Raw genomic sequence first — 69,965 nt, forward strand, 5'->3', positions numbered from 1 at the left:
GAGCTGCGTGTGTGAGAGCTGCGTGTGTGTGAGCTGCGTGTGGTGAGCTGCGTGTGTGAGCTGTGTGTGAGCTGTGTGTGTGAGCTGTGTGTGTGTAAGCTGTGTGTGTGTGTGTAAGCTGTGTGTGTAAGCTGTGTGTGTGAGTGTGTGTGAGAGCTGTGTGTGTGTGAGAGCTGTGTGTGTGTGTGTGAGCTGTGTGTGTGAGCTGTGTGTGTGAGCTGTGTGTGTGAGTGAGCTGTGTGTGTGTGTGTGTGAGCTGTGTGTGAGAGCTGTGTGTGTGAGAGCTGTGTGTGTGAGAGCTGTGTGTGTGTGAGCTGTGTGTGTGAGCTGTGTGTGTGAGCTGTGTGTGTGTGTGAGCTGTGTGTGTGTGTGAGCTGTGTGTGTGTGTGTGAGCTGTGTGTGTGTGTGAGCTGTGTGTGTGTGTGTGAGCTGTGTGTGAGAGCTGTGTGTGTGTGTGAGCTGTAGTGTGAGCTGTGTGTGTGTGAGCTGTGTGTGAGCTGTGTGTGTGTGAGCTGTAGTGTGTGAGCTGTGTGTGGTGAGCTGTGTGTGTGTGAGCTGTGTGTGTGAGCTGTGTGTGTGAGCTGTGTGTGTGTGTGAGCTGTGTGTGTGAGCCGTGTGTGTGAGCTGTGTGTGTGTGAGAGCTGTGTGTGTGTGTGTGAGCTGTGTGTGAGAGCTGTGTGTGTGTGTGTGAGCTGTGTGTGTGAGCTGTGTGTGTGTGAGCTGTAGTGTGTGAGCTGTGTGTGTGTGAGCTGTGTGTGTGTGAGCTGTGTGTGAGCTGTGTGTGTGTGTGTGAGCCGTGTGTGTGAGCTGTGTGTGTGTGTGAGCTGTGTGTGTGTGTGAGCTGTGTGTGTGAGCTGTGTGTGTGAGCTGTGTTTGGGTGCTGTGTGTGTGAGCTATGTGTGTGTGCTGTGTGTGTGAGCTGTGTGTGTGTGCTGTGTGTGTGAGCTGTGTGTGTGAGCCGTGTGTGTGTGTGAGCCGTGTGTGTGTGTGAGCCGTGTGTGTGTGTGAGCCGTGTGTGTGTGTGAGCCGTGTGTGTGTGTGAGCTGTGTGTGTGTGAGCTGTGTGTGTGTGTGAGCTGTGTGTGTGAGCTGTGTGTGTGAGCTGTGTGTGTGAGTGAGCTGTGTGTGTGTGTGTGAGCTGTGTGTGAGAGCTGTGTGTGAGAGCTGTGTGTGTGAGAGCTGTGTGTGTGTGAGCTGTGTGTGTGAGCTGTGTGTGTGAGCTGTGTGTGTGAGCTGTGTGTGTGTGTGAGCTGTGTGTGTGTGAGCTGTGTGTGTGTGAGCTGTGTGTGTGTGTGTGAGCTGTGTGTGAGAGCTGTGTGTGTGTGTGTGAGCTGTGTGTGTGTGTGAGCTGTGTGTGTGTGTGAGCTGTGTGTGTGAGCTGTAGTGTGTGAGCTGTGTGTGGTGAGCTGTGTGTGTGTGAGCTGTGTGTGTGAGCTGTGTGTGTGAGCTGTGTGTGTGAGCTGTGTGTGTGTGTGAGCTGTGTGTGTGTGTGAGCCGTGTGTGTGAGCTGTGTGTGTGTGTGAGCTGTGTGTGTGTGAGCTGTGTGTGTGTGAGCTGTGTGTGTGAGCTGTGTGTGTGAGCTGTGTGTGTGAGCTGTGTGTGTGAGTGAGCTGTGTGTGAGAGCTGTGTGTGAGAGCTGTGTGTGTGAGAGCTGTGTGTGTGTGAGCTGTGTGTGTGAGCTGTGTGTGTGAGCTGTGTGTGTGAGCTGTGTGTGTGTGTGAGCTGTGTGTGTGTGTGAGCTGTGTGTGTGTGAGCTGTGTGTGTGTGAGCTGTGTGTGTGTGAGCTGTGTGTGAGAGCTGTGTGTGTGTGTGAGCTGTAGTGTGTGAGCTGTGTGTGTGTGAGCTGTGTGTGTGTGAGCTGTGTGTGTGTGAGCTGTGTGTGTGTGAGCTGTGTGTGTGTGAGCCGTGTGTGTGTGAGCCGTGTGTGTGAGCCGTGTGTGTGTGTGAGCTGTAGTGTGTATGAGCTGTGTGTGTGTATGAGCTGTATGTGTGTGAGCTGTGTGTGTGTGAGCTGTGTGGGTGGTGCTGGATATGACGTTGAGCCCTCGTCACGGCTTCGCTATCGGCGCAGCTTCCTCTCACACAGCAGCAACAACACGCGCGCGATTACACTGTACACACTACACGCAGATACACACTGAGACACACACACAGATACACACAGAGATACACAGATACACACACAGAGATACACACCGAGATACACACACACAGAGATACACACACACACTGAGACACACACACTGAGATACACACACACAGATACACACAGATACACACAACACACATATACACACACAGATACACACACAGAGATACACACCGAGATACACACACACACACAGATACACACAGAGATACACACTACACACAGATACACACACACAGAGATACACGCAGATACACACACAGAGATACACACTGAGATACACACACAGAGAGATACACACACACAGACACACACACAGACACACACAACAATTACCGTACTGCACATGCAGAGACAATCGTACACTACACACACGATCACACACGCAGAGACAGACACACATTGGCACAAGCAAATACACAGACACACATCCTTACGAACCTCACACTCACCCTTCATAGCACACGTCCTTGATTATTAACAACACTCAACCTTACTAACACAAACCCTGGACATCACACACCCCTACTAACACACACACACCAACACACACCCTTAATTACACACACCCTTAATTACACACACACTTACTAACACACACTTAATTACACACACACACTTACTAACACATACACCCTGACCAACACACCCTTACTAACACACACTTACCAACACACACATTTACCTACACACGCCCTAACACACACACACACACGCACACACCAGCACACACACCCCCCCACACACACACACCCTTACTAACACACATACACACACACCCCACACGCACACACCCCCACAAACAACCCCACCCCACAACCCCACGCACACACCCCCACACACACACACCGCCACCCACACACACCAATACACACACACCCCACACACACACACCAATACACACACACATCCCACACACACCGCCATGTCGGCCTCAGGACTCTGACGCCGCTCCGCTGCAAAGGGACGGGCAGGAGACCGGCGGAGTCGACACGGGAGCGGCAGCGGAAGACGGTGAGTGGTGGTGAGTGGTGAGTGGGGCTGGTGGTGAGTGGGTTGGTGGTGAGTGGTGAGTGGGGCTGGTGGTGAGTGGGTTGGTGGTGAGTGGTGAGTGGGGCTGGTGGTGAGTGGGTTGGTGGTGAGTGGTGAGTGGGGCTGGTGGTGAGTGGGTTGGTGGTGAGTGGTGAGTGGGGCTGGTGGTGAGTGGGGCTGGTGGTGAGTGGGTTGGTGGTGAGTGGGGCTGGTGGTGAGTGGTGAGTGGGGCTGGTGGTGAGTGGGTTGGTGGTGAGTGGGGCTGGTGGTGAGTAGGGCTGGTGGTGAGTGAGTGGGGCTGGTGGTGAGTGGTGAGTGGGGCTGGTGGTGAGTGGGGAATGGAGTTGGTGGTGAGTGGGGTTGGTGGTGAGTGGGGCTGGTGGTGCGTGGGGCTGGTGGTGAGTGGGGCTGGTGGTGAGTGGGGCTGGTGGTGAGTGGGGCTGGTGGTGAGTGGGGCTGGTGGTGAGTGGGGAATGGAGTTGGTGGTGAGTGGGTTGGTGGTGAGTGGGGCTGGTGGTGAGTGGGGCTGGTGGTGAGTGGGGCTGGTGGTGAGTGGTGAGTGGGGCTGGTGGTGAGTGAGTGGGGCTGGTGGTGAGTGGTGAGTGAGGAATGGAGTTGGTGGTGAGTGGGGCTGGTGGTGAGTGGTGGTGAGTGGTCAGTGGGGCTGGTGGTGAGTGAGTGGAGCTGGTGGTGAGTGGTGAGTGAGGAATGGAGTTGGTGGTGAGTGGGGCTGGCGGTGAGTGGTGAGTGGTGGTGAGTGGTGCTGGTGGTGAGTGGTGAGTGGTGGTGAGTGGTCAGTGGGGCTGGTGGTGAGTGGTGCTGGTGGTGAGTGGTGAGTGGGGCTGGTGGTGAGTGAGGAATGGAGTTGGTGGTGAGTGGGGCTGGTGGTGAGTGGTGAGTGGAGCTGGTGGTGAGTGGGGCTGGTGGTGAGTGGGGCTGGTGGTGAGTGGTGATTGGAGCTGGTGGTGAGTGGGGTTGGTGGTGAGTGGTGAGTGGGGCTGGTGGTGAGTGGGGCTGGTGGTGAGTGGGGCTGGTGGTGAGTGGGGCTGCTGGTGAGTGGGGTTGGTGGTGAGTGGTGAGTGGGGCTGGTGGTGAGTGGGGCTGGTGGTGAGTGGTGAGTGGGGCTGGTGGTGAGTGGGGCTGGTGGTGATTGGAGCTGGTGGTGAGTGGGGCTGGTGGTGAGTGGGGCTGGTGGTGAGTGGGGCTGGTGGTGAGTGGTGGTGAGTGGTGAGTGGGGCTGGTGGTGAGTGGGGCTGGTGGTGAGTGGGTTGGTGGTGAGTGGGGCTGGTGGTGAGTAGGGCTGGTGGTGAGTGAGTGGGGCTGGTGGTGAGTGGTGAGTGGGGCTGGTGGTGAGTGGGGCTGGTGGTGAGTGGGGCTGGTGGTGAGTGGGGCTGGTGGTGAGTGGGGAATGGAGTTGGTGGTGAGTGGGGTTGGTGGTGAGTGGGGCTGGTGGTGAGTGGGGCTGGTGGTGAGTGGGGCTGGTGGTGAGTGGGGAATGGAGTTGGTGGTGAGTGGGGTTGGTGGTGAGTGGGGTTGGTGGTGAGTGGGGCTGGTGGTGAGTGGGGCTGGTGGTGAGTGGGGCTGGTGGTGAGTGGTGAGTGGTGGTGAGTGGGGCTGGTGGTGAGTGGGGCTGGTGGTGAGTGGTGGTGAGTGGTGAGTGGGGCTGGTGGTGAGTGGGGCTGGTGGTGAGTGGTGAGTGGGGCTGGTGGTGAGTGAGTGGGGCTGGTGGTGAGTGGTGAGTGAGGAATGGAGTTGGTGGTGAGTGGGGCTGGTGGTGAGTGGTGGTGAGTGGTCAGTGGGGCTGGTGGTGAGTGAGTGGAGCTGGTTGTGAGTGGTGAGTGAGGAATGGAGTTGGTGGTGAGTGGGGCTGGCGGTGAGTGGTGGTGAGTGGTGCTGGTGGTGAGTGGTGAGTGGTGGTGAGTGGTCAGTGGGGCTGGTGGTGAGTGGTGCTGGTGGTGAGTGGTGAGTGGGGCTGGTGGTGAGTGAGGAATGGAGTTGGTGGTGAGTGGGGCTGGTGGTGAGTGGTGAGTGGAGCTGGTGGTGAGTGGGGCTGGTGGTGAGTGGGGCTGGTGGTGAGTGGTGATTGGAGCTGGTGGTGAGTGGGGTTGGTGGTGGGTGGTGAGTGGGGCTGGTGGTGAGTGGGGCTGGTGGTGAGTGGTGAGTGGGGCTGGTGGTGAGTGGGGCTGGTGGTGAGTGGGGCTGGTGGTGATTGGAGCTGGTGGTGAGTGGGGCTGGTGGTGAGTGGGGTTGGTGGTGAGTGGTGAGTGGGGCTGGTGGTGAGTGAGTGGGGCTGGTGGTGAGTGGTGAGTGAGGAATGGAGTTGGTGGTGAGTGGTGATTGGAGCTGGTGGTGAGTGGGGTTGGTGGTGAGTAGTGAGTGGGGCTGGTGGTGAGTGGGGCTGGTGGTGAGTGGGGCTGCTGGTGAGTGGGGCTGCTGGTGAGTGGTGAGTGGGGCTGGTGGTGAGTGGGGCTGGTGGTGATTGGAGCTGGTGGTGAGTGGGGCTGGTGGTGTGTGGGGCTGGTGGCGAGTGGTGAGTGGTGGTGAGTGGTGAGTGGAGCTGGTGGTGAGTGGTGGTGAGTGGTGAGTGGGGCTGGTGGTGAGTGGGGCTGGTGGTGAGTGGGGCTGGTGGTGTGTGGGGCTGGTGGCGAGTGGTGAGTGGTGGTGAGTGGTGAGTGGGGCTGGTGGTGAGTGGTGGTGAGTGGTGAGTGGGGCTGGTGGTGAGTGGGGCTGGTGGTGAGTGGGGCTGGTGGTGAGTGGTGAGTGGTGGTGAGTGGTGAGTGGTGGTGAGTGGTGAGTGGGGCTGGTGGTGATTGGAGCTGGTGGCGAGTGGGGTTGGTGGTGAGAGGAGCTGGTGAGGAAGGCCACGTGGAGGGGGTGGTGTTCCCTCCCGTGAAGAGACGCGAGGCAGGCGTCGGGGCCCAGTGCCGCTGCTGCTGGTGAGTGGAGCTGGTGGTGGTGCTGGTAGTGGTGGTGGTGGTGCTGGTAGTGGTGGTGGTGGTGCTGGTAGTGGTGGTTCTGGTGGTGGTAGTGGTGGTGCTGGTGGTGGTGGTGCTGGTGGTGGTGGTGCTGCTGGTGAGTGGAGCTGGTGGTGGTGGTAGTGGTGGTGGTGCTGGTGGTGGTTGCGAGGGGATGATACGGGAGGGGGGGGGGTGATAATGGGGATGCTGAGACAAGGGGGGAGGATGTGGGTACAAGACGTGGGGTGGGTGGGGGGTGTGGAGACATTGGGCAGCACGATGGGATGTCGAGGGGTTTGGGGACGTGGGGCACCCCGAGTCGATGTGTTTAGAGGGGGGCGAGGGGATGTGGAGACACGTGGATAAGGGAAATGGGGGGGTGCAGACGGGGGGGGATTATGGGCACGAGGTGAGAATATTGATGACGGATAAGCAGTAGAAGAGGGGTCAGAGGGGATGTAGAGAGCGGCACATCGGATATCGGTATTGGGTTATGGGGTCATGGAGACGAGGATACGTGTGGGGGGGGGGGGGACATGTAACAGTGCAAGGTGAGGACGTCCCTCGTGAAGCGGGGACGTCAAGGGACTGACAGGGGGGGGCAGAGGGAGGGAGCGGATCGGTGGCCCCGTGAGGCAGGACACTGGGAAGGCGCTTTTGGTGGACGGCATCAAGGAGGAAATTGCGGCTTGTGCCACAGGTGCTGGGAGGGTGAGTGGGAGGGTGGTGAGGGTTGAGTGGTGGGCGTGGTGTGTTTTAGATGGTGATGGGAGGGTGAGTGGGAGTGGTGGGAGGGTGGTGAGGGGTGAGCGTGGTGTGTTGTAGATGGTGATGGGAGGGTGAGTGGGAGGGTGGTGAGGGTGGTGAGGGTGAGTGGTGAGCGTGGTGTGTTTTAGATGGTGATGGGAGGGTGAGTGGGAGTGCTGGATGGGTGAGGGTGAGTGGTGAGCGTGGTGTGTTGTAGGTGGTGATGGGAGGGTGAGTGGGAATGCTAGGGGTGGTGAGGGGTGAGCGTGGTGTGTTGTAGGTGGTGATGGGAGGGTGAGTGGGAGTGCTGGGGGTGGTGAGGGATAGTGGTGAGCGTGGTGTGTTGTAGGTGGTGATGGGAGGGTGAGTGGGAGTGCTGGGTGGGTGAGGGTGAGTGGTGAGCGTGGTGTGTTGTAGGTGGTGATGGGAGGGTGAGTGGGAGGGTGGTGAGGATGAGTGGTGAGCGTGGTGTGTTGTAGGTGGTGCTGGGAGGGTGAGTGGTGAGCGTGGTGTGTTTGGATGTGTGTATGTGTGTATGTGTGTGTATGTGGGGAGCGATAGTGCAGCGGTTAGCGCGCTGCGCTATGAACCTGGCGACACGAGTTCGATTCCCGCTCACGGCCAACACCAGTGACGATTATCTGAACCGGTCCCGGGCCTCCCCTAGGTCGACTCAGCCTCAAATGAGTACCTGGTGCGGTGTGTAAACATTGCCACTAGGGAGACAAAGGCGGTCGGGCGTGGTGCTGGCCACCCACCCCCTCGTGTACCGTTCTGGCCTTCATAGGTGCTCGCTAACAGCACTTGCCCCTACAGTCTGTTAAGGCTATACGGGGGATCTTTGATCTTTGATGTGTGTGTATGTGTGTATGTATGTGCAACAAACCTGCAACCGGTTTTGTTCCGGCCTTTACAAGGTGGTTACCGTGGTTACCGGTAATGATGGTTTGGAGTGTTGATGGGGGGGTGCGTGAAGAGGGTGATCATCATCGGTGTGCTTCATTGGTTGTGGGGAGCGGTAGTGACGTCTTTCACGCTCTGCGCTACAAACCCGGCCCAGTTCGATTCCCGCTCACGGCTAACACCAGTGATGATTATCTGAACCGGACCTGGGCCTCCCCTATGTCCACTCAGCCTTACATGAGTACCTGGTACAGTGTGTAAACATCGCCACTGGGGAGACAAAGGCGGCCGGGCGAGGAGCTGGCCGCCCACCCCCTCGTGTGCCGTGCCGGCCTTCGTAGGTGCTACTCGCTCACATCACTTGCCCCAACATTCTGACAAGGCTATATGGGGGAATCTTTGTCTTGGGTGTGGGTTTATAGGATTCATTGGGGTGAGTGTTGCGTGCATGCGGAACTTGTGTTCCACACGGCCTTTCTGAGATTCTTCCTGTGTGTCCCACCCCCCCCCCCCCAGGCGATGATGGAGGGCACGTGTGAAGGAGGTGTCAGCGTCACGAGGGCGGTGAGGATGCAACCGTGATGATTGTCCCCGGGATAATTAGCCCGAGGAACAGGCCACCTCCACCTTAATGACGCTGGGCAGCAGCGAGGCTGAGCCCACGTGTTCTCCCTGGCTTGGCTTCCCCCGCTGCTGCTCTTGACGTTCGCTCCACTGGTCGCCTGTGCTCAACCCACCCAGAAAATGCCCGACTTTTGACAGATTTTAGAAACTAATCACGGTCGAGCCGACAGAGATGGCGCTTGGGCAGGTGGCCACCGTGTGCAACGGGTCACGTGGTGGGCAGTAGAGAGCAGCAGTGCAGGAAAGTTAATTGTTGTACCGTACTTCAGTGCCCCCCGCATCTGTGCTTCCCGTCTTCGCCAAACCCGCACTGGCCAGCCTGCTGAAGTATTGTAAAATAACCCCATGACCCACATCTTCTGGGGAGGCGCTCATCCAGCAGTTGAGTTATCTGCATGTACAAGTACTTTACTTGGCAGATGCAGTTTTGCTAGTCCACGTTTATCGGGTTTCCATTTCAACCTTTTCTAAGAATGACTTTTATTGGAATAATGTGTACAAGAGTGTATGTGTGTGTGGGGAGCGGTCGCGTAGCGGTTCACATGCGGTGCCATGAACCTCGCGGCCTGAGTTGGATTCTCAGCCACGGTTAAAATCATTGGTCATTGTCGAAACCAGTCATTGGATTCCCCTAGGTCGACTCAGCCTTGATTACCTGGTGAACGGCGCCGAAGGCGGCCGAGGCATGGCGCTGGGCACATCGCCCCTCGTGTGCAGTGCTGCCACTGTCGGTGTTTGCGTCACAGCACTTGCCCCGGCGACGTTTGTCGGCTACACGGTGGACCGTTGTGCATGAGCCCATGGTTGTGTGACTCCTGCCAGGGTCTCGCCGCCGTCACGCCGCATTGCCTGAGCTCGTGGCTGCGCAGCAGCAGGCGTCTCTGCGAGCTCTGCATTGGTCAGACCCACGACAGCAAGGGTCTAGCAGAGGTACTGTGCACCACCAGAACAGTTTTTGTTTCTTGTGTTTAGATTTGTTCTTACCCTTGCACCTCCGATGAGCACGGTTGGCTACGTCCCGTGCGAAAAAAATTCAACATCCGTTCAACATGCATACACCAGATGTTCTACATTGCTTCATTGCCGCTCTTCATTTTACTCCGTGATTGCTTTTGTCATTGTGGTGGTCCAGGCCATTAACGCCAATGGGACCCATTCCGGTCTCTTTTTTTCTCAGCTGGTTCAACAAAAATTAACAGGAGAACTTGAACTTGATTTTCAGCTGCCGAGACGATTGTGTGGGTTACAAGAGCAGATCAAATTTCAGTCTTGTTTCTAAAATGCGTTTCTGCTTCAAATATGTCCCCCGGATAATCCCTTGGGATGGAAGGTCTCATTTGGAAGGGTGTCCGACACAGGCAACTCTCGATTGGCTGAGTATCGAGGTTGCGGATTTAGCGTGTAAGTGCAGAAGTAAACACTTGTCCGCTCCTCACCCGTAGGGGGTCAGTGGGATGGAAGGTCTCAATGCTCACATCACCGCAAACACGTAAAAATCTAAAACTGTAAAAGATTTTTATTTTACCCGGTAAGGGCCCACTAAGCGTCCGCTAAGCGGCGTTTCCCTTTGTCGGGAGCGACCTGGCCACGAATTATACCTCAACGAGAAGTGGCTTCTCATCGTGTGGACATTTATCACCGCAGCCAAATACTCCCAAGGCGTGTTTCTAAATGTGGAAGGAAAAATCGAAGGAACCGGAGAAAAATCCACGCGATCGCGGGGAGAGAGACATGCAAACTCCAAATATACAGCAGGTGTCGGGATCGGGATCGAACCCACTAACCTTCCTTATACCAGCGAGCTAGTTAACATCTTGCCACGGTGGCAAGGGATCTGATCAGAGGATGCATTCTGCATCTTCACCCATAGTCTCTACAAGTAAACAATAGCTCTGGGTTTAATAGCCTAGTTCACGTGATTTTCATTCTATCTATTTTTTAATCTGGATCAACCCTCCCCTCCCTCAATACTCTAGATAATCAAAGGTTGACTGGTCCTGTGTCAAGATCATGCAAATTCTTATCCCCTATTCCCTGGCCCTGTCCGCACAGGTTACGTTCGTCTCGTGCACCAGGAACGGCTGGGATGAGGTGGACAAGGCCGGCTGGGAGGTGAGCTCATCGATGGTGCCCCTTGCACGCCGCTCCAGTACGGCACACACCACGTGCCTGTCCCTCGGGCTAATCATCCTGGTGCATCCTCACCGCCCTCGTGACGCTCACACCTCATTCACATGTGCCCTATGTCATTGCCTGGGGGGGGGAATGGGATACACACACAGGGCTGTCCGTCTCCAGTTGAGTCAGATGTTAACTCCCTCGCAGTGTACAGGAGGCGGTCGTAGCTTCGATCCCGACCCTGACGGCTGCTGTATATTTGGAGTTTGCATGTCTTCCCCGTGGTCGCGTGGATTTTTCTCCGGGTCCTCCAGTTTTCCCCTCCACATTTAGAATCGACGTCACGCGTTTAGAGTATTTGGCTGCTGCTATACATTTCCCACGTGATGAGCCACTTCATTGGGCTATTATTTGTGATGGCCAGGCCGCTTCTGAAAACGACGTAGCTCAGTGGGCGCAATGGCGGAGCCAGGATTTACAGGTAGGGGGGCAACCCCTGCAGCAATGACAAATGATAAGAGGAGTTAGTAAGTAAGGACTTGTCCCTTGCTTTTTATTCGACGCGTGTGCGGCGATGGCACAGCCATCGATCGAGGGTCGAATTCGAACTGCGTTGTGTGATCGGCATCGCGCTCGCTGAAGGTGTTTTCCTTCAGGGAAGTCGTGTACTGTATATGCAACTGCGCACAATTCTGTGAGTCACTTATTACCGCTTTGCCGTTACTTATTGCAAATTATGGACTCAGACTATTGTCCTATCATCTCATAGAGTCCCTGGCACATAATAATATGCTACACAGTGGCAATGGGGGTCGCAAAATGCCGATTTATTACTAATAAACCCCAATGATTAGGGATTTTTATCGGATCATTGGGGGGGGCACGTGCCACTCCACCCCCCACTGGCTCCGCCAGTGAGTGGGCGTTACCTGGTTAAAATAAAAAATGAAACACACAGGGCTGTCCATCTTCAGCTGAGTTTCGTGCCTTTTATTTTTTTTGCAACGACAGCCTGCTTTCCCAGGAAAAGCTCACCGTGTCTCTTTTTCTGGAATGTTCTGACACTTTTTCACAATCGGGGGTGATTTTGGCATGTGTAATGGCAGCTGATTAATTTGCAGGTAATTTTTCAGCATCGGGACGTTTTGGCTATACCAGTTGCGTTGTGTAAATGTTTTTTTTTGCTTTGGGAGGAAACCCAGAGAACAAGGAGAGAACGAACAAACAGCGCGCAGAAAGACGCCTGACCAGGGTATCGAACCCACTTCTGAGGCCGTGCCACCATATCGCAACTTTTGTTTGTTTTGTTTTAGTCTCCAAATTACAATAAAACCTCTTAAAGCCGGACTAATTGGGGTGAGAGCCATTCCGGATATGGTGTCTGGCACGTTGGGCTTCAGGGTGGCGCTCCAGTAAACATGGAACGTGGTGGATCGAACCACGTTCCAGTGTTGGCTAAACGTTGGACGTTTACTTGGGCGGTGGTAATGCGCGTGACCCGTAGCCACCAGGACCTGGGCTGGATTCCCGGCTCTGGCCCAAATTTCTTGAGGGGTTTGTATTCTCTTACCCCCGTTCTGTATGGATTTCCTTCTGGTTCTCCTGTTTCCTCGCTAAGCTAAACACATATAAAGTAGAGTCATTGGTGTTGACCATAAATCCCAAGTGTGGCTTTTGTCGGCAAACAGTTTATTGTTATACTAATTCGATTGTAATTTGTATTCATAATTATAAAAAAAAATTACACATAATTAACACCGAACATTCGATTACTAGCTCGCACTGCATTGTGAACTCGGCAAACCGGCTTCTACTCATAATTTAATTGCTTTCCACGGCTAACATCAGCGCGTGATATCCGAACCCCCCTTGGTCAACACGCACTGACCAGCACGGTGACCTATATTCCAGTGACCTCCATGGCTGGACCAATATGGCATTTGGGAGGCTTGCGAGCCGCCCGCCGCGTCTGCTTGCGCTGGTTAACGACGCTGCGCGTGCATGTGTAACGCTGCCGTGCAGGACGCGCCGCCGGCGATCGGCGCGCTGGTGCGGTCCCTCCCTCCCCTGGAGCTTGGCATGGACGAGGTGCTTCTGGTGACTAGGGCCGAACGAGGTTTAGCGCTGGGCAAGGGTGGAGAGCACATGGCACCGTCACCGCCCGCGGGGGAGGTGAGGCAAGACACGGTTACTGAGCGCCAGGCCCTCTACTTTCATTTGTAATCGGTATCTAAATTACGCGAGACACGATTAACACTTTCCCAGCTTTTCCTAATCGGAACGGAATCGTAAGAAAAACGAAAATAGAATAAGTGAATCGATACTGAGGCTCCCACAAGGCCACGCGGGAGGGCGTGGCACATTTTGGCGGCAGCTATCAAAGTGCGGTGGTCGTGTCGCTACGGTTCCCTGTGGTGAGTACAATGTCTTTAAAAACAACGGCGCTGCGCCTCTCTGAAGAAAATGAACGCTGAACCGCTTGTGCGTTCCGAGATTCAAAGGTGAACGTGACCCACCCTGAAACTTATGACTGGACATGTGTGAAAAAGAGCTTCATAGCTCATCGGATTCCTCCAGTATAAATACATAACATATTCTGATTCTGAACTTGCAAATGTCTCGGAACGGGAAAGGGTTAATTGGCCATTTGTGTTGAGATTGCATCGTTCCAGTGACTTGTAAAGGTCAAGGTGCAGCGCTACACTCCTCGAGACCTCCCACACTGGCCTTAGAAGAGGTGGCAGGCAGTACCTGCACTCGACCCCAGCGTGCACGACCTGCCGATCGACCGACTGAAATGAACTAATTTGTACTGCTGGGTGGGCAGGGGCACCCTGGGGATTCAACTGGAAGAGTGCAGTCGAACCGGCGACCTCTGGTTTGCATGTCCAGTGCGCTGACCATGACACCAGGGCAGCTTCCTATGTTTCTCGGTTAAGTCTATGACTTGGATATTTTACGTGTGGAAAACTGCTCACCTTTTTTTTACCAGTTTCTTTTTGCGGTTATTGCAGGTCCAGTATTGCTGACCATTACACCTGGTGGCATCCGCAGAAATGTTTATATATCTTACCGAGCTCTTGATTCACCGGTTTCTTTGGGCCCCGGTGCAAAGAATGAGACAGGGGTTGGCGGTGGGGGGAGAGGGGGGGGCACCCTGTCACACGCTCGTGCCGCGTGTCGCGCAGGGCCACGGGAACGGCGCCATCTGCCTGTACCGCTGGCGGCCCTGGCTGGAGCACCAGCTGCACGTGGCCGCGCTCGGCTGCTCGTGGGCGAGCGACCGCCGGGTGGGCGAGCGCCGGGCGGGCGAGCGCCGCGCCGGCGAAATGGCCGGGCCGGCCCACGGCCGCTGCGCGCTGTGCGACGTCGCTACGTCCGTCGAGGCGGAAGACGACACCAACTGCTCCGTGAGCTCCATCGAGGATGACTTTGTGACGGCGTTCGAGGTGCTGGAGGACGAAGGTGAGGCGCCGCGGTTGAGGTGCCCACGGTTGAGAGCGTCGCGGTTGAGGCGCTGTGGGGAGCGGTCCCCGGACACTGTTGCAGATGTTAGGATCTGCAGTTTCGATGTTGAAAACGATGTTCGTGCATTGTTGTCTGCGACGCTGGTTTGAGGGTTGGCAGGGCAGTGATCCACTGGTCTTGAAAGGATTGGAACCACTGCTCTAATCCATGTGTTCTTCTTTCCAAGCACGTCTCTCTCCCCACCCCCCCTAAAAACCCTTCTCTGATGTTCGCCTCCAGGTGGGAGCGGCGTGGAGAGCGACCCCAGGCATGGCGGCGTTCACTGGCCGCAGGGCGGCGCTCCGGGCGGCGTGGAGGCCCCCGGACCCTCGGCCCGCGTCCCGGCCGTCCGGCCGCACGGCGGTCCCCTGGGGGGCCCCGGCGACGACTCGCAGTTGGCGGTGGGGTCGCGCTCCTCCCCCGAGCGTGGCACGGCGCCGCCGGCGCTCCTGCTGCCGCCCCCGACCCCCGTGGCCTCGCGCCGCCGACACCTGCCCGGCCACGCGCCGCCGCCGCCGGCCCAGCAGCTGCGCTTCTCCGCGGCGTCCCCTCGCCCGGGTCGATGTTCCGGCGGTGCCGGCAACGTCGGCGGCGACGGCCGCTCGGACCAAAGCATCCGGGGTGGAGGCGCCGACGCGGCGTTTCCGTCGCCCGGCAAGGAGCTCGGCGACTCGTCCGGCTCCGACGTGGAGCCGCAGGGGCCGTGTTCCGACTCGGAAGTCGAGACGCGGAGGCCGTCGTTCCTCAAGGACGCCGCCGCCGCACGCGAGGAGGAGGAGGAGGCGGCGTCCGAGACGGAGGAGTCGAACGGCTCGAGCCCCAGCCCCGTCATCTTCCTGGACGAGGAGGGATACGAGCGCAGCATGCGCGCCGAGATCCACGTGCCCAGCATCCCCGCGCTGCTCGGCCACGACATCGAAGACTCCGACTCGGAGCTCGGGGAATTCTTCGACAGCCGCGAGCGCTTCGGGACGCCGGACGGCACGGGCGGTGAAGGCGGCGCGGGGGCGAAAGACCGGCGCCTGCCGGCTCCGGGGCGTGGCGCCCCCAACCCGCGGCGTTTCGATCGCTCCTTCCCACCGGCCGGGCTGCGGAAGCCGCTGCCCCGGAAGCCGACCGACGCTCCGGGTTCGCCCGTCGTGGGTCCCGTCGGGGGCTCGCCCACGCCGCCCCCCGCGGGCTTCGCCGACGGCCGGGACCCGTCGCCCCGGCCGGCGCTGCCGTCGCAGCAGCCGGAGTGGAAGCGCGCGTCGGCGTTCACGCCTCCCAACGTGCGAGCCGGCGGCGGCGGCCCCGGTGGCGCCTCCACCGTGGCCGACTTGGCCACGCAGATCTCGAGCAGAATCTTCCAGTCGCTGGCACCGGTGGCGCCGAGCGCCGGGCCCGGCGAGGGGGTAGAGGGCGGCCGGGCGGCCGAGCCGGCGCCTCCGGCCACGGCGGAGGAGAGCGAACCGAACTCCGTGTCGGAGCTCGCAAGCCACATATCCAGCAATATCATGAGGTCACTGTCGTACGCTCACGGGGAGAAACGCAGCGGCGGCCCCGTCCAGCGGAGAGGGAGCGACGCCGGCGATTCTCCGTACTGCGTCGCGGGTGGCGGCGGTGGCGGCGGCAGGGCTCGGAACGCTACGACGGGCCCGTATCAGCGCATCCGGCGAGAGGGCGACAAGTTGGCGATGCTGGGCGAGTTCGCCGGGAAGCTGTCGTCCGCCGTGCTGGGCTCCGCGCTGTCGGGCCTCCCGACGGTAGCGGAGGCGCCGCCGCTGACCCGCAAGCAGCGGGAGGGCGGTGGCCGGCGGGGGCCGCACGGCCGCCGGGTTCGCTCGCGCGTCAAGGCTCCTGCCTCCTCCTCGGGGCGGTGCTGCTGGGCGTCGCCCGGAGACCTGTCGCGCGTGAGCGCGATGGCCGACGGCCTGGTCGGGGCCTGCTTTTACGACGCCATTCACGAGGTGGCGTACGGGAGGAGGCGGGGTACGGCGCCCGCCCCACGCCGGGCCGCCGGTCTCGCCGCCGGAGCCGAGAGGCTGGCGTCGCTGGTGGACGGGGTGGTGAGGGGCGCCATGCTGAGCGCGATGCAGGCCCTGCCGGACGCCTGGCACGGCCTCTACCTGGGCGCCGTGGTGCAGTTCTCGGGGGAGATGGCCGAGCAGGCCGTGTTCGAGGCCACCATGGAGGCGAGCCACCTGCCGCACGAGGGCCGCGCGTGGAACGCCGGCGGCGCCGCCGTGGACGTGTACTCGTCCGACCTGGCCGAGTCCGTGCTGCAGGAGGCCTTCATCGGCCTCTCCTGCTCCGCGAGCACCTTCCCCTCTCAGGCGGCCATCAGCATTTCCTGCAATGGCCAAGTGCCGGGTACCGGTGGCATTCCGCCGCATCCGGAGGACGCCGGCGGGCCGTTCCCTCGCGGCCCGGACGGGCCGTGCCTCGTCGAGGCCGTCGGCAGGAAGCCGTCGAGGCGCGGTGACTTCGCGGCGGCGCCGACTCTGGTCTCGGAGAAGGAGTCTGGCTCGGAGTCCGGCGAGGGCACCAGCTTCTTGTCGTCGCCTTTGCCGTCCGTGGTGGGCCCTGGCCCCGAGCCGGCGCCGGTCCTAGGCCGTTACGCGGGGTCCGTCTCGTCAGCGCTGTTGCGGGAGGCTCTGAGCGCCGCGTCCACACCGCGCTCCGCGGAGGAGTTGGCGCGGAGGCCGAGCGGCGCCGGCGTCCTCGACGGCACGGAGGCGGTGCCCGACGGCGCCCGCGGAGCGGCGGAGCCGGCCGAGCTGGCCGAGCGTCTCTCCCTCTCCATCCTGCGCTGCTCCGTGGAGGCGGCCGAGGCGCGGCTGGTGCGGCGCGAGGGCTCGGAGACGCCGTCCGCCCCGCCGCGGGCGCCGGCGGGGGAGAGCGGCGGCGGCGGCGCCGCGGGGACGCGGTCGCCCGCCACTCCGCCCCCGAGCCCCGTGCGGACTCCGGAGCAGTCGCTCGATCGCGGTGGCCCGCGCCACCCGGGGCTCCGCCCTCCGCCGCGTCCGTCCGGCCGGACGGGGGAGACGACGGGCGGCCCCGCGTCCGACGGCGCCGGCGACAGGAAGGTGATGCGGAGGCTGAGCAAGGATCTGAAGCGGGAGCTGTCCAAGTGCTTCCAGCCCACGGTGCCGCCCCCCACGCCCCGCGCCATGACGGCCGCCGAGCTGTCGGGCATGGGCCGCGACGCCGAGGAGAAGGCCGAGTTCGTGCTGCGCGTTGTGCGCTCCCTGTCGGAGGCCGGGGCCAGCAGCGAGGACGAGGCCGAGGGGGACGGCGCGGGGGGCGGCTCCGCGGGGGGCGGCACGCCCGTTCACCGCGACGTGCGGGCGTACTCGAGCCAACTCGCCGGAGACATCATCTCGCTGGCGACGGAGCTCGCGTCCATTTACATCGACGACACGAAGCCCAAGGACGTGTATTTCCGCAGGGAGCAGCAGCAGAAGAAGAAGAAAGCGGCGCCGGGCGGCGCTGGCGCCCGGCGCGTGGATGTTCTGTCCCTGGCGAAGGCCCGACTGGAGCGGTCCGCCGAGGCCATGACGCGCAACATCCTGCAGTCGTCGCTGGCGGCCGCCAACCGCGGGGGCGCGTGGGCGACCACGCCGCCGCCGATCGCCGAGCGCCCGGACAAGCTGGAAGACGCGACGGAGGCCCGGCTCCACGACTGGGCCCTCCGCTTCGCCCTGCCCGGTGGCCGCGCCGCCTGCGGCCTCACCAGCTGGCCCCACTGCCGCTACCGCGAGAAAGCCGGCAGGGTCGAGAGCCTCAAGGTTCACCTCCGGGCCTTCGCCGACGTCTGCGCCGAGGACGTCGTCGCCTCGTCGCTGGCGGCCGCCGCCAAGAGGCTGCGCGGCGGCCGCCTCTGCGGCTGCCGCCGCGCCGCCTGCTGCTCCCGCTGCTGCGGCGCGGGGAAGCGGTCGAGGAGCGACAGCATCACGGAGGAATTCTACCTCTTCGTGACCCGAGGGGCAGAGGGCGCTCCCAGGAAGGCCGGCGGAGGCGGCTGCCCTCTGCATCGCCCGGGCACCGGCAAGGCCGGCACGGCCGCGTCGTCGGCGCTCGGCCGCTTCGCCGAGCGGGTGGCGAGCGACGTGCTGGCGTCGGTCCGCGCCGCGGGGGTTGCCGGCGGGCCGGGCGCGTCGTCCCGCGTCCCGGCGCCGTCTCCCCGCGTGGAGCTGTACGCCGCGAGGCTCGTCAACGTGGCGCTGTGGCAGGGCAAGTGGGAGGTGATCCGCCGGCGCGGCCCGCCGCCGCTGCCCTCGCCGCAGATGAGGTCCACGCCCCGGGCGGGCGGGTGGCCGCACGCGACGGGCGCGCGGGGCCGGGGACCGCCGCTCATCCGCGTGGAGGCCGAGGCGGGGTCGGCGGGGAGGCTGGAGGCGGAGGGGAAGGGGAGGGGCGAGGGGGAGGACGGGGGGAAGAGGGCAGCGAGCGACGCGGCCGTGGGCGAGAGCGCGACGTCGGACAGCGGCATCGTCGTCGTCGGCAGCTTCGCGGGCAGCAGGTGACGTTGTTTCGTGTGTGTGCGCACGCACGTGCGTTGCACTTCTTTCGCACCACCGTACGTAGGCCAACAGTGCTAATTGGAGGTGTGGGGGGAAGGACAAAAAGCAGTTCTAAAGAAATGAGTTTGTCAATCTAGATGCCGATTTAAAAGTGGCATCACTCCAGCGGCTTCCTAATATCGGAAGGAAGAGCCTTCCCGACGTCTGCAGATGCGCACATCTGAAAGCACGCGATGCGTTGGCTAGCCAAAAAAAGGAAACTGGCGACTACTCTGAGCACACACGTGGGATGCAAAGCAAGCGCCTTCATGTCCGGAGATACCGCAAGGGTATTCTGGGGTTGTTGGTTTGTTACGGCAATGGTGGTGGTGGTGGTGGTTTTGGTGTCGGCGGCGGTAGCGGCCATGTTGTACCGTTTGCAGTGCGCCCCTGCTGGGCCGCAGCGCACACTCTGGAGAGAGGATCTCCACGGACGCGCCGCGCGCAGGAGGAGGAGGAGGGGGCAGCAGCGAGGGCAGCTCGGGCAGCTTGGGCAGCTGGGCCCAGCTGAGCAGCGAGGGGGTGGGCGACGAAAGCAGCAGTTTCCTGCAGCTCAGTGACAGGTGCTCGCAAAACTCCCACGCGGACACGTCATCTCACCGTCGTCGTAGTCGTCATCCGCTGTGATTTTCTCGACGAAAGTGGTGTCACGTCAAAGCAAAAACCCTCTTAGGACTGTACATAGTGGTGAGTGGCACGATGCCAACTGTGAGGGGAAGTAAAGTGGGGCTTGAGCAGGACGAGTCACGGCTAGGGGAGGGGGGGGCAATGGGGGGACGGTGGTCAAGAATACTGACGGAGCGACGGCCAGGGCATGGAATGCGTCCTGAGAGGACGTCCAGGGTGGAGACGGAGAGCGGTGAGATCAGGGAATGTGCAGGTGCTGGCTGGATTGTTGAATCGCCGGGTCATGTGAGGTCAGAATCGGAATCTTTATTCATCCTGGAGAAATCCGATGAGCTGTGAAGCTCTTATTCATAGCTGTCTGGATGGCGGTGCCTTGGGGAGGCCTCCATCCAGCAGTGGATTGACCAAGGCTGATGACGATGGTGATGTACATTATCCGAAAATCAGATATTGACCTTAAAAATAGAAAATGTTGTAATCCGGAACGCATCCCCAGTATAAACGTAGGCGTATGTAGAACAGTCACGAAGCGTGGGATGGCCGCACCAATTCTCGGCCACCTTTGTCTCCCCACGCCATTGCTGCAACACACATCCTCTTAACCCACTGGAGCCTCGTGCCAGTCATCACTCACTGGCCCACCATGACTCCAATCCCACGCTCCCCACCCCTCCTCCATTTCTCCCCCACCTTCCTTCGTTCCCACTCCCTCTCTCCTTCGTTCCCACTCCACCCTCCTCCCCCCTCCTTTGTTCCGCCTCTTTCGCTCCCCCCCCCACCCTCCTCCCCCCGTCACTTTGCTGCCGGCCCCGCAGCAATGGGGCTGGCAGCAGCTGGAGCAGCGTGGCCACAGTGGACGTCGAGGGCTCCGATGAGAGCTTTTCCTTCCCCACCCTCTCCACCAGGTGCCCGCGCGCACTCCCACACGGGTACCTACGCGCTCACACGTGCGCATGTCCACACGTGTACCTGCACATGCTCACGCGCGTACCCGTGCGCTTGCCCGCACGTGCACCCATGCGTGCACCCATGCGTGTACCCGCTCGTGTACCCGCATGCGTGTACCCGTGTGTACCCACGTGTACCCGCGTAGGTGCTGTCGGCTCTCCCCCTGCATGGCTTCCCCTGCAGTATTCGTCGTCAAGTCATCGCATGGCAGTATCAGCAGCAGCAGCGGGGGGAGTGCTTTTGGCTCTAGTGCATGTTGATCCTGTGTGCGCGTGCATGCCTGTGGGAGCGGTAGTGTAGCGGTTAGCGCTACGCTGCGCTACGAACCTGGCGACCCGAGTTCGATTCCCGCTCACGCCAACACCGGTCATGATTTTCTGAACCGGTCCCGGACCTCCCTAGGTCGAATCGGCCTCAAATGAGTACCTGGTGCGATGTGTAAACATCGCCACTAGGGAGACAAAGGCGGCCGGGTGTAGTGTTGGCTACCCACCCCTTCGTGTGACGTGCAGGCCTTCATAAGTGCTCGCTAACGGCACTTGCCCCTATAGTCTGTGAAGGCTACGCGGGGGGCGGGGTCTTTGTGCGTCTGGTTACCCAGCGTCGCGACGACGGCGTGGTTGTCTTAGTTGGTGCGTCTCCTCGTGCGTGCCCTGCCGCCGTCTCTGTGCCAACTGCACGTTTGGCCGCCGCTTGCGCCGCGTGGGGCCACTGCACTCCGTGTAACAGCGTAGGCGAGCAGACAATGTCTCCCTCGCATTTCCGTCCCTCCACATCGCGCCATTTACACATTCCGTCAGCCACGAAGCCTCTTGGGAGCGCAAAATTTCAGTGGCGTTGGTACAACACAAGCAAGCTCTGGATACGGTTTTGACATCGAGTGTCCTGTCAGCAGTCAGGCTTGGCTGAAGCGACGCTGACGAACCCCTAGGCGTCGATAGGCAAGGATCCCGTCCCTATTAAACACGGGGTCCCAGTTCGACGCTGAATAACGGCTAGCGGCGTTGTGTGCAATCCGAGCTGTGCAGTGGCCCCCGAGTGGCAGCGTCGCCGGCCTGCGCGCGCGTAGCGTAACGCGCGCTCAGCGTGTGCGCGCACCGCACTGCACCGCACTGCACCGCACCACACTGCACCGCACTGCACCGCACTGCACCGTACCGCACTGCACCGTACCGCACTGCACTGCACCGCACTGCACCGCACTGCGTGCCGCGCGGTGGAGGACGCCTTCGGCCGTGCTCGCGCCGCACGGCACGCCGCTCTCCCGCGCTGCGCTGGTCTGGGCGGCAGGGGAGGCCCCCTGAGCCTCCTCGTCACTGCCCCGGCCTCCTCATGTCGCGAGTGACTTGTGGCGCGAGCACGGCCGCAGCTGGTGCCACCGGGGCCGCGCGCTCTTCCACCGCCGGCTTCCGATGTGGCCGCGCTGCCTCGGCACAGCGGCACCCCCCGCGGCCCCGTTCTCCTGCCCCGCCCCCGCCCCCCCCCCCGCCCCCACCTCCTGGCTCAGACGCCCGGCTCCCGGTCGCGCCGTCCTCCGCCGCCGCGTTCTGCGCGGCGCGTTGCTTGTCCCCCCCCACCGACGGAGCTCCCGGCGGCGCGCGGAGTGGAATGTCCCTGTCCCCCGCCGACGGTGACGAGCGATGGACACCGCCGTTGTCCCCCCCCCCCCTTGCGTGCGCGCGTGCAGCGATCCGCAGGGGGCCCCGGAGAACACTCGGCCCACGGACGCCTCCGGGACAGGTAAATGCGAGACAACCCGCGGGTTCGCGCGTGCGTGCGGGCAGGCAGGGCGGTGCAATGGGGGGGGTAACATCACGGCAAGGAGGACCCGGGTTCGATTCCTGACTCTGGCACCTTTCGTCGTGGAGTTTTGTGTCTTTCCCCCTTGTTAAACACACGCAGTGCCACCGGTGTTGGCCAAACATATGGGTGTAGCAGGGCCCTCCTGCATAATAATAAGCCTTTGGACTTGCGTGGCTTTCCTGGGAAAATGGCTGATTATTGTTGTTATTATTCCATTACGATTGTGTTGGTGAGAGTGGGAGGAGCCTTTTCCTCACTGAGGGCCGAATCGGACTTACAGTACTGGAATCAGAATGTTTATTCTCGAGGAATCCGATGAGCTGTGAAGCTCTTTTTCACATGTCCAGTGGGGGTCGGGTCAGAACGCGACAACAACAAACAGCACAGAAACACGATACGAGTACAAAGTATAGGAAATGTTAGCAAATCACTAAAAATAATACGAATAAAACTAAACTGTTTTTATTTTATTTTACAGATTAAGGCTCACTGAGCTATTTGCGGCCTGGCCACAATTGGCAGCTCAACGAAGTGGCTTAACACGCGGATATTTATAGTAGCCACACGCACACCTCGGCGTTATTCAGTAACACCGCAAAGAACAAGTGCCTGAATGTGCTAATATCAGAAACCCGGCGTTGCCAGGTTAGTACGGCTCAGACGCTTGCAGTGACGGATTACGCATCACACGTCGGCTGTTTTGATGTGGTAGGCCTCGTGCATCTGCGGCTCACACGAAGCGAGTGAATGTTAGTGGAGGACATGCTGATGTTGCTGCTTAATGAATGTGATCATTCTTGAAAACGTTCTGCCACTGGGGATGGTCAGCGCATGCTGACGTCATCGCCGGTGCTGCCGAATCTGAACTTCCCCTTCCGCCGTGAGCAGCGGTTAGCGCGCCGCGCTGCCACGTTGTATCACCTGCTGTGCCGGGAGATTGGCTCGAATTGGCGACCACTAGATTGCAATCCCGGTGCGCTCACTGCGGTAACTACAACCACGGCAGCACCATCCCCGTGTCGCTCGGTTCAAGAGGTCAACAGGAACACGCATGTTGTTCGACATGCGTACACGTGTTGCTCGACATACATACATGCGTGTTGTTCGACATGCGTACACGCGTGTCCAGGGTATGTGGAGCGGTTAGTGTAGCCGGTGAGCACCGCTGCTGCCCTCCGAACCCGGCCACGACCCGAGTTCGATTCCCGCTAACGGCCAACGCCGTTGACGAGTATCTGAACCGGTCCTGGGCCTCCCCTAGGTCGACTCGGCCTCAAACGAGTACCTGGTGCGGCGTGTAAACTTTGCCACCGTGCAGACAAAGGCGGCCGGGCGTGGCGCCGGCCACCCACCCCCTCGTGCGCCTTGCCGCCCTTCGTAGGCGCTGCTGCGCTAACAGCACTTGCCCAAACGGTGTGTTCAGGCTACTTGGTGGATCTCTTGCCTTTGGTTTTGTGTGCTCGTGTCGTGTCTGCGCCCAGCCGTGTGGAAGCAGGACCTGCTGGTGCACACCGTGTGGCCACGCTGCTCGGGCCTCCGGGCCGAGGAGGCCGTGCTGGTGCTGTGGGCCGTCGCGTCGGCCCGCGGCGTCGCCCGCTTGCGCGTCACCGAGTCTCAGCTGCCAGATCCGCAGCAGGTAGGGTGGGGGGAGGGGGCTCCCGGGGGGGGGGGGGTGAGGGCCGTGGGGTGGTGGGGATAGGAGGCGTTGTGTTTGGAGAGGGTTTCAAGTTTATATCTTTTTTTCACGTGGTGGGAACTCAGGAGGCCAGGATAGAGGAGGCTCATTCACGAAGGTGATCTGGGCCGCCAACATTACAACAGCGGAACGAACTACAGCAATTAAACGAGTAGAAATGGTTCTGTATGGTAGTGAGTGGTTCTGTATGGTAGTGAGTGGTTCTGTGTAGTAGTGAGTGGTTGTGTGGTTGTTAGTGGTTCTGTATAGTAGTGAGTGGTTCTGTGTGGTAGTGAATGGTTCTGTATAGTAGTGAGTGGTTCTGTGTGGTAGTGAGTGGTTCTGTGTGGTAGTGAGTGGTTCTGTGTAGTAGTGAGTGGTTCTGTATAGTTGTGAGTGGTTCTGTATGGTAGTGAGTAGTTCTGTGTGGTAGTGAGTGGTTGTGTGGTAGTGAGTGGTTCTGTGTGGTAGTGAGTGGTTCTGTATAGTTGTGAGTGTTTCTGTGTGGTAGTGAGTGGTTCTGTATGCTGTCGTGCGCTTTTTGCAACTCTGTTTCATCTGTGTTGCTCCTCCTGCTGCTGCTGTTGCTCCTCCTCCTGCTCCTCCTGCTGCTGCTGCTGTCCCAGCTGCAGGCCTTGGTGCGAGCCGCCCGGCGCCGCCTGTGGACCGTGGGGGACCTGGTCCGCTCCCTGAGCCGGCAGCGCGAGGCGGCGGACGCGGCGGATGAGGACGGGAAGGGGGAGGGGGTGGTGGTGGTGGAGCCCACCGGCGACCCGGAGCACCACGCCTCCCTCTTCCAGCGGCTGCTGGGCCTCACCTAGCAGCCCGAGGGGTGGGGGATCGTCGTCCCTCCCTCCCTCCCTCTCCCATGCCCCCCCCGTCACACACCCTGCTCTGGCTGGGTCTCCACCGGGTCAGGGTGGCGCACGCGACGGCGGTGGGGGGCGAGGGGGGGGTGGGGGGCGAGGGGGGGGTGGGGGCGAGGGTGGGGTGGGGGCGAGGGGGGGGTGGGGGCGAGGGAGGGTGGGGGCGGGGGGGGTGGGGGCGAGGGGGGGTGGGGGCGAGGGGGGGTGGGGGCGAGGGGGGGGTTGGGGTGGTGACGGCCCCCCGGGTTCTTGTTCGGGCGTCAGGGCCGCTCGCTGAGTGTTTGTGCGGAAACCGAGTATTACCACGGAAACCAGGTGTTTCCACGGATACCAAAGTGTGCCAAAGGATACCAGGGGCTGCCACGGATACCGAGTGTTTCCACGGTTACCAAGTGTTACCATGGATACCCGGGTGTTCCCATGGACGCCGAGCGTTCCCAAGGGTTACCGGGTGTTCGTTGGGATTCAATTCGACAAACCACACGCTCGGACCGATCGCACGGCTTGAGACTCCCACGCACACCCTCACCTCGCTCCCAACTCCTCCCGAATGTAACGCCCGGCCCCACCCGAACCCTGACCCTTGGTGGACCTAACCCGACCACAGTCCCTAATACTTGACCTCGACCCTAACCCCCCTAACTGGACCAGGCCCCCTAACCCCTCGTCCCAGCCCCCGCTCGTGTGCAATGCTTGGGGTGAATCGAGCTCTCGCTGCGTTAGGGTCTCCTACATCTCTCGGCTTCGCCATTTCACACTTTGCTGTCGTGTTTCACGCGCACAGGTGGTTTAATAAGCTCTCGTACTTGGGGTGTCTGTGCGTTGTTGCGTTGCGCGTGCGTGCTGTGCGCTTTTGGAACCCCCCTCTGTGCCCCCTCTGCTCTCGTCGGTTCTGGGCCAATTCCCCAGTGCTCCCGCTGTTGTGGGTACCCGGGGCAGTGCGTCGATTGCCAACAAACAAACAAACAGGTTAAAGGAAGGCGCAGCCCTGCAGAGTGCTCGCTCACGGCACTGCTGGCAGAAGTGGAGATCAAGGAAAGAGGTCCCTCCAGGGAAAATGTTTTTGCCTCCACTCCCACACTGGACCGGACATTTTAGAAGAGGCAGGAGCACCCAGATTTGACCCCACCCATTCGCACTGCTGGATGCACGGAGGCGACGGGGGGGGGGATTTAAGAATATTTGGTCGTAAAGGAAAAGCGACCGCGGAAGCCACGACCACTTTTACGGCTTCTGGGTTTTTCTCGGGATCCTCCAGATTCGTGATTGGAGCACTGGTCTTGCTCAACGCAGCGCCTCGCCGCAGAGTAGCGCAGACTAGCGCCCCGCGCTAGCCGCGTCCTCCCGCCCGCGATTGTACGGCGCGCATGCAAGGTAGCCACGGCCGCTCGACATTTGTCTTGGTGTAGGGGGCAGCGTCCCCCGCAGCCCCCGGATTTCAAGCGGGCGGCCACGAGAAGCCGTTAACGCAGCGCAAGGGGAGAGCGTTGCACGTTCCGCGGGCCCTCCGGACCTCCGCTTGGTGCCTGGCGCGGCTGCTCGCGACTCCATCGGCTCTCATCGGCAGACCTTGCAGGCAGGCGACGGCCGCCGGGCGATGCCCTACCGTGCGAGTGAGCCGTCGCGTCTCGAGAGATTTCCCCCCCAGGTGAATAAAGTAGATAAAGTTAAGTGGAGCAAAATAGTGATGGGGCTCGCGCAACGGTAGCACAGCGGCAGTTACCCCCCCCCCCCGTGCCCCCCCCCCCCTGTGCCGCTCTGGTGCAGTGTGGCTTGTTGCTTTTTGGGCACGAACACAAATTGTGGTTGAATGATGGCCGCGTTGTGGCGTCAATCACCGGTGCTGAGAGTCCGGAACCGGTGACGTCGGTAACGGACGTGCCGATTGGCACGGGGCGGCCGCACGAACCGCACCGCGGCCTAAGTTTGACTCCCCTCGGTAAAGGTGCAATTGGTTGCTCACGCCACTGCTGGGCAGACGGGTCATCACGGGGAGGGAGCCCTCGGGGGTGTTTGGTCTACTCTTCCGCGCTGGCCACATGTCTTGGAAGAGGTCATCGGGTGTTTAAAAAGTTAAAACACCTTGTGCTCATTGTTCTGGACATTTCTCTTGTGCGCGGCAAACCGGTATCAACCGGTTTTCTCCCGCGGCTTTATTTACATTTGGTTACCGGTTGACGGAAAGGAACAATCAGCGCGAGAAATTCCAAACTCCCCGAGGAAGGTGGCAGCTGCCAGGCAGCTTCACTTGCGTCGCCCCTTCGCCACGTGGTGCCCACGACCCCCCGTGTTGTTCACACCCCCCCCCCCCTGTGTTCACCCCCCCCCCCCCGATCCTCAGCTTTCCGTGGGACTTTGGTGGTATTACGAAAAAAAAAACCCTCAGCGACTTGTGAGTGTTTCCATGAGCATTTGCTATAGCTGTGAAGGAAAGTGTTTTGAACTTCAGGATTGTGCAATTCCATGACCGACTGTAGCTGTGTTTGCACTTCTCTTTGCGCATCGTTACGCCTCGTGACTCGGTAGCAGAAATAAAATAAGAATAAAGGACGCACTTCTGTTGCATGACCCCGACGCCGCGTCCTTGACGGAGCGGGGCCCGGTGGCCGATCGGCGCGCGCGGCCGCCGACGTGGAGCGAAACCGCGCGCCGCTCGCCCGCGACCCGGGTTCGACTCTGGGCTCGGGCTCAAAGCGAGCCGTGGCTCGAGGCGACGATTAACTGGAGCCGGCTCTGAGCGTGGGTGGGGGGGGGTCGCGGCCAAGCGCAGGATTCCCACCTCTCGCTCCTGCGTCGTCTGTGGGAGTAGTTGAGCGGCTGCAGCCCGAGGCGCCGTGCCGTGCGTGGGGAGCGAGGCCGGAGCGGAGCCGCGGCTCGGAAGACAGTGCCCCCTGCCCCCTAAAGCGCAACCGTGGAAGACGAGGACTGGCAGACGGAGATGGCGTCTTTATTCACGGTTTCCCATCGCGGTCGCCCAACGGCTCGGGGCGACAAGAGGCGATGACTAAACTCGGCATGGCACGTCAAAAAAACGAACGTCTGGAAACGCCGATTCAGCAGCGACATTGAGAATGGCCCTTTAGTGGAGGCAACCCCAGCTGCACGATTGAACCCAGTATCTCTGTGTACGTGACAAAGCAACTGTGGGTCCCGTGACCCCAGCCGACCGCTTTCGTATGAGACCACGCGTTTTTATTGTCCCCCCTCCACCGTACCTCCGATGAGAACAGTTGGCGGCTGCGTACGGTGCAAAAGAAGTTCAACAAACAACATGCAACATACAACATGCACGTGGTGGGTAGCCGGGGCTGGAGGGGATCCGCCTCCTGGAACCTCTCCAGTGTTCCCTGGCGTGCACACGGCCGACCCCGCAGCACCGCTGCAAGGCGGCCACGGCGAGAGTGCGGGGTCACCCCCCCCACAGAGCAGGGGGTCCCCCCACGCGGTCAGGTGACCAGTGCCCTTGGACGCCCGTCCACCGCGTGCTCTGCGAGTGACGGCCTTCCGCTCTAGTTTTTGGACATTCTTGTAAAATATATGTATCGGTGGCGAGATGTTAACTACCTCGCCTGGTATACAGGAGGTTGTGGGTTTGATCCCGACCCTGATTCATGTATATTTGGAGGTTGCATGTTCTCTCTCTCCCTGTGGTCGTGTGGATTTTTCTTTGGGTCTTCCGGTTTTCCCCTCCACGTTTATAATCAACAACACCACGCTTCCAGAGTCTTTGGCCGCTGCTCTACATTTCCACGTGATAAGCCACTTCGTTGAGCTATCATTTGTGGTCAGGTCGCTTCTGAGAAATGGCTTTATAGCTCAGTGGGCCTTACCTGGTAAAATAAAAAAAATTGTTTACAAAAAATAGACATTCAATTCGCTATACGTGATTTCATTTATCACAACGATGTCAGCTCCCCCCCCCCCCCCCAAGGATATTTTCCACCCACAGCCTGTGGCCACACACGGATTGCATGAGAAGCGTTACCCTGTGAGCTTTTGACGGAGCCGCCGCGTGTGACGTGCCCGCGGATGGATTTGTCCATCGCTGTCGTTAAATCGGACGTCCGTACGGTAAAGCCGCCTCCGCCGCCGCCACGGCGCAGACGGCCAGGGGAGGGGGGGCTGACGAGCTCTGAGCATCAGGGCGGCGTTTACAAGCCTGGGAAGAGAAGCGGATTTTCAAAGCTGAGCTGTGCAAGGGCAGAAAGGGGGGTGGAGGGGGAGGGAGGGAGGGAGAAGGAGGGAGAAGGGAGGAGGAGGGTGGGAAGAGGGGGGAGGGAGGAGGAGGGAGGGGGAGGAGGGAGAGGGATGGTGGGGAGAGGGAGGGGGAACAATTTTGGCTGCAGCTTGGGCAGGAGACGGCAACTTTGGAGGGAAGGGAGCGGCTGTAGCAACAGCCACACACCCACTCAACAGCCACACACCCACTCAACAGCCACACACCCACTCAACAGCCACGGTCGTCGCGTTAGCGGAGAGACGAGTGGGCGACGGGCCGACGAGAGCGGCCGTTGTCAAAATGCGAATGAAGGTGGCCGATGGTCGTGGCCGATGGTCGATGGTCGTGGCCGCGATCGTCTTGGCCGCGGGAGAGATGAGGAGGAGATGGGGGCAGACAGCCGGGGGACCGTGGCAGCATCCGCCGGCTCCCTTCCGGACCGTTGGCCGTTCCTGGTGTTAGTTGAAGCTGTAGTTTTCCGAGCACGAAGGCAGCACGGCGGCGGGCTGCTGCTTCGCGGTCTTAACGTCGAGCGCCGCGTCGGCTTTGCCCTTGCGCTGCTGCCTGCGTTGACCTGCCACGGAGACGCACGGAGCGGCAGGTGAGCGGAACGCGCCAGGGCGAGGTGCAGCGTGAGATCGCGCGGAGCGGCGATGGGCCCCGCCGGCAGGCTGCTGAGTTTATGGGATGATGTGAGAGTAATAGGAACCACAATGTGATTTGCGTTGTCGAGGAGAGAGGGCTCTGTGAGCGGACGAGTGAATAGGGGCTGGGTAAAGTGAGCGAGCGAGCGACAGAAATGAGTGGGTGAGCGAATGGGGAAGGAAATGAGCGAGTTCACAACTAGGAAGGATGGAGAGGTGCGACGCGCAACAACAACAACAACGAGCAGAGCGTCCGGCGGCTCAAGCGCAGCAAGGCGCCACAGTGGGGAGCCGAGGTGGTGCATCTGTCAACCCCGAACGCCTGGGTCTGTCGCGTGACCCGTCGGTGAGCCTTCCGCAATGCACCTGACCTCAAGGTGCACCTAGCCTGGCACAAGTGCTGTGGTGATGCCGGTGGCGAAAGGCGGCCGTTGTTGATAGAATGAATGGATGGGTGAGCGAATGAGGAGCGGGCTCGATTAGCACTGGGCGGCGACGTGCGGCGCGAAAGATGTTCAAAGATCACGCACGTGCCACCCACGGAGCGAACGAGCGGGTTGAGGAGCGGGTTGAGGAGGGGGTTGAGGAGGGGGTTGAGGGGGGGGGGTTGAGGGGGGGGGTTGAGGGGGGGGGCACCGCACCTGGCACGCGGACGCACTCATGGCGGTGCCAGGCGGCCCACGCGGCGACGGTGCACGCGCGGCTGCAGTAGAGGACCTCGCGGCAGCGCGAGCACGGGGACAGGCGCACGCCCACGGCGCGGCCGCAGCCGTAGCAGAACCGCAGCAGGAAGCGCCTGGCCAGGGAGACGTTCGTTCACTTGATACAAAAACAAGAAGAGGTTTTACCCCTTTCTGGCAATAAAACAAGAGGGGTTCAAACACTAAAATGAAAACCCGTTCTCAAGACATCAAGTCTGCATTCACCACTTGAGGCTAAACATGCAAGTACGTGTGGTTAATGCAGAATTAGCAGAAAGGGTGACACCTATCGTTGTTTTTCATTATACAGGGAAAAAAGGTCCCGTACATATTCCTGTATTACTTATTCATTCACTCGCTGACTCATCACAGAACTGCAGTTGGAAGCGCCAAGGCAGGGAGACATTCACTCACTTTGACATTCACTCATTGATATTCACGAATCCAAAAATCTGGAACAGTCCCGATAGTGTGTGTGTGTCGTGGGAGTGTGTGCATGTGTGTGTATCGTGGAAGTGTGTGTGTGTATCGTGGGAGTGCATGTGTGTATCGTGTGTGTGTATTGTGGCTGGATTGTGTGAGGAGCTCACAAATCCTTGAAAGATCTGGGCAAAGTCCCATCGGTGAGCTCCTCCGGCAGGCAAGGCTGCGTTGGCTGGGTCATGTAGCCCGCATGCCCAGCCACCGCATGCCTAAACAGCTTTTGTTCGGCCGGATCGAGGGGGCTAAACGGGCGCGGCACGGGCTAGAGAAGAGATGGAGTGATGTGGTACAGGAGGACGTGGAGCTGAGTGGACTTGCCGATGACTGGTACCAGCGGTGTCAAGATCGGCCTCAGTGGAGGAGGCTCGTGAAGGACGCTACTGGGCAGTTGGAGGCAGTCGCCCTCCAACAACAACGGAGGGCGGAGGAGCGACGCTCACAACAACGAGCGGAGCGCCGGGTGGCTAAAGCACAGCAAGTTGGTACAGTAGGGGGCAAAGGTGGTGCATCAGCCAGTCATCTCGGTCATCTCGGTCAGTCGACCCGTGGCACCTGCTGGGTCTGCCCCATGACCTCCTGTCAGCGGGCGTTCGACACTTCACGTGGCCTCAAGGTGCACTTGGCCTGGCACAAGCGTCGTGGTGACGTCACCGCCACTTAGTGGCGAATGGCGATTGTTGTATTGTGGGAGTGTGCATGTGTGTGCATCGTGGGAGTGTGTGCGTGTGTGTGTGTATTGTGGGAGAGTGTGCGTGTGTATCGTGGGAGTGTGTATCGTGGGAGTGTGTATTGTGGGAGTGTGTATTGTGGGAGTGTGTGTGTCGTGAGAGTATGTGTGTGTGTATTGTGGGAGTGTGTGTGTATCGTGGGAGTGTGTATTGTGGGAGTATGTGTGTGTGTATTGTGGGAATATGTGTCGTGGGAGTGTGTGCGTGTGTATATCGTGGGAGTGTGTGTGTGTATCGTGGGAGTGTGTGTGTGTATCGTGGGAGTGTGTGTCTATCGTGGGAGTGTGTGTGTTTATCGTGGGAGTGTGTGTGTGTATCGTGGGAGTGTGTGTGTTTATCGTGGGAGTGTGTGTGTATCGTGGGAGTGTGTGTGTATCGTGGGAGTGTGTGTGTATCGTGGGAGTGTGTGTGTGTATCGTGGGAGTGTGTGTGTGTATCGTGGGAGTGTGTGTATGTATCGTGGGAGTGTGTGTGTGTATCGTGGGAGTGTGCGTGTATCGTGTGTGTGTGTATCGTGGGTGTGTGTGTGTATCGTGGGAGTGTGTGTGTGTGTGCTCGCACGTTCACACCTCACGATTTTCTCTTCATTCGCCGCCACGCTCCTCTCTTTGGTGCCCGCGCGGGTTTCTCGTCTGCGACCGTGAAGAGGCAGCGCGCGGTGAATCAGCGCGCGGTGAATCAGCGCGCGGTGAATCAGCGCGCGGTGAATCAGCGCGCGGTGAATCAGCGCGCGGTGAATCAGCGCGCGGTGAATCAGCGCGCGGTGAATCAGCGCGCGGTGAATCAGCGCGCGGTGAATCAGCGCGCGGTGAATCAGCGCGCGGTGAATCAGCGCGCGGTGAATCAGCGCGCGGTGAATCAGCGCGCGGTGAATCAGCGCGCGGTGAATCAGCGCGCGGTGAATCAGCGCGCGGTGAATCAGCGCGCGGTGAATCAGCGCGCGGTGAATCAGCGCGCGGTGAATCAGCGCGCGGTGAATCAGCGCGCGGTGAATCAGCGCGCGGTGAATCAGCGCGCGGTGAATCAGCGTTGTTCACACGCCAGCAGTGACCCACCGCGGTTGGCCTGGACGGATTTGAGCCGCGGAGAACAAAACCGCAAAACGAAAAAAAACTAAACAAATATTTTTTTTGTTTTACCAGGGAATGCACCACGGAGTTGCTACGTAGCTCAGTGGGGCCTGGGCCACCACAAATGGGAGCTCGACGAAGTGGGCTTAGATCTCGACTTAAAGCTCTCGCGACTGCAGGAATTCCATATTCTTGGGTCTTTCGCTAAAGTCACGTAGATTTTTGTTATTTTCTTTGAACCTATCTACGCGACTTTAGCGATAGACCCAAGAATATGAAGTGGGCTTACCGTGTAAGCCCACTTCATATTAGAGCAGCCAAATGCTCTAAACGCGTGATGTTGATTCTAAATGTGGAGGGGAAAAACGGAGGACCCAGAATAAAATCAACGCGACCACGGGGAGACAGAGACACACGCAAACTCCAAATATCCAGATGTCAAAGTCTGGATCGAACCCACGACAGCCTGTATACTAGGCGAGGTAGTTCACATCTCCCAGCCGCAGTGAGAGAGACACGCAAACTCCAAATATACAGCAGCAGGCGTCAGCGTCCGAATCGAACCCACGACTTCCTGCATACCAGGCGAGGTAGTTAACATCTCCCGGCCACCGTGACGCACAAAGGCAACGTGAGCGAGCGTCGTCATCTCGTCGTTACCTCCGTGGGGAGTGCGGCGAGGAGGAGCGTCGTGCCGAGCGAGGGGACAGCCCGGAGGCCGTGGGGACGGTCGCGCCCGCGCCGGTGTACACGAAGCTCTTGCTGGGCCCCACCGCTGCGGAGACGCACAAGCAAAGCCCCCCGTGTAGCCTTCAACTGGCCGTCGGGACAAGTGCTAAGGGCGGCCGGCGCCTACGAGAGCCGCCTACGAGAGTCGGGCGCGAGCGGTTTCGGAAGCCACTCGGAGCTCTGCATTTTTAAAGCGCCCAGATTGTCAACGCAAATTCATTTTTGTGTTTTAATTGCCCTTCCCCCGCACCTCCGATTATCACGGTTGGCCATGTACGGTGCGAAAGAACTTCAACGTACGTACGCACGAGGGAGCCGGGTGGCCAGCAACTGCGCGCGAACGCCTTTGCCCAGTGGCGATGTTTACGCAGTGCACCAGATTCTTGATTGAGGCTTTGCCGGGTTACGCAGTGCGGGGATAAGAAGAGACGTCTTGGCGGGAACCTTTTTTGCCAGTCTCCAAATGATGATAAAAATAAGAATAGGCCTCTACCCCTTTCTGGCAATAAAACAGGAGGTGTTTAAGATGTTCAACCACCAAATAGACACACACCTATTCCAAGGCATCAAGTCTGCATTGACCACGTAGTCGTGGCACCAATAATACAAATCTGGCTGTCGCCTGATGAAGCTGGTTGTAATTACTGGCGAAACGTCGTACTAAGATTGTAAATGTTGTGGCTTGGCTCTCCAACACACCGGTTAGTGTTGTACCAGTGACGATTTGGCATGTTCTGTTTACGTGACAACCCTCACTAGTTGGCTGTGTTGGGTGGTGGCGGGTTTAACGACACATTTATATTTTACGCGATCTATCCCAAAAAACCTGTATCATAGAAAACATGCTCTGATTCTAATAATAATAATAAACTTTCATTGTCTTTGATACTGATTGCCCTACACCAGCGACAGCCTCCTTCTTCATGGCCCTGTTAGACGGAGGACAACGCCAAACAAGCGACCAGCGCAAGGGCAATGCAACGACGGGCGCGTGAGTAGCTCGGGTTGAGCGGCGAGCGGCTTACTGACGACCCCTCGCTCTGCCAAGGCCTCGAGGCGCCGGCGCTGGCGGGCGACGGCGGCGTGGCGCAGCGCGGCGCCCAGGTGGGCGAGCACGGCGCGGCGCGCGGTGAACGCCGCCCGCTCGCTCGGAGAGAGCGCGTGGTATGGGGCGTGGGCCACGCGCCGGTCCTGCGAGCCGCAGAGTCGCACCACGGGTGCACGCGCCGGTACACACACCAACACACGGGCCAACGCATTCACCAACGCGCCAATGCACTCACGTACACACCAACGCACTCACGTACACACCAACATTCATCAATGCACTCACCAACGCACTCACCAACGCACTCGGCAATGCACGCACCAACGCACTCACGCACACACCAACGCACTCACGTACACACCAACACCCATCAATGCACTCACCAACACTTATCAACGCACACACCAACGCACTTATCAACGCACTCACCAACGCACTCGCAAGCAAAGCAGGCATGCACGCGTGGGAGATTGTTCTTGTGGTGATCATCGTCACGATCGTTGCAATGATCGTGACGATAAATCTTGAAATGTTTGTGAACGTTGTCAAGTTAACTAGCGCCGTGTCTCGTCACGTGCCGGAGCAGCCACTTGGACCTCCCGAGTGACCGGGCTGAGCGAACGAGAGCTGGCTCACCGACCTCCGGCGCGGCGAGCCTGGCGAATGCGGTGAGCGTGGTGAGCGCGGTGAGCACGTTGAGCGTGGTGAGTGCGGTGAGCGTGGTGAGCGTGGTGAGTGCGGTGAGCCTGGTGAGTGCGGTGAGCGTGGTGAGTGCAGTGAGCCTGGTGAGCGTGGTGAGTGCGGTGAGCCTGGTTAGCGTGGTGAGCGTGGTGAGCATGGTGAGCGTGGTGAGCGTGGCGGGCGTGGCGAGCGTGGTGAGCGTGGTGAGCGTGGCGAGTGTGGCGAGCGTGGTGAGTGTGGCGAGCGTGGCGAGCGTGGTGAGCGTGGTGAGCGTGGTGAGTGTGGTGAGCGTGGCGAGCGTGGCGAGCGTGGTGAGCGCACCTGGTTGAAGTGCATGAAGGCGAAGTCGACGACGGTGCCGACCGCCAGCCTGGCGCCGTCGCGCACGCGGACGGGCGACAGGACGCTGGCGCCGGCCGCGATGAGCCGGTCGATCTGCACGGAACACGGCCGAGCGCCAGCTACGGTAGAAGCCCTCTTAGCACGAAACCGGTCGTTCAGTGATTTGGTCGTTAAGCGAGTGTAGGGAATGCACGATAAAGGCTTAATTTGTTCCAATGGCATCGAAATCGCTTTTCACCGCAAAAGACGTACTTTATAATATTTAAACAATGAATATTAATAAATAAAGATACTAACAACATAATGAACGCATATTACTACAAGAAACGTGGTTAATCAATGCATAATGTAATATTTACTGTACCTATAACAACCTGTCCAACAGGGGAACGGTTGGTAAGCGAACACATTGGGCTCTATAGAGACACTACACTACTATACACTACACTGCTATACACAAGAGGGGTTCTACTCGACACAAAGCGCAAGGCGCGCTGAGGTCGTGGCTCAGAACGCCGCGGCAGTCGGAATTTTTCCTTCGGCTGCAGGAATCCGGGAAGGCGGCCAGAACCGGAGCTACCAACAATTTCCCAAGCTCTGCGGTTCTACATTGGGATGTTTGGCCTAACTGCGACCGGAGAAAACCCACAGGCCGCAAGGGAAGCAAGAGGGAGGGGAGGTGACGCTCGATCCCCATACGGATCGAACCCACTTGCTGCACTGCCGTGCCCGGGGCAAGCCAGGGGGTGGCGGCCACGACGCCCGCCCTCGGGCTAGAGAGCGTCGCCAGCTTGTGCCATCGGCCTCGTCTCGCAAGGCGAACGGGGGTCGATGCTCGGGTTCGCTCAGCGGTGACCGCGTGACAGGTTACCGGCGCGTAACCGTGTCACGGGGCTATCGGTAACGCAGAGCGAGGGGTGGCAGCGACCGCCGTGGATCCGGGACGGCGCCCGGACAGGCGTGCGAGCGCCGTGCCCGACCGGGCAGGCTCCCAGGGCAGCGACGCCCCCCGTTGGGGCAGCGACGCCCCCCGTTGGGGCAGCGACGCCCCCCATTGGGGCAGCGATGCCCCCTGTTGGGGCAGCGACGCCCCCGTCGGGGCAGCGACGCCTCCAGGTGCGGCGGGCGTAACGCGAGCGTCTCCGCGCCCGGCGCACGGCGACGGGTATGGCCGTGCGGGTCTCTCACGAGCGCGAGGAGCGACGCCACGTCGAGGCCCCCGTGGGAGTAGCCGGGATTGGCGGCGGCGCAGAGCGCGCTGCCGACGCCGCGCGGCAGCGTGAGGTCCGGGTCGGCGCCGGCGCTCAGCAGCTCCTCCACCGCCTGCGCTCGCCGGCACAGAGACAAAGGTCGAGCCCGCCGCCCGTGCGTCATCCGCGGGGCGAGCGCCGCCAGGCCGGCACCGACGAGGGTTGGCGAGCCGCGGGGGAGCTCACCGGGAGGTTCCCGCAGGCGACCGCCAGGGACAGCGGCGAGTGGCCGGCCCACACCGGGTCCGCGCTGGCGCCGTGACGCAGCAGCAGGCGCACCACGGCCTGCACGCACTGCACACACGCGGCGGCGGCGCCATCGTCACCATCTCACAGACACCAAAGACAAAGATCCCCAGTACAGCCTCAACAGACTGTTGGGCAAGTGCTGTTGGCGAGCACCTATGAATGGTATGGCACACGAGGAGGTGGGTGGCCAGCACCACGCCCGGCCGCCTTTGTCTCCCCGGTGGCGATGTTTACACCACCGCACCAGGTACTCATTTGAGGCTGAGTCGACCTCGGGGAGACCCATGGACCGGTTCAGAAAATCTTCACTGGTGTTCGGTGTGAGCGGGAATCACACTCGGGTCGCCGCTACACTAAACGCTCACACTCACACACACACCCACTCACACACACGTGCACTGACACTCACACTCACACACAACAACAACAACTGCCATTCGCCACTAAGTGGCGGTGACGTCACCACGACGCTTGTGCCAGGCCATGTGCACCTTGAGACCACGTGAAGTGTCAAACGCCTGCTGGCAGGAGGTCACGGGGCAGACCCAGATGCCACGGGTCGACTGACTGAGATGACCGAGATGACTGGCTGATGCACCACCTGTGCCCCCTACTGTACCAACTTGCTGTGCTTTAGCCACACGCACTGACACTGACACTGACATTCACACGCTCAACGCACCTGCGGATTGTCGGAGCGCTGGCAAGCCACGTGCAGGGCTGTGAGTCCCCCCGCTGCAGGGGGCTGCTGGGGGCGGCCATGGAACTGGGCAGGGACCCCTGCCTGGGCAGCGTCGCTCCTCGCCATGCCACACACCGCGTGGTCCGCACCCTGCGTACGGCGCGGCCACGCGGGCACGCATGGGTGAGTGGGTGAGTGGGCGAGTGGGTGAGTGGGCGAGTGGATGAGTGGGTGAGTGGGTGAGTAGGCGAGTGGGTGAGTGGGCGAGTGGGTGAATGGGCGAGTGGGCGAGTGGATGAGTGGGTGAGTGGGTGGGTGAGTAGGCGAGTGGGTGAATGGGCGAGTGGGTGAGTGGGTGAATCGGCGAGTGGGTGAGTGGGTGAGTGGATGAGTGGGTGAATGGGCGAGTGGGTGAATGGGCGAGTGGGCGAGTGGATGAGTGGGTGAGTGGGTGAGTAGGTGAGTGGGTGAGTAGGCGAGTGGGTGAGTGGGCGAGTGGGTGAATGGGTGAGTGGGTGAGTGGGCGAGTGGGTGAATTGGCGAGTGGGCGAGTGGGTGAATGGGCGAGTGGGTGAATGGGTGAATGAGCGAGTGGGCGAGTGGATGAGTGGGTGAGTGGATGAGTGGGTGAGTAGGCGAGTGGGTGAATGGGTGAGTGGGCGTGTGGGTGAATGCGCGAGTGGTCGAGTGGAGGAGTGGATGAATGGATGAACGGGCAAGTGGGCGAGTGTGTGAGTGGGCGAATGGATGAGTGGGTGAGTGGGTGAGTGGGCGAGTGGGTGAATGGGCGAGTGGGCGTGTGGGTGAATGCGCGAGTGGGTGAGTGGAGGAGTGGATGAATGGATGAACGGGCGAGTGGATGAATGGGTCAATGAGCAAGTGGGTGAATTGGCAAGTGGGCGAGTGGATGCATGGGTGAGTGGGTGAATTGGTGGGTGAATGGGTGAATGAATGGGTGAGTGAAGGAATGAGGAGAGAAGAGTCTCATTTGCAAGCGTGATCTTGGTAAACAACAAGAGTTAAGACAATGACAACAGACAAACACGTGGTGTGGGGATAGGCGGCACTGCCCTGCTGGCGCCATGGCGCCGGCTCGAACCCAGGCCCCTGACCTGGTCGGGAGGGAAGAAGGAGGCCTCCGTGTGGGGCGCACGCACGTCCGGGTCGGCCGCCGCGTCCAGCAGCAGGGAGACCATCTTGACCCCGCGCGGCCCCGGCGTGCCAGCGGCCACCAGCAGGGCGGGGACACCTCCCATCTGCACCCGCGTCGCCATCGCTCACATCATCATCATCGTCTTCACGGTGACGCTCACAACATCATCATCATCGTCGTCACGGTGACGCTCACCACCAACGTCGTCGTCACGGCGACGCTCACCACCAACGTCGTCGTCATGGTGACGCTGACCAGTAATGTCGTCGTCGAGCCACGAAAACCCGGACACGGCTGGCAACGGATAAAACAACGCTCTCTCCGTGTCGGTGTCACCGTGAGAGACGCGGCTACCTCGGGTGGCAAGCGCTGGTCAGGCGGCGCCCCACGCTCCAGCAGCAGGCGCAGGGCGCGGGCGTCCCCGGCGCCCACCGCCAGCAGGAGGCACGGCGCGCGGTCCCCGCCGCCCGCGCCGGGGTCGGCGCCGCGCTCCAGCAGCAGCAGCGCCGTGGCCCAGAGGCGGCGCCGCCTGCACGGGGGAGAGCGAGCCACGGGTGAGCGCGTGGGTGAATGAGTGGGTGAATGAGTGGGTGAGTGAGTGAATGAGTGGGTGAATGAGTGGGTGAGTGGGTGAATGAGCAGGTGAATGGGTAAGTTGGTGAGTGGGTGAATGAGTGGGTGAGTGGGTGAATGAGTGGTTGAGTGGGTGAATGAGTTGATTCATGCGTGGGTGACTGAGTGAATGAGTGGGTGAATAAGTGGGTGAGTGGATGAAGGGGGCATGGGAGCATGGCTGTTAGGTGTGGGAAGCTGTAAGCCCCAGGCTACATTGGGCTCGCCTTCCCATCAACCGGAGGCGAGGAGTGGTGGTCGTGATTACTTATGCCCCCACCGAAGACGAACATCCGTGGAGGGATGCAGGCAAGGCCGATGAGTCAGATGCATTCTATGACCTCCTGTCACAGGTGCTGGCTAAAGTGGCCCCTCGGGATAGAGTCATCCTTTAGGGTGACTTTAATGCCCGAGTTGGTCATGATACTGGCCCCTGGTCTGGATTGATTGGAAGGCATGGGCCAGATCAGCGCAATAACAACGGTAGGAGGCTGCTAGATTCTTTTGCAGCTCCATGGGCTTGTAATTACCAATACGCTGTTCTGGCATTGGGGCATCCACACAACATCAAGGATGCATGCTGGGTCCAAGCAAGAACATCTGCTGGACTACATAGTGACGGAACAGCGGATGCGGGCCCATGTCCTTGACACCAGGACTTCCCGTGGAACTGATCTGCCCACTGACCATCGACTTGTCATCTGTAAGATGTGCCTGCCATTCTTCCACTCCGGTGGTCGGTGTACACCCAGGACCCCATTCAAACCCTTAGTGGCATGGTCTCACCTAGCTGATTAAAGTTGCAAGCGAGAATTTCATCATCACTTGCAGCTGGGGTTGGCATCGTCCCCCACTCCTCCTGATGTTGAGGAGAAATGGGCGAGGTTTAGATCGTGGATCATGCAGCTGCAATGGCTGCTTTGGGTACACGGTCTAGACCTCCCCAGAGACCCTGGCTGACAGAGGAGGTGTTCAAGCTGGCTGAGAAAAAGCGATAGGCCCACTCATCGTCTGCAGCATCCCACATCAGAGAATGAGGCTTACCGCAGCCTTCACTCGGAGAGTCGTGAGGCACTCCAAGGATGGGTGGTGGTAGTGTGTTGCTGAGGAGATTGAATCTGCCTCAGTGGCCCGCGATCACAAATCACTCTTTAATTCCATCAAAAAAGTAACTTGTGGTGCCACACCTATCACCATCATTTGGGGAAAGAAAGAGAATCCAATCTCCGACCCCCAGGAACAGGTTTGCAGATTTGCTGAGCATTTCTGTGAGGTCTTGGGGAGGGGAAATCCCTCAGCCTGGAAAACATCGTGGCACAAAGTGGGGATGACCCTGCTGAAGCTGCGGTGCCTCAAATATTGGAAGTAGTCGCCACCTGTGAGTGGCTGGCTGAGGTGCCATCTGTTGAGGAAGTGCTGAAGGCGATCCAGAGTCTCAGACCAGGAAAGGCACCGGGCAGAGATGGTCTCCCAAGCGAAATCCTGAGGGAGGGTGGCATTTATGCAGAGACTACCCTACATGACATCATAATACCAGTCTGGACCACTGGACGGGTTCCGCAGGATTGGAAGGAGGCCCTGGTGGTCCCATTCTTTAAGAAGGGGGATCGCACAGACTGTAACAACTACAGGGGCATCTCACTCCTCAGTGTGCTGGGAAAGGTCCGGGCAAGGATTATTCAACTTCGCCTTGCCAGGCACGCTGAAGAGAGGCTTGTGGAGCCCCAATGTGGTTTCAGGAAAGGGCGGTCCTGCACAGATGCCATATTTTCTGTCCGTCTGCTACAGCAGAGGTGTAGGGAATTCCAACAAAGCCTACATCTCTGCTTTATTGACCTGGTCAAGGCCTATGATACCATCAGTAGGCCTGGGCTCTGGGTTATTCGTGCATTCGGAGTCCCTGACCCTCTGCTCATGATCATTAAGGACCTTCATGATGGTGAGCGGGCCCGGGTAAAACTACGTGATTGGGAGTCGGAGCCATTCCTGTTCACCTTGGAGTCCGACAGAGATGTCCTCTGGCTCCCACATTATTTAATATCTATTCTGACCACGTAGTTCGTGAAGCCTTCAATAGCTGTACCGAGGGAATTTCCATTTGGTACAGATATAATGGGAGGCTGATCGATGCCCGGGTACGATCAAGGGATGGCTCCCTATTGGTCAACCACGTTATGTATGCCGATGATTTGGTAATAGCTGCTCATTCAGAGGAGGAGTTGGAGACGCTGCTGCTGAGACTGGAGAGTGCCACTAAGAGGTGGGGCCTTACCATCAGCCTCACCAAAACTAAACACCTGCCTGGGTATTTTGTACCATCAGACACTCCACCCCCACAACTCCCAATTGGTGATGGGGTAGTTGTAGAGAGAGTAGAGTTCCCCATACCTGGGCAGTGTGCTCATGACCGGCTCCAGTTTGACAGCAGAGGTCTCACTCCGAATCAGTCGAGTGGCATCTTTTAATAGGTTGCATAACACTGTGTGGAAGCTACCTGGTCTGTCGCTCCACACAAAGCTTCAGGTCTTCTCGGCCACAGTCATGCCCTCCCTACTCTACACTTGCGAAACATTGACCCCCCTAATAGAACATCTTCACCAGTTAGAAATATTTAGGTTGGCCTGCCTAGAGTCCATCCTGGGTTTAACCAGGCCGGATTATGTGAGGAACTCACAAATCCTTGAAAGATCTGGATAAAGTACCATCAGTGAGCTCCTATGGCGGGCAAGGCTGTGTTGGCTGGGTCATATAGCCTGCATGCCCAGCCACTGCATGCCTAAACAGATTTTGTTCGGCCGGATAGAGAGGGCTAAATGGGTGCGGCACGGGCTAGAGAAGAAATGGAGTGATGTGGTACAGGAGGACGTGGAGCTGAGTGGAATTGCTGATGACTGGTACCAGTGGTGTCAAGATCGAGGCTCCTGAAGGACTCTACTGCGCAGTTGGAGGCAGTCGCCCTCCAGCAACAACGGAGGGCAGAGGAGCGACGCTCACAACGAGTGGAGCTCCGGGTGGCTAAAACACAGCAAGTTGGCACAGTAGGGAGCACAGGTGGTGCATTGGCCAGTCATCTCAGTCAGTCGACCCGTGGCATCTGGGTCTGCCCCATCGACATTTCACGTGGCCTCAATGTGCACATAGCCTGGCACAAGCGCCGTGGTGACGTCACTGCCACTTCGTGGCGAATGGTGGTTGTTGTTGAGTGGATTAATGAGTGGATGAATGCGCGGGTGAGTGGGTGAATGAGTGAGCGAGTGTGTAGGTGGGTGGGTGAATGAGTGTGTAGGTGGATGGGTGAATAAGTGGGTGAATGAGTGGGTGAGTGTGTAGGTGGTTGGCTGAGTGAATGAGTGGGTGAGTGGGTGAATGCGTAGGGGAGTGAGTGGTTGAGTGGGTGAATGAGTGGGTGAGTGCCCCCCTGCCCCCCTGCTCCCCTGCTCCCCCCCTGCTGCCCTCCGCTCTCCGCTCTCTCTCGATTCTCGAGTTGGGTCGTCTGTGTGCACACTCCCCGCGCACGCCATGACCGGGAGGTCTGGTCCTCAACCTTCCACAAATCACCTCCTGTGCGGATCGTCATCACCACCGTCGTCCCCACCACCCTCATCGTCGTCGTCACCGCTCGTGTTGGTCTTCAGCCTGCCGCACTCCTTTCCCTGGTGAGTGTCTTGTCGTCTCCGCCGTCATCGTCCAGAGAGACTGAGAGACTCGTCTGCGATACTCACTTGTGTTTGAGGGTGGCCAGCTGCCTTGCCCTTCCTTCGCCCTCCTCCTCCTCCTCGCCTGCTCCTCCTCCATCGCTGCAGCAGCCGCCGCCACCGCCGCGATTCTCACCACCGCGCACGCCGCCGTCGCCGCCGTCACGAGCCGCCCCCTCGTCACGGCGGAGCCTGCTCAGGGCCTCGGCACTCAGCTCCAGTTCCTTGTCGGAGACGGCGATGGCGAACGCGCGCAGCGTAGCGGTGGAGCGGAACTCGGAGCTCGTAGAACGTCCCTCCTCCTCCTCCTCCTCGCTGCGTGCGCCCGAGGGGCCGCGACCGGTCCATCCCGAGCGCTCGGGGTCAAGCGGTCGTCCCTCCGCCGACGGGGCCATCGCCGTGGCCTTGCCTGGCCCGCGCTCGGGTGGGGACGGCGAGTGGCGCGCGTTTAGGTGGCGCGCGACGCGCGGAGGAGCGAGCGGCGAGACCGGGAGGCCATGGAGCAGCGGTGGGCCGGGTAGTGAGTTCAGCGGGTGTGGGGTAGCAGAGTAAACCATGAGGGAGATGGACCGACGGCGTGTGAGAGTGGCCGGAGCGATGAGTGATAGTAGAGATAGCGGAGAGACGAGGAGGTGATGGACCGACAATGCGTTATCGACGAATTAAAGAAGGTTTACACGTGGAAGGAAACCAAAGAAAAACCACGTGTGCGAGGGGGAAACGCTCGATCCCATACAGATTAAATATCGCAGCTCCACACGCTGACGTCACGTTTTTTTAAACAACCAATCACATCGCAGCTCCACACGCGGCACCGTGTGCGTGCTTCTTTACCGACGCCGCCGTTGGCCGATGGCAGCGGCCGCTGCGGCCACCTCGTGGCGGCTCCTCGCACAAAGGCGACGCGCGGTCCCTCACGTCGACGCCGCTGTCCGACGGGGATACCCGGGTGGGGGGCCACCGGCGGCCGCTCTCGGTTGGGGGGGTCCCGTCCCACCGAGACGCCGCGGCACCGTCCGCCTCCGGCGTCTCCGGGCGACCGCTGATTGCTCCCTGGGCCGGTGGCTCCTGCGAAGACACCGCGGGGACGCGGGCGGTGACGTCCCTACAGGGCTGACCCGCCCCTACTGGACATCTGTGAAAGAGCGCTTCATAGCTCATCAGATTCTTCCAGTCCAAATTAAGATTCTGAATAACAAAATAAATTTAAAGTAGCTACGTGGGTCTCTGTGGGTCTCTATGTAACCTGCACACTCAATAGTCATGCAACTGGATGGATGTGTAGTGACATAAAATCGGTCACTTAGCAGCATAGCGCTTGTTGCTGGAGAGAAGGGGATCTGCAGCTGCAGCAGCCCTGACTGTCAGCAGGTCACGTGATAGACCAGAAAAAGGGATGTAGGGGAAAGGTTACAGGAGAGGCACGTGAGGGAAGCCCGGGAACCCGCTAGTAGTTTCTAGAAAGGGGGCGTGGCCTCGCTCCGTTCCGGCCACGCCGGGAGGATAAAAGGGGTCCCCGGGCGGGAGCTCGGGGCTGTCACTTGGAGTGGGATCCCCTCGTCGTGCTGCTGGAGTCTCCGTCTGCGTCTTCACCTTCTCGGCGTCGTCAGCCAGGCAGCCTGCCAGCTGTCCTGACTGGGAGCCGTAGTTACTCTGTGTGGACTGTGAAGGCTGTTAATAAATAGAGTGCCTCCTACTCTCAGTGTCTCTGAGTCAGTCACTACAGATGTATTTACTTAGATCATTCAGTGCTGCCATTCACAAACACAAAGATCCCCTGTACAGCCTGAACAGACTGTTGGGGCAAGTGCTGTTAGCGAGCACCTGTTAAGGCCATAACAGCACAGAAGGGCATGGGCGGCCAGCACCATGCCAAGCAGCCTTTGTCTCCCGAGTGGCGGTGTTTACACACTGCACGAGGTGCTCATTTGAGGCTGAGTCGACCTAGGGGAGGCCCAGGACCGGTTCAGATAATCGTCACCGGTGTTGGCTGCGAGCGGGAACTGGACTCGGGTCTCCTGGTTCGTAGCACAGCGCACTAACCGCTACACACACACACGTGTCTCCTACCTGTGCATAGTACAGCATGAGGCAAGCAAGCAGTGGAGAAATGCCATCGTCCGTCAACGCGTTCACATCGGCGCCCCAGTCCAGCAGCAGGTGAATTGTGTCTTCCTGGCAATTCACCTGCAAACGGGGGCAGCACCGCATCAGCACAACGGCACGCCACACGCACCTGAAGCGCGACAGCTGCGGTCATTCACCACGGCGCTTGTACGTACCAAGCTAGGTCCACTAAAAGGCCATCGTGGAAAGTGTCCAAGCAAGGCTCGCTGGCAGGAGGTCACGGCACCCAAGGTGCTATCGGGTTGCCCGCTGTGCCAGGCTAGGTGCAGGAGGAGGTTATGGCACAAACCCAGGTGTTATGATTTAACTCCCTGAGATGACTGGCAGATGCACCCACTCTACCCCCTGTTGTGCCATCTTGCTACGTTTAATCTGCCCGGCCCTCTGCTCGCATGTACGTATCCATGTCGAACTTCTTTCGCACAGTAAGCAGCCAACCGTGCTAATCGGAGGTGCAGTGCTGCTCGGCCTCCGTTGTTGCTGGAGGATGACTGCCTCCGACTTCCCAGTAGCGTCCTTCACGAACCTCCTCCACAGCGGCCGACTTTGACCGTCATCGGCACATCCACTCAGCTCCACATCCTCCCGCACCACATTATCCCATCGCCAATATGACTCTGTTCAAGCGATTGCTGAGGCGTGGGGACCCGGCTTTTGAGATTCTGCATGCAACCAAGTTGGTGGACCCTGCGTCAGCGACTCGGTCGCGTGGAACCGATTGCTCAAGTGTGGTGACGAGGCTTTGAGCGGTTAAGTTGCGTGAAACCGAGCCGCACGTAACCGAGTTGCAGCCGAGTTGCGCGCAACCAATCGCCCAGCTGCGGCGCGGCCCTCTCACCGCAGCGGCGTGCAGCGCGGTGCGCCCGCGTGCGTCCGCGACGTCGGGGTGGGTGAGCGGCGGGCCGAGGGCCCGGGCGCCGTCGCCCCGGGCGGCCGCCGCCAGCAGGCGCTCCGAGGCCTCCTCCAGGGGGCCCTGTGGGCCGAACCCCACGCGGCGGCCCTCCAAGATGTCGCGCGCACGACAATCGAGCGCGCAGCGCTCCTCCCTGCGGCGACAGAGCTCGGCGTCGTCACCGTCGCCAGCCGCGGTCTATCCACTGCTGGATGAAGGCCGCCACCTCTCACGATCTCACGATGCAACAATTAGTATGATTTATTATTGATCCGCGTGTTCACCAAGGAGAACCTCACCGAGTCTCATGACTCCTTTTCAGGAGGGTCCTGCCAGCTGTTCACAGTAGGGGGCGATGCCGCCGCTGCTGCCGCTGCTGCCGTGTGATCCAAACCGAGTGATTTCCAGCGTCGGGATGAAATTTTGACCCCAATGCCACTCGCACTCGGGGGGTTGTTTTAGCTATGAGAGGAAAGTGGCGAGCCTGGAGAAAACCCCGCGCAGAGTAGTGGTGGGTACGTGGGTGGGGAGAAAAACGTAGAAACTCCGCACGGCAAGGAATCCGATTCACACGAACCGATTCAACGGCTCCCGGGCGCCGCCGTTCCCCCCAGCCCAGCTGCCACCGCGGGCGGGCGGGCGGGGGGGTGGGGGGTGGGGGGGTGGGGGCGGCAGGAGGGACGCTCGCGTGCGTGCGTGTTACCCGTGCGCCCGTGCATGCGTCCTCAGCCACGCCCGGACCGGGAGGTGGCGGTCCCGCCAGCAGCTGCCCGCGTGGAGCCCGGCCGCCTCCCGAGCTGCGGCGACAGGGGGGGGGGGGGGGGGGTCGCGGGTCACGGGTCAGGCGTGCTGACGACGCGGCGTCGCGCATCCACCCCCGACGGGTGAACCGCCCGCTGAGCCAGTGCGACGTGCGTCACGACGTTCGCTCGGGGAGCTCGGCGGGGCAATTATGTCGCGTGCGAAGGCGTTTGCACTTTTTACGTTTGTCCAGTAATAGATTTTGTGTGATTCGCGATCTTTCGTAGAGGTTGTCCACGCATCTGTCTCGACCACAGTGCCCAGCGCGTGGGGTCTGCCGCATTGCATTGTGGTTATTTCTCGACAGCAACGACCATGCTCTCAAGTCTACCGATTTTTGGGACCCAAAAACGAAAGAATGTACACGCGTAATGTACATAATATTATGTACATACATAATGTATGTTGATTAACTGTGAATAGCCCAACCAATAATAGACATCCATTGTAATTTATCTGGATACATTCACCTCCACCTCTATTAAAGACCGAAACAGGAGGATTTATCCACAACTCTGCCTGTAGCCTGATGATGCTGGTTGTAATTGCTGGCGAAACGTCACGGTACTCAAATGGTAAATGTTGTGTGTCTCCTCGCCAACACACAACCGGTGAGTGCTGAAATAGTCACTAATTGGTACGTTTTGACACAAACTTGCTAATTGGCTGTGTCAGGTGGTGGCGGGTTTAACGACGCTTTAATATTCACGCAATTTAACCCAACAAAAACCTCTATTGTGGAGGTCTACCTCATTGGTGTCCTCAGCTCGGTCACCAACGACCGCACAATAACAACATCGCCACATATCAATTTCATTCTGCACTTAACGTCATCTAAATTCCAGCTCTGGTAATTGAAGCGTCGGGTTTGAGCGTCACGCGACGAGCCTCGCTCTCGCACGCGCCGGGCGAGTGCGGGGCAGAAGGAGGAGGAGAATGAAAAGCAGGAGGAGGAGAAGAAGGAGAAGGCATCTCGGACGTAGCTCTGCGATACCCACTTCTGCGGGTCCTTCTCTAAGCACGCGTGAAGGGTCGCGCCGGCGCACCCCCCCCCACCCCCGTGCGAGATTTCCAAAGGGATTCTTCGTGTGGTGGCGTCGTCGCGACTCCGACGCGAGCCAAATCGCGACAGTGTTAGGCAACACAAACAAAAATGCCGAAACACCGTGCAAAGGAGAAGTCTATGAGCGAGTTTTTATTTTTATTTCATCAGGCAAGGCCACACGGAGCTGCTGTGCAGCTCTTTGTCAAAAGCGACCCGGCCATCACAAATAATATCTCAACGAAGCGGCTGATCATCATCATCATCACGTGGACATGTATAGCAACAGCCAAATACTATGAACCGCATGATGTCGATTCTAAATGTGCAGGGAAAAACCTGGAGGACCTGGAGAAAAATCCACGTGACCCCGGGGATAGAGAGAGAACACGCAAACTCCAGATGTACAGTGGGCGTCAGGGTCAGGATCGAACCCACGACCTCCTGCATACCAGGTGAGGGAGTCGGAAGCGGAAAATGCCCGTTCGCACCTCTGAAGAACCGCGCGTCACACGCGGCGAGGTAGCTGGCGGTGAGCGGCAGGTGCTGCGCGTCGGTGGAGTAGCGTTCCATGCCGGGCGGCAGCACCACGTCGTCGTGCAGCGCCAGCTCCTGGAAGCGGTAGCCCAGCGGGTCGCTCTGCACCTGCGCGGGTGACGAAACACAAAACGGGTCCCCCCGTTATAGCCTCGGCAGACCGCCGGGGCGAGCGCCGTTAGTGAGCGGCACCTGCGAAGGCCCGCCTTTGTCTCCCCAGCGCAGATGTTTGCACACCGCACCAGGTACTCATTCGAGGCTGAGTCGACCTAGGGGAGGCCCAGGACCGGTTCAACGGTGTTGGTGACCGTGAACGGGAATCGAACCCGGGTCGCCGGGTTCGTAGTGCAGCGCGCTAACCGCTGCGCTACCGCACCCCACCACCACCACCAGGAGAGGTGGTGGTGGCACACACGTGCAAGCCGGCGGTTTGGATTTGGGGTTGATGGATCACGCAGAGATCACTGTGTGCCGCACAACTCCCAGCCTACAGGCGTTTGTGGCCAACACGTAAACAGTTCATCACGCGCACCATGTGTTGCATTGTCATGAGCGTAGCAACAGATTTTGGGAGCTGCCAAACATCCCAATTATAGGATCACAGAGCTTGGGCAGTTGCTGACAGTGCAGGTTTCTGGCGGACTTCTGTTTTCCCGTGTCTATGCGCGGAAACTGGACAGCGTTCCAAGATGCGTTTTTTTGCATGAACGCCGCTGCGACTTCACGTATCATTTTGTGTAACGCGCTTATACTTACACGGCTGCAGGGTGATGCAGCAATCGCAACTATTTATTAACTGTATGTATTTTTTTTTCATTTAAACCAGGTAAGGCCCACTGAGCTACATAGCTTTTTATCAGCAGCGACGTCGTGGCTATCACAAATGATAGCTCAACAAAGTGGCCGTCACGTGGGGAACCTACAGCGGCTTCATCGTCGTGCGGACATTTATAGCAGCCAAATGCTCTAAACGGCGTGTGGTGTTGATTCTAAGTGTGGAGGGAAAAAACCGGAGGACCAGGAGAAAATTCCACGCAACCACGGGGAGAGCGAGAGAGAGAGAGACACCGCAAACTGCAAATAAAACAGCAGGCGTCAGGGGTCGGGATCGAGCCCACGACCTCCTTCACACCAGGCGAGGGAGTAAACGTCTCCTAGCCACCGTGACGATGATGATGAGAGGGAGACACGCAAACTCCAAATATACAGCAGCAGGCGTCAGGGTCAATATCTACCCCACGACCTCCTGCACACCAGGCGAGGGAGTTAACGTCTCCTAGCCACCGTGACGATGATGATGAGAGGGAGACACGCAAACTCCAAATATACAGCAGCAGGCGTCAGGGTCAATATCTACCGCACGACCTCCTGCACACCAGGCGAGGGAGTTAACGTCTCCTAGCCACCGTGGCGCTCTGCTTCGTCTATACCTGCTTCATCAGCGCTTCGTCGAACCCATCGCCGCTGCTGCTCCGCACGGTGCCCGCCGAGCGTGCGACTCCCCCGTCCCCGCGGCGGCGATCGTCGCGCCGGGCCCCGTCGTCCCCCGTTGGGCGGCCCGTGGTTGACGCGTCCGCGGAGTCGTAGGAATCGTCCGAATATTCGTCCGTCCCAGAGAAATCCGGCAAGCTACGAGGCCCTCTTCTGCAGACAGCGACGGTCGCGGGGGCCATCCCTACGGATGCGTCGGCGCCGCGCGGCGGCGGCGACGCCTCTCGCGCGCCTGGCCTGCCGACGCCTGCATCGTCCCAGAGCTGGAATTTAGATTAAGTGCAGAATCAAATTGATATGTGACGGTGGTTTTTCTTGTGCAGTCGTTGGTGACCGTGCTGAGACCACCAACGAGGTAGACCTCCACAATCGAGGTTTTTATTTGGGTTAGATCGAGTAAATGTATAAATGCGTCGTTATACCCGCCACCGCCCGACACGGCCAATTAGTCACGAGTTCAGCACACACCGGTTGTGTGTTGGAGAGTTCGACGTTCGGTGGCACGTCCCCGGCCGGCCTCGCTTCCCGTTTGGCCGCGTGCGATGTCACTTCCCACGTGTTGGCGCCCGCTGGTGATGTCACTTCCTCCGGGGGCCAGACCGCGGGAGCGATGTTCGCCAGGTGAACGCACAGCTTGACGAGCCTCTCCCCCAGCCAGATCCCCACGTCCTGACGCCCGTCCCCGTAACTGCGAATGCCTGGTCCAAAACGCCGGTCGCTCGCGTACAAACCCTGCAAGAGGCACCACAGCAAACGGCGCAAAGTAAAATAATCCCCCCAATAGAGGCTGTTGGGGGCAAGTGCTGTTAGCAAACTACCCATGGTTAGAAAAATTACCCACAAGTGACTCAATTGGGATCGCGCACATAGCCGCAGCGGTAGCGGTGGCAGAATAGCCGCCGTATTGCGAAACCTCGTGGCGCCTTCCTCCGTGACGATCGGCGGGCGCCGAACGAAAACTCGCGCCAACACCAGATGTGCCGAGTCGCAGCCGTCCCTAGATTTACGACGACTTCAGGGAATCCCTCGGTCTACGGCACGTTCGGCCTACGACATTTCGCGTGAACGCAATTGACAAATCGTGGACGCTTTTCGATGAACGAAATCGAATTTCCGCATTAACGGATTTTTTTGTGTTCACCACACGCCGCGAGATCGTCAAGCGGGAAGCCACGCGGGAGGCTGTGTCACGGTGGCCCTGCGGTGCAACGGCAACGCCTCCACCATCGCCTCGCCAGTGCAACACGCGGCAAGGTCTTATTGGCGAGTCCCCCGAAAAGGTGAATTACTTTAGTTACAAATTATTATTCAGTCATTTGAACGTTTACGTTATTTATTATTATTATTATATAGTGAAAAGTGATATGGGTGTATATTTCTAGGTTAGGAGTCGGAATGACTTGTCTGAAACACATCCCAAAGTTGTAAGTATTAAATGAGTTGGAAAAGCCATTTACGATTTACGAAATGTTCTTTCACACCGTGTATTTTGAAGCATAGCGTCCCTTTTGTAAAACTGAGGGAAACCTGTACGGGAGACCCTTGAATAACGCGGGTTTATCGTTTGCGGTTTCGACTGATCGCGGGCGAATTCTTCGTGTCCCAATTGAGCCACCGTGGGGTTGTTAGTTCTGGCCTCTCGTGGCTAAACACGGAGGTACCATCACTCAAGACGCCTCGCGCGTGATGGTGCCGTGTGGCTGCTGCCGTGGGACGGGGTGGGCCCAGCCTCACCACCAGTGTCAGACCAGAGAACACCAACAGGGGAACAGCACAAACACAATGCCACAAGTACATATGATGTAGCTGCTCACACCGAGCTTTAAGTGTTCTGATAGTGCATTGTCTTTGTACTGTTCATGATTCCTTGCAAAAGGTTTATATTTGGTTTAACACGAAGGCTTTCGCAACCAATATTATTCATAATAAAGGTTTTTGGGTTAGATCGCGTTATTTATCAATGTGTCGTAACCCTCCACCACCCGACACGGTCAATTAGTAAGGGATTTGACACGTAAAAAACCCGCCGAACAGTGACTACTCCAGCCCACGGGTGTGTTGGAGAGTGAATCCACAACATTTACAATCTGAGTACGACGTTCCGCTGGATTCACTCAACACACCGATGGGCTAAAGTAGTTACATCGACACATTTATACTTACGCGATCTAACCCAAACACCTTTATTGCGAGGTATATCTTTGGTGTTTGAACATCTTAACACCTGTTTTATTTCCAGAAAGAGTAAAACCTATTCTTATGTCTTCATACTTTGCTACTGGCAAAAAATGCCCCATTTTAATCAAACAAATTGTTGTTTAGTTTTTGGTTTAGTTTACATACGGAGGGCGAGTCTGAGCTTGTCTATCACCCAGCACGAACGCAACACGGGGGCCAGGGGAGGGCAGCCGTGGCGCGTTCATCGTCATCATCGTCGTCATCATCGTCGTCATCATCGTCGTCATCACCACATTGGGGCAATGTTTGTCTCGGCACGCACGCGCGCCCTTTCACTCCGGCAGCGGGGCAACGCTAAACCCCAGCGACGCGCACACCAAACATCCCGCCACAAAGACAAAGATGCACTCCCACCTCGTATAGCCTTAACAGACTGCCGGGGCAAGTGCTGTTAGCGAGCAGCACCAATGAAGGCTACCGGCACTGTGGCACACGAGGGGGGGGTGGGTGGCCAGCGCCACGCCCGGCCGTCTTTGTCTCCCCAGTGGAAATGTTTTTACACACTGCACCAGTTACTCATTTGAGGCTGAGTCGACCTAGGAGAGGCCCAGGACCGGTTCAGACAATCGTTCGCCACTGGTGGTGGCCGTGAGCGGGAATTGAACTCGGGTGGCCGAGCTCGTAACGCAGCTGCTAACCACTACCCCCCCCCCCCACTAACACACACACACTAACATATACATACTGTACACGGACATATGCACACAAAGACAAAGATCCCCCTTATAGCCTTAACAGACTGTTGGGGCAAGTGCTGTTAGCGAGCAGCACCTATGAAGGCCGGCACTGCGGCACACAAAGGAGTGGGTGACTAGCACCACGCCCGGCCGCCTTTGTCTCCCCAAAGTGGTGATGTTGACTACACACAGCGAAATCAGGTACTTGTGTGAGGCCGAGTCGACCTAGGGGAGCCCCACAATACCGCTTGAGGTAACACGATGTAACACAATTTTTGTTCCTGGGTAGTGTTATTTCGTAATCGCGTATGCCTAAATAGTATAGAAAATGGCTATTATTCCCCACAAACTTTGCTTTTTTCATAGCTCTCTTTCCCCCTCTGTACCATCTTACAAAAATACATTTATTTCACCCATGACTAATGTGTAAGAGATTCTCGCAACATTTTTCATATATTATATCTTTTAACACACTTTTATTTAACTCACTCTGTCTGTTGTTGTCGTTGTCGTGTCCTCAAATTTTGTAACTCAATTTTAACCCACTTCCCAATGTGGTATCGACTGCAAACTTGGTATACTTATGTCATACTGATGACAATACTATATTCTATCAAAAAAAATTTAAAAGTATTTTTAAACATTCATTTTTTATGTTATATTTCGGCTTGGGTCTAATTGTCCACGCTCAACTCACGTTGGCTGTAAATCACCACGGTCCCTTACGTCATGGCAAGCCCAGGGGCCACTTCCTGGAGTCGTGGAGTTCTGCCATTGCTAGTAAGGTACATTTAATTAAAGCGTGTTTAAAGCAAAGTATTTTAAAATATTACTTCTTTCAATAAAATTGAAAATTGAAAAACATTTTAAAATTAAAAACTTTCACAATTTTCTCTTTTTTTATTACAAATTTTTTTTCCTAGCAACAATTGTCCATCTTACCTTCCAGAGTAATTTTTTGCATTGCTCGTAGGTGAAATGAGGCGCCCAGGGTTTGTCTTGATCCCTGACAGGCATGCCGAAATATTCCTTGTAGGCCTCACACATCTTAGCAGATGCTTCCACAAAGAACTTTTTCGCTCTTGTCTTGATAAATTGGCCGCAGACATCGCAAAATGCGTCTGCCGGATGCTTGCAGCCTCTTGATGCCATCTCAGAAAAATGCAGATATGTATCCACTTTGGCAGCTGGAACTAAACTGAACTGGTGGGCTTAAGGCCCCTGTATGTATATTGCTATTTATATTACTGGAAAGTTCTAGAATGTTCTAGAAGTTACTCCAGGTTTACTCAACACTGAATCTATCTGGAATGTTCTCGAAAATAGGTACATTTAAAATATCACTATTTCCTAATTGCATAAGCAATTAGGAAATAACACTTACTACCCAGGAACAAAATGTTGTTTTGTTACACAGCGGTATTATTGATGTCACTGCTGTTTGGTTGAGCGCAGGGGAATACGAACTCGGGTCGTAGTCGGGATCGTAGTGCAGCGCAACAACAGTCACGATACTACCACCAGCACCACCACCACTATCATCACCAGCACCACCATCACCACCACCAGCACCATCACCACCAGCACCATCACTACCAGCAGCACCGCCATCACAACCAGCACCGCCATCACCAGCACCAACACCATCACAACCATCACCACTATTATCACCAGCATCATGACCATTACGACCCGCACCATCACAATCTCCGGGTTCGTAAGTGTAAAGCGACTAACCGTTACGCTACCGCTCCTCGCGAAAACCATCCCACAACCATCACCGCCGAGCGCGTGCGTCAGCCCGGAGCCTCGTGTCAACAAAGGACGTTCCACTCCCGACACAAAAGTGCTCGAAGAATAGAGGGCGGTGGTGGTGGTGGCGCTCCCTCTACCTCCCTCTCCCTCTCTCCCTCTCTCCCTTCTGTCATCACCGGTTGCTGAGCACGTGGCCCCCTAGATGCCAGGTGGGCCAACGTCTAAACGAAGGCCACGACCCGTGGGTCAAGTTCGGGTCGATACGAACGAGCTCACAGGTTTCGTGAACTAATGACGAGGGGGTGGTGGTGGGGGGGGAGGTTATGTACGCGCTGTACTGTACGTATGTACTATGTTGAACTTCGTTCACACCGTACGTGGCCAACCGTGCTAATCGGAGGTTGCGAGGGGGACACACAACACAAACTAAACACAGAAAGCAAACAAATTAAACTGGCAGCATACTCGGTCGAGAGAGAGGGAGGGGATAGAGAGAGGAGAGGAGAGAGGGAGGGGGGGGAGAGTGGCTGACACCTGGAAGGTGCTCCCATCCAGGAACGTGAAGAGAGGGGGTAGAGAGAGAGGGGGTAGAGAGAGAGGGTAGGGGTAAGGAGGAGCAGAGCGTGCTTCTTCGTGTTGGTGTTTATGTCTACGAAGAAAGTACCACAGATTGATTTTGTTTCAAAATGTAAAACATGGAAAATATTTCATTAAAAAAGGGGGGGGGGGAGCACATAAAGCAAAGCAAGGAAAAAACACTAAAAAAAACGACAAAGTGCCAACTAAACCGAGCATCTTCTTGTTTCCTCTGATCGTAAAAAGCGAGAGAGAGGGGACAGAGATGGGAGAGAGATGGGAGAGAGAGGGGAGAGAGGGTGGAGAGAGGGGAGAGAGAAGAGACAGAAGAGAGAGGGGGGGGGGAGAGATGGGAGAGAGAGGAGGGAGAGAGAAGAGACAGAAGAGAGAGAGGGGGGGGGGGAGAGTGGCTGTCACCTGGAAAGTGCTCCCGTCCGGGAACGTGAACGAGCCGTAGCCCTCCCTCCTGCCGAGGTAGAAGCGCCCGAGGAACCGCGACCCATCAGGCCACAGGTGCTCGCCCAGCCCATGGCAGTGGTCGCGGAAAAACTCGCCCACGTACAACTGCAACGACACAGGACCCCAAAAGCCTCTCGCTCCTTACTCCTTACTCTTTGGTTCTTTCGGTAAAGTCACGTAGGATCTTTTTGTCTCGCAGTCTGTTAGAAGATCTAATAATTGTGTGGAAACCCTCCCCGTAGAGGCGGTTCAATCTTGATTTGAAGCTTTCGTGACTGCAGGAATCCATACTCTTTGGTTCTTTCGGTAAAGTCACGTAGGTGACTTTACGTAGGTGACTTTACCGAAAGAACCAAAGAGTATGGATTCCTGCAGTCACGAAAGCTTTAAATCAAGATTCCTCTCGCTCCTCTCGCTCGCCTGGGGTGCGCCGCCGTGGCTCGGAGATATCAACTCCCTCGCCCGGTACGCAGGTCATGGGTTCGATCCCGACCCTGACTCCTGCTGTATATTTGGAATTTGCGTGTCTCTTTCTCTCTCTCTCTCATCATCATCACGGTGGCTTGGATATGTCAACTCCCTCGCCTGGTATACAGGACTCCTGCTGTTTATTTGGAGTTTGCGTGTCTCTCTCTCTCCCCGTGGTCGTGTGGATTTTTCTCCGGGTCCTCGGGTTTTTACCCTCCACACTTATAAACATGTACTTAGGAGTATTTGGCTGCTGTACATTTCCACGTGCTAAGCCACTTCCGACGAGCTGTCGTTTTCAATGGCCAGGTGGCTTCTGAAAAAGAGCGACCACATCGCTCAGTGTGCCTTAGCTGTTAAAATAAGAACATAGTGGAGTTGTTTGCTATCGACCCGGACTTAAGTTTTACATTGGCATGACCGAGGCGTGCCAGAGGCCGTGGCCAAGCCCAGTGCCGGACTAAGCTAGTACGGGGCCTGTAGCATATGTTGTAAAGGGGCCCTAAATAAAAATAAAAACACAAAAATATTAAAACACACATTTTTTACTTGCATATTAAAGTAATTGTATTTTTTCATTTGCTATACAGTCAGATAATACGACAAATCGCTACCCTTAACCACCCAGTCGTTCATAAAAGTTGAAGGCGGTATAGTACTATAGTAATATAGCAAGTGCAGAATCACTGAACCGGAATTGATAGCTTGAAAGCATTTAGTGCGGGGCCCTTGAAAGTGTGGGGCCCGTAGCTACTACACATGTAGTAGCTACTACACATGTAGCTACTACACATGTAGCTACTACACATGTAGCTACTACACATGTAGCTACTACACATGTAGCTACTACATGTGTAGCTACTCCATTTGTATCGATAAGTTGCAGAAATTTCAAGACATAAATCCCCCTGCCCCCCCCCCCCCCCTGCAACAGACTGTTTGGGCAAGTGCTGTTAGCGAGCTCCTATGAAGGTGGGCACGGCACACGGGAGGGGTGGCCAGCACCACGCCCTTTTTCTCCCCCAGTGGCGATGTTTACACACAGCGCACCAGGTACTCATTTGAGGCTGAGTCGACCTAGGAGGGGCCCTGGACCGGTTCAGATCATCGTCGCCGGTTTTGGCCGTGAGCGAGAATCGAACTCGGGCCGCCGGGGTTCGTAGTGCAGCGTAGCGCTCACCGCTACACTTCCGCTCGACCCGCCACGGTGATTAGGAGATGTTAACTACCTCGCCTGGTATACAGGAGGTCGTGGGTTCGATCCCGAAACTGACGCCTGCTGTATATTTGGAGTTTACGTCTTTCTCTCTACCCGTGGTCGCGTGGATTCTTCTCTAGGTCCTCCCGTTTATCCCTCCACATTTAGAATCAACGTCACACGTTTAGAGTATTTTGACCGCCGCTATAAATTTCCACGGGACAATCCACTTCCGTCGAACTTTCGTTTGCGATGGGCAGGTCGCTTCTGAAAAAAAGCCACTGTCGCGGCTCAGTGGGGGCCTTACATCTGGTGAATTAAAATTTAAAGTTGTTTAGTTTTAGTTTACAAACAATGCTCGCTCGCTCGCTCACCTGCCCATCTCGCCACGCGAGCCTGCCTCGTCCGTGCCTCAGCCCGCGCAGTGTCTGCCCGCTGTACCGGGCGCCGTCAACATCGTGGCCAAACGCACGGCCACCGTCTCCGCCGTCGCCACCGTCACCACCGTCACCACCGTCGCCGCCGTCGGCCGGCAGCAGTCTCGGCCCGGGCGCCGTCACGGGCAAGCTGCGCGTGGGCCCAAACTCAGGGCCCGATAAACTTTGTCTCGGGCGATTCTCCATCGTGACGAGCGATCGTGCGGTCAGCATCTTCTGGCCGGTGGGGGGGGGGGCACAAAGGTTAAGGAGGGTGACAAGAGAGAGGGGTTAGAGCGGGTTCAAGCTCACCGCTGTCTCGGGCGTTCATCCAGCTTTTCGGTCAAAGGGGAGGTGGGCCACGGTGATGACGGTGGTGGTGGCAAAGGTGCAGCCCTGCAATTGCTCGCTCACGCCCCTGCTGGCAGAAGGGCCTTCGCTAGAGGGAGCTCTAGAGAGCCCATACAGAGGGGTATTTGGCCTACTCTTCCACGATGGCCGGATTGTCAACGGACGTTAGCCGAACGTTGGAATGTTTACTGGGCCACCGAGTACCACTTTGTGGGGAGTGAACAGTGGACGATGGTGGAGGTGGTGACGACGACGACGGATATGGTGGTGGTGGTGACGATGATCTGAGTCGACTCCAGATCGGAATCTGTGGACATCTGTGAATTAATTGGACATCTGTGAATCAATTGGACATCTGTGAATCAACTGGACATGCGTGAAAAATAGCTTCATAGCTCATCGGATTCCTCCAGTCTAAATAAAGGTTCCGATTCTGGAATTGAATCGCCTGACCCCACCATCACAGTCATAATCCCGGAGAGGTCGATAAAGTGGGTACCACATTGTTGTAAAGTCACGGGTGTAACACCAGTGGCTGTGAGAACAATGCGCCGAGTCCGCCCCCATTGATTACGACGATGGAGGCGCACTGGGGTCGACGGGGTCAGTCACAATCACGCAGGTCGATAAATAGACTACCACTTTGCGGGGAGAGCCAACATCGGCGTCGTGTGGCGAGACTGACATCAACCTGAATTGTCCATTCCACATTCCTATGACAGCGCCCAGCATACCAAGGTCATGAAAAATAACCGTTCACTCGGAGCGTTATTATTATTTTGTGATCTTTTTCCTTTCGCATCGATTAGTGGCAACATATCGAAGGTGCAATTGTAGAAGTTGTTATCCACTCAATCGTCTGTCCAGAAGCAGGAGTTTCCATTCCTCCCCTTCAAGGAATGAAGTCAGGGGCGGAGTGTTTACGACGTGCTCGATGTTTCTTGTTATTTTAATGTTTATACACACACACATGTACATCATCATCATCATGTATATCTATAGACGGCATGTTCAGGTTAAACCGTGGCGATAGCAACGGGCCAAAACCCATCTCGCGCCGTAGATGCACAAGTCCAGAGCGGCGCTCGCGAACGAGAAGGAACGCGAACGGGAGGAAGGGAAGACGACGACGAGGAGAGAGGCGACACGCGGATTGGAGACCGCACGCCGCGTGGTGACACCACCCGAAACGTTGGACGTTGCTTGGGCAGTCACCCGTGGCGCCCAGACCCACGACGACGACATTCGAGTATTGCCAGATGAGTCTCACTGGGCTACGGAGCTTCTTCCCCCCCCCCCCCAGAAGCGGCCTGGCCACCACAATTGACAGCCCAGCGAAGCGGCTGAGCGTCGTGTGGACACGAGCAGCAGCAGCCCCGAATAACTCCGAACGCGTCGAGACGTTGATTCTAAACGCCGGAGAACCACGCGGGGAGAGAGACGCCGAAAACTCCACACACACAGCAGCAGGCGTCAGGCTCGCGATCGAACCACGACCTCCTGTAGACCAGGCGAGGTAGTTAACATCTCATAGTCACAGTGATGATGATGATGAGAGAGAGAGAGACGCCGCAAACTCCACACATACAGCAGCAGGCGTCAGGGTCAGGATCGAGCCCACGACCTCCTTGCACACCAGGCGAGGTAGTTAACATCTCCTAGCTACCGTGATGATGATGCGAGTGAGAGACACGCAAACTCCACACATACAGCAGCAGGCGTCAGGGTCAGGATCGAACCCACGACCTCCTGCACACCAGGCGAGGTTGAGACTAATAACGGAGCGGCAGCCACATGGATGGAACGCGCGAGATTATAACTCCGACTTGCGAGTCGACTCAGTTCACCACCATCACCACCACCATCACCACCACCATCATCACCACCATCATCACCACCACCATCACCATCACCACCACCACCATCACCACCACCATCACCACCACCATCATCACCACCATCATCACCATCACCACCATCACCACCACCACCATCACCACCACCATCACCACCACCATCATCACCACCATCATCACCATCACCACCACCATCACCACCACCACTAGCACCACCATCACCACCACCATCATCACCACCATCATCACCACCACCATCACCACCATCATCATCACCACCACCATCACCACAATCACCACCATCATCACCACCATCACCACCACCACCGCCGCCGCCGCTGAGCACCGAGGAGAGATGTAGCGGACGATGCCATCACATCTCGTGTGGCTGGGCACTGTGGGCAGCGAGCGGTCGGGCTGAGATGAAGACCATCGCAGGGGTCGTGAGAGACGGCGGCGGCTTGGAGGGAGAGGCCGTCTTTATCCAGCGGTGGAGCGAGCAAGGTCCTGACGAGAATGATGGTGGTGGTGATGATGGTGGTGATGGTGATGATGGAGGTGGTGGTGATGATGATGATGATGGTGGTGGTGATGGTGGTGGTGACAGCGGCGTGGGAGCGTGGCGCTCCTAGTTACTGACAACTTCAGCGAGAAACTCGCGTCCCATTGGGCGCGACCACCACTGCGTGCGGAGTGCCGTGGGGGTGGTCTCACCCACTGGGCGTGACCACCACTGCGTGCGGAGTCCAGTGGGGGTGGTCTCACCCGGATGTGAGCAGTGAAACGCGACGAGACGTCGTCGATTCCCCCCCTCGACCCCTCAACCCCCCCCCGTCGTGCCGAGCCGCGTGAATGGTGCAGCCCGGCGCCTGGTAACAGCAGCAGCCGCGTGCACAGAGTTGAGTCGGGCGGGCGGGGACATCGATGGAGAATCGTCGAGAGAGAATCGTTGATAGATAACACTGGTCAACACACTTTCTCTGGCAGAAGGTATTCCAATGGTTTTAAGGTAATTTTGGGGTGCTGATTCCAAATCTGGCATCAGTTTTTGTCTATCACATCAGGTTTTTGAGATATCAAATATTGCATTTTCAATAAAAACAGCAAATTGATGCTCATATACGAATAGCTAAACATACATCCATACAAGAATAAGATAAGATACAATATACAATAATAATGAAACAAACATTTAATGAGCCGTAGCATAAAGTTGTGAGAGTGACTGTATATCAATGTGAGTGAATGCATATTACCATGTAAGAATTGAATTGTGAAGATAAGAAAAATATGTACAAAAAGGTCATTCACAATAGTGATGTTACATCTGCATAAATGACCTCTTCTTTGACGATCTCCGATGTACAGCTTGTGGAATGTCTCTCATCAAGGACCAGCAGTAATCTGCCATCATGTTTGAGTCCCATCGGCCTTGGTAACATTCTTCCATAACTTGAATGTCTTGATGAAAGAGTTCACTTTGCTCTTCACTCACGTGACCCATGGTCTCTGGAAACTGGGCCAAGTGACTATGTAAGTAGTGAACCTTGATGCTCATTCTACATCCAAGTGCTTGGAAACTCAAGAGCAGCTCCTCCACAATCTCTCGATAGTTGTCCGCTTTCCTGTTCCCAAGGAAATTCCGCACCACATCAGAGAATGCATTCCAAGCTCTAGCCTCTGCCGCAGTCATTGTTGTAACAAAGTGTGGATCCCCGATGGGTGTTCTTATTTGAAGGCCATCAAATATCCCTGCCTTTTTCTTCTCGGCACTGAGACTTGAAAAGGTTGAACATATATAGCTGAAGCAGTCTGCAGTGTGATCAAGAGCTTTGACGAATTGCTTCATTAACCCAAGTTTTATGTGCAGTGGGGGAAATACAATTTTATTCCTATGATGTTCTTGTCACCAGGCGTCAAACTGATTCTTGGTGGACAGTTCTTTTTAACCCAGTGTTCTAATGTAGCCCTACTGTCCCAGTAGCACAGGAAACAAGGGTATTTGGTGTGACCTCCTTGCTGACCCAGCGAAAAATTAACCATTTTCAAATCAACACAAATTAGACATCCATGAACATGGTATTCCAATCTATCCAGAAAAATCTTGATGTTGGCATACTCTTCATTCAGTGTCCTATTGGAATTGAACCATATATATTTCTGTTGTGAAGTAACGCACATTTCAAACTCCTTTTACTACTGCCAATAAAAAGTCTCCATTCACTTGAATCATATGCGGGAAGTCCCATATTGAGAAGAAGCCCTTCAACATCTCGATTTAAAGCTTTCGTGACTGCAGGGATTCATCTTCTTGGTTCTTTCGGTAAAGTCACGTAGAAGGGAAGTAAAAAAAACATAATAAAATAATTCTCACGACGTTTCGGCCACAACGCAAGCAGCCGTCCTCAGGTGAAACCAGGTCTGTCGAGGCAACGCTGTCGAGGCGACGCTGTCGAGGCGACGCTGTGAAACGTCGTGAGAATTATTTTATTATGTTTTATTTCTATTATTATTTTATTACTTCCCTTCTACGTGACTTTACCGAAAGAACCAAGAAGACCCTTCAACATCGTTACGATAAAAGGAGACACTAGTGCCAGGTCTGAGTAGTCCTTTCTCTTGCAGCCTGGAAGCCAACAATTCAGCAGACTGCTTTGGCAAATACAAATCTCTTACAAGATCATTCAATTCAGGCTGACTAAACAGAGACATTTTTTTTATCACAATCTGCATCAGATGGCCTATATTCGATCTGAGCATTATCATCATCATCTGTAGAAGCAGGTAAACTGAGGGATTCAACATCAATCTCTGGTAGCTCAGTAAATACAGGCACAGGTATTTCCTCACAGTGCTCAACTGGTCGTCTGGCAGATGGGAAATCTGGGTATTGTAAGTGTTGTTTGTTTTTCTTATTGAAACCTTTTACATTGACAAGGCAAAAGTAGCAGTTATCCAAATGGTTTGTAGGTTCTCTCCAAACCATTGGCACACCAAACTTCAGCTTAGCATTCTTTCCTTTAGACCATGATCGCAAAGTTTCAACACAGGTTTTACACACTTTGTGAGGAGCCCAATTTTTGTCTTGGTCTCCAAGCCGTACTTTAAAGTAGGCAAGATAAACCTTCTTGACAAAGGTATTGATGTGGCACCTTTGATCCTGCAAAGTGAAGCTGCCACAGATGTAGTAGAAGATATCTGGGTCATTACTGCATTTCCTTCTTTCGGATGTTGTAGCCATTGTTAGATCACGCCCTGCAGAAGAATAATATTAAATAAATGTGGATATCTACATAAAATGATATTATAAACACACTATCCTAAAAATACAGCACCATATTTTAACACTAAAGCAGTCACTGACTCGCAACAACTTGCAATCATAAGTGACAGAGTTATTTCGGGTAAAATCAATGAAAATGGGGTATGCCGATAGCATAAAAATGCCTCCGCACTGCGTGGCGGAGAGCGGCAAGAGAGCAGAGGGCGCAGTCCATGGCTGGGCCCTCCCGCCGCGCCTCCGGTGAAGGCGCACAGGCCACAGCGTGGCCACAGTGGTCCACTGAGTGGCCACGGTGGTCCACTGAGTGGCCACAGTGGTCCACTGAGTGGCTACAGAGGTCCACTGAGTGGCCACAGTGGTCCACTGCGTGGCCACAGTGGTCCACTGAGTGGCCACGGTGGTCCACTGAGTGGCCACGGTGGTCCACTGAGTGGCCACGGCGGTCCACTGCGTGGCCATGGTGGTCCACTGAGTGGCCACGGTGGTCCACTGAGTGGCCACAGTGGTCCACTGAGTGGCTACAGAGGTCCACTGAGTGGCCACAGTGGTCCACTGCGTGGCCAGTGGTCCACTGCGTGGCCACGGTGGTCCACTGCGTGGCCAGTGGTCCACTGCGTGGCCACGGTGGTCCACTGCGTGGCCACGGTGGTCCACTGAGTGGCCACGGTGGTCCACTGCGTGGCCACGGCGGTCCACTGCGTGGCCAGTGGTCCACTGCGTGGCCACGGCGGTCCACTGCGTGGCCAGTGGTCCACTGCGTGGCCACGGTGGTCCACTGCGTGGCCAGTGGTCCACTGAGTGGCCACGGTGGTCCACTGCGTGGCCACGGTGGTCCACTGAGTGGCCACGGTGGTCCACTGCGTGGCCACGGCGGTCCACTGGGTGGCCAGTGGTCCACTGCGTGGCCACGGCGGTCCACTGCGTGGCCACAGTGGGTCCACTGAGTGGCCACAGTGGTCCACTGAGTGGCCACGGTGGTCCACTGGGTGGCCCCCACACACAGTTCGCGTGACATGGCCACGTTCGCACCACCGTGGGGCCGACTCCAACTCTATCTCGCTGGCCCTGCGTGCTACTAAGAAAGCGGCCATTTGCTCAAACACGTCGACCGCTACTTACACTTTTTATTCTCTTCATTCGAAGGCCACGGTCTTATTATAATGGGCGAAATGGGTTTTGGGGGAGCCCCTTTGAAGTGATTGGAGTCGCAGGCGACCAAACGCCCGCTAGGTGTCCCCGTCACACCGCTGAGGCGACATTGCCCGCAGCCGGCAACGCCACGCGCGCACGTGGCGTCTGACGCCCAACCATAAACCATTTATCTATCTATCTAAAACTTACTATTACCAAGAAAGGCCCACTGAGCTATTCGCTGTAAGCTCTTGCTCAGAAGCGACCGGGGCTATATGGCGAGTGATGTATCGTCACCGCGTGGACACGGAGAGCGGGCGAGTCGTCTGAATGCGCGATGTTGAGTCTTTGACGTGGAGGGGAAAACCGGAATGCCTGGGGAGCAATCCACGCGGGAGAGAGGCAGAGAGACACGCAGACTCCACATACACAGCGGCAGCAGCAGGCGTCAGCGTCGGGGTCGAACCCACGACCTCCTGTAGACCAGGCGAGGTGGTTTATACTACGCCGTGTTAGAGTGCAACACACACCAGGCGGGCTGCACTCGTGACGAATTGGCCACGTTCTGTTTAGGGGGCGTCCATAAATGACGTCACGCCATTTTGTACGATTTTTGACCCCCCCCTCGTCACACGGCGTCACAAAAAGTCAGACCCCCCCTCAAATATGACGTCACTAAGCTCTGCCCCCCCCAAAACCACATTTCCATTTTGAAAATAAAACATGCTTCAAATCGCTTTAAACTATTGGCATTGTAGTGCGTATTTAATGTGGCGCTGCACTCTGATGTTGTAGGAGTGTTATAACAATTCTTTTTTTATTTAAAGTTGCGCATTTTGATGTGACGTCACATTTTTCAAACCCCCCTTCCTCGTCACACATCGTCACAAATGTCTAACCCCCCCCCCCCCGTAGGTGCGTGACGTCATGTATGGACGGCTCCTAAAATGCAACACCAAGAGGCAGACAAGACGCCCCCTGTCCGTCTTTGTATCTCCACGTAGCATACTCAATTGTATATACGTGCATAGTCAGATATGTGTACATGCATGTGTGTGTGTTCACATGTATGTGTACTCGGATATCCTGGGTGTACCCATGTGTGTGTGTGTGTTCACGTGTGTGTGTACTCAGATATCCTGGGTGTACCCATGTGTGTGTGTGTACTCAGACACGTATTATGTTGAACTTCTCTCTCACCGTACGTAGCCAACCGTACTAATCGGAACGACCACAAACTAAACTCAAAAAGCCACAACACGCCCATCTGGGAGTGCGTTCATCCAGCAGCGAATTCTGGACACACGGCACACATAGTACACACACAGTACACACATAGTATACACTGTCACACACAGTACACACACTGTCACACACTGTCACACACACACACACAGTACACATAGTACACACACTGTCACACACTGTCACACACAGTACAGACACTGTCACATAGTACACACACACAGTACACACTGTCACACAGTACACACACACACAGCACACTGTCACACAGTACACACATAGTACACACACAGCACACACAGTACACACACAGCACACACACAGCACACACACACAGTACACACTGTCACACACTGTCACACACACACAGCACACACACAGCACACACACAGTACACACAGTACACACACACAGTATACACACAGCCCACACACACACAGTACACACACAGCCCACACAGCACACACTGCCACACAATACACACACAGCACACACACACAAGAGTACACACACAGCACACACAGTACACACAGCACACACACAGTATACACACAGCACACACACACAGTACACAAACACAGTACACACACAGTACACACAGCACACACACAGTACGCACACACACACACAGCACACACACAACACACACACACAGTACACACTGTCACACACACTCACACACACACAGCACACACACAGCACACACACAGTACACACTGTCACACACAGTACACACACTGTCACACTGTCACACACATTGTCACACTGTCACACACAGTACACACAGTACACACACTGTCACACACACACAGTACACACACTGTCACACTGTCACACACATTGTCACACTGTCACACACAGTACACACACTGTCACACACACACAGTACACACACTGTCACACTGTCACACACATTGTCACACTGTCACACACAGTACACACAGTACACACACTGTCACACACACAGTACACACACTGCCACACTGTCACACACATTGTCACACTGTCACACACAGTACGCACACACTGTCACACACACACAGTACACACACTGTCACACTGTCACACACATTGTCACACACAGTACACACAGTACACACACTGTCACACACACAGTACACACACTGTCACACTGTCACACACATTGTCACACTGTCACACACAGTACACACACTGTCACACACACACAGTACACACACTGTCACACTGTCACACACAGTACACAGTACACACAGTACACACACAGTACACACACACTGTCACACACACAGTACACACACTGTCACACTGTCACACACAGCGGGGTTGCTGGCTGCGCCGTAGCCACCAGGAGGCAGTGCCGCTCGACTCACCGACCCGCACGGACCGGCGTGGTGAAGTATGGTCAAAAACACCCACGTGACCGACACAGCGTGGGGGGGGGAGATCTTCATCCAGCAGTGGATTGAATGCACGAGGCCGTGAGAGTAAAACACAAACTAACTTGGTGTCGTGTCGGGGGGGGGGGGGGGGTTGCGCGGCGCTGCACGTCGCAACTCCCCGGGGGCGCGGATATTGTTCTGGAGTCGTAGAATAATAACGGGCGACGTTTCGGCCAATGGCTCTCGTTCATGGCACAGGTGGCTTTGCAAGGAGGGCCGCTGCCGTCCGAGTTGCCGTGAAGAACAGATGTCGATTAAGATATTCTCATGAGTCGTCTTCTACTCCAGGTTGTTTTATAAATCATGCGACCTACTTGCTGTACTTGAGACCTACTTGATGTACTGTTCAGCTCGCAGCAAGGGGGGGAGGGGGTGGTGGGGTGGGGGGGGAGGGGTTGGTGGTGGTGGTGGGGGGGGGCAGGAGAGTTCTCTCACGGAGTCGCGGCAATCCGTGCGTGGTCCACCAACCCCGCATTACTCCGCGCACCGCCAGCATCTCCGACGGTGGTGGGTAACGGGGGGGGATTATCTTCTGACTTGCGTCCCACTGCGAGGGAGCACAAAGGCGGTGGGACGCCCCCCCCCCCACTCCCCTTTCCCCGTTTGCGCCACTCAGGGCCGCTCCTTTGTCGGGGTTCGCCGCAATCCGTCGCTTTGTCGTCAACGCGTGTTCGTTCACTGGCCAGCAAGCCCCTCGCTCTCGATTGCCTCTTTGTCCCTTAACGCTGGCTTTGTCCTCGTAAATGCGCTGGTTTCTCTCGTGTGTGTGTTGGACTAAAGCCCGCCACGCGGATAGGCATAGATATGTGTGTGTGTATATGTGTGTACTCAGATATGTGTGTGTATGTATGTGTGTACTCAGATATGTGTGTGTAAGTATGTGTGTACTCAGATATGTGTGTGTGTATATGTGTGTACTCAGATATGTGTGTGTATGTATGTGTGTACTCAGATATGTGTGTGTAAGTATGTGTGTACTAAGATATGTGTGTGTGTATATGTGTGTACTCAGATATGTGTGTGTATGTATGTGTGTACTCAGATATGTGTGTGTATGTGTGTACTCAGATATGTGTGTGTATGTATGTGTGTACTCAGATATGTGTGTGTAAGTATGTGTGTACTCAGATATGTGTGTGTGTATATGTGTGTACTCAGATATGTGTGTGTATGTATGTGTGTACTCAGATATGTGTGTGTATGTGTGTACTCAGATATGTGTGTGTATGTATGTGTGTACTCAGATATGTGTGTGTATGTATGTGTGTACTCAGATATATGTGTGTAAGTGTGTGTGTCTGTCTTCTTGGTTCTTTCGGTAAAGTCACGTAGAAGGGAAGTAATAAAATAATAAAAATAAAACATAATAAAACAAATTCTCACGACGTTTCGGCTACAACGCAAGCAACCGTCTTCAGGTGAAGAATGAGACACTGCCAAGCTAGGAGCTTATATATAAGCTGAGTTGGAGGTGGAAGAAGAAGAGAGCCTTAACAAAAGAATGTGCATATCAAGAGGAATTTAGCATATTCATGGTAAATGCGTAGATTCTTTTGTTAAGGCTCTCTTCTTCTTCCACCTCCAACTCAGCTTATATATAAGCTCCTAGCTTGGCAGTGTCTCATTCTTCACCTGAAGACGGCTGCTTGCGTTGTAGCCGAAACGTCGTGAGAATTTGTTTCATTATGTTTTATTTTTATTATTTTATTACTTCCCTTCTACGTGACTTTACCGAAAGAACCAAGAAGATGAATCCCTGCAGTCACGAAAGCTTTAAATCAAAATGTGTGTGTCTGGCAAAACACCCCCCTACCTCCTCATGGTTCCGGACGGGCAACGCTGTCGTGGACAGTGCTGTGGGGGGGAGGGCCAATTCCAATTGGCCCTTTCCCCTTATGGCGTTTTTAACCACCACAACGGTCAAATGGGGGCTCTGGACGGGTGCGAGGGGCTGGTAAGCCCTCCACCTTCAATTAATTACCACTAAACCACGAATTTTTTATTTTATTTATAAGCTTGTGCCGGAGGCTCGGGGGGACAGGCGTCTATGACGTCTCCTGGCCAAACCCCATTTGGCGGAGCCAAGAGATTGAATCTTTACCCCCGGGGCTCCTCCAGAAACAACAAGAAGCCACTACGGATGGCCACGTGGAATGTTTAAACGCTCACTGCGGAGGAGAGGCTGCCACTCCTCTGTCGGGAGCTGGACTGGTACCGTCTGGATCTCTGTGGTATTCAAAAGGTCCAGTGGACCGGCTCTGGCTCCTGCCACCATGAGGGGTGGACAGTCCTCTACTCGGGACAAGAGACTACCAATCAACAGGGAGTGGCTCTACTTCTGAACAAAAGAATGAAGGGGGTGAGGGAGCGTGGCGGTGAAGTGTGGGAAGCTGTAAGCCCCAGGCTACTTTGGGCTCGCCTTCCCATCAACCGGAGGCGAGGAGTGGTGGTCGTGGTTACCTATGCCCCGACCGAAGACGAACATCCGTGGAGGGATGCAGGCAAGGCCGATGAGTCAGATGCCTTCTATGACCTCCTGTCACAGGTGCTAGCTAAAGTGGCCCCTCGGGATAGAGTCATCTTGTTGAGTGACTTCAATGCCCGAGTTGGTCATGATGCTGGCACCTGGCCTGGAGTGATTGGAAGGCATGGGCCAGATCAGCTCAATAACAATGGTAGGAGGCTGCTATTACCAACACGTTGTTCTGGCATCGGCGCATCCACACAACATCCTGGATGCATGCCAGGTCCAAGCAAGAACATCTTCTGGACTACATAGTGATGGAACAGCGGATGCGGGCCCATGTCCTTGACACCAGGACCTTCCGTGGAGGTGATCTGCCCACCGACCATCGACTTGTCATTTGTAAGATGCGCCTGCCATTCTTCCACTCCGGTGGTGGGTGTACAGTATACACCCAGGACCCCATTCAAACCTAAAGTTGCCTGGTCTCACCGAGCGAGAATTTCATCATCGCTTGCAGCTGGGGTTGGCATCGTCCTCCGCTCCTCCAGATGTTGAGGGGAAATGGGCGAGGTTTAGGACTGTGGCTCATGCAGCTGCAATGGCTGCTTTGGGTACACGGTCCAGACCTCCTTAGAGTCCCTGGCTGACAGACGAGGTGTTCAGGCTGGCGGAGAAAAAGCGACAGACCCACTCTCATCTTCTACAGCATCCAACGTCAGAAAATGAGGAGGCTTACCGCAGCCTTCGCT

General features: G+C 57.0%; 2 protein-coding genes across 4 annotated transcripts; one reads left to right on the forward strand and one right to left on the reverse strand.

Moving 5' to 3' along the window:
* The first annotated feature begins 2,012 nt into the window (after nucleotides 1–2,012).
* LOC144948819 (uncharacterized) lies at nucleotides 2,013–24,572 on the forward strand. The gene is made up of 12 exons (XM_078878471.1): nucleotides 2,013–3,162; nucleotides 8,304–8,351; nucleotides 9,234–9,341; nucleotides 10,464–10,523; nucleotides 12,552–12,701; nucleotides 13,718–13,994; nucleotides 14,277–18,540; nucleotides 18,964–19,143; nucleotides 20,023–20,112; nucleotides 21,843–21,895; nucleotides 23,440–23,594; nucleotides 24,260–24,572. Exons 2-12 carry the CDS (start codon nucleotides 8,307–8,309, stop codon nucleotides 24,452–24,454), a joined length of 5,577 nt encoding a protein of 1,858 aa, XP_078734597.1. The 5' UTR covers nucleotides 2,013–3,162; nucleotides 8,304–8,306; the 3' UTR covers nucleotides 24,455–24,572.
* A 2,858-nt stretch (nucleotides 24,573–27,430) lies between these two features.
* On the reverse strand, nucleotides 27,431–60,439 carry ANKMY1 (ankyrin repeat and MYND domain containing 1). Of its 3 annotated transcripts, none has more exons than XM_078878518.1 (22): nucleotides 60,016–60,439; nucleotides 57,421–57,696; nucleotides 55,339–55,485; nucleotides 50,144–50,407; nucleotides 49,615–49,938; nucleotides 48,139–48,292; nucleotides 46,508–46,601; nucleotides 45,751–45,958; nucleotides 44,856–44,972; nucleotides 43,620–43,853; nucleotides 42,813–43,204; nucleotides 38,833–39,007; nucleotides 38,438–38,581; nucleotides 37,326–37,475; nucleotides 36,581–36,688; nucleotides 36,333–36,467; nucleotides 35,124–35,237; nucleotides 34,099–34,264; nucleotides 33,005–33,119; nucleotides 31,844–31,906; nucleotides 30,004–30,158; nucleotides 27,431–29,292 (listed from the first exon to the last, which is right to left on the reverse strand). In XM_078878518.1, exons 2-22 carry the CDS (start codon nucleotides 57,694–57,696, stop codon nucleotides 29,177–29,179), a joined length of 3,651 nt encoding a protein of 1,216 aa, XP_078734644.1. In that variant the 5' UTR covers nucleotides 60,016–60,439; the 3' UTR covers nucleotides 27,431–29,176. The 3 variants fall into 3 exon arrangements, with proteins under 3 accessions (XP_078734644.1, XP_078734642.1, XP_078734643.1); XM_078878516.1 differs by having other exon boundaries at nucleotides 48,100–48,292; XM_078878517.1 differs by having other exon boundaries at nucleotides 48,100–48,292; nucleotides 57,421–57,699.
* Between the last annotated feature and the right edge of the window lie 9,526 nt (nucleotides 60,440–69,965).

Source organism: Lampetra fluviatilis, chromosome 51, assembly GCF_964198595.1.
Source record: "Lampetra fluviatilis chromosome 51, kcLamFluv1.1, whole genome shotgun sequence".
NCBI lineage: Eukaryota > Metazoa > Chordata > Hyperoartia > Petromyzontiformes > Petromyzontidae > Lampetra > Lampetra fluviatilis.

What these genes read in the sequence shown, in the direction of transcription:
- LOC144948819 (XM_078878471.1), top strand. Translation starts at nt 8,307, where the DNA reads ATGATGGAGGGCACGTGTGAAGGAGGTGTCAGCGTCACGAGGGCG. An exon ending in TTCCTGCAGCTCAGTGACAG is followed by an intron (nt 19,144 to 20,022) that starts GTGCTCGCAAAA and finishes CCGGCCCCGCAG; the next exon opens with CAATGGGGCTGGCAGCAGCT. An exon ending in TTCCCCACCCTCTCCACCAG is followed by an intron (nt 20,113 to 21,842) that starts GTGCCCGCGCGC and finishes GCGCGCGTGCAG; the next exon opens with CGATCCGCAGGGGGCCCCGG.
- ANKMY1 (XM_078878516.1), bottom strand. Translation starts at nt 57,696, where the DNA reads ATGCTGACCGCACGATCGCTCGTCACGATGGAGAATCGCCCGAGACAA. An exon ending in TCATGCTGTACTATGCACAG is followed by an intron (nt 43,854 to 44,855) that starts GTAGGAGACACG and finishes GTGTCTTCGCAG; the next exon opens with GAGCCACCGGCCCAGGGAGC. An exon ending in CTGGCCACCCTCAAACACAA is followed by an intron (nt 39,008 to 42,812) that starts GTGAGTATCGCA and finishes TCCCCCGTGCAG; the next exon opens with GCGGCGCCGCCTCTGGGCCA.